General features: G+C 35.7%; 7 protein-coding genes across 8 annotated transcripts; 2 read left to right on the top strand and 5 right to left on the bottom strand.

Moving 5' to 3' along the window:
• Positions 1 to 1594: 1594 nt before the first annotated feature.
• On the bottom strand, positions 1595 to 4241 carry LOC149948303 (protein XRP2-like). 2 transcript variants are annotated; one of them, XM_090173289.1, is made up of 9 exons: positions 4161 to 4241; positions 3475 to 3580; positions 3283 to 3400; positions 2961 to 3225; positions 2800 to 2903; positions 2607 to 2735; positions 2461 to 2541; positions 2303 to 2399; positions 1595 to 2236 (listed from the first exon to the last, which is right to left on the bottom strand). In XM_090173289.1, exons 2-9 carry the CDS (start codon positions 3552 to 3554, stop codon positions 2055 to 2057), a joined length of 1056 nt encoding a protein of 351 aa, XP_090029415.1. In that variant the 5' UTR covers positions 3555 to 3580; positions 4161 to 4241; the 3' UTR covers positions 1595 to 2054. The 2 variants fall into 2 exon arrangements, with proteins under 2 accessions (XP_090029415.1, XP_090029414.1); XM_090173288.1 differs by lacking the exon at positions 4161 to 4241 and having other exon boundaries at positions 3475 to 3766.
• On the top strand, positions 3666 to 6608 carry LOC149948302 (tRNA (cytidine(32)/guanosine(34)-2'-O)-methyltransferase-like). The gene is made up of 10 exons (XM_090173290.1): positions 3666 to 3886; positions 4384 to 4453; positions 4512 to 4611; positions 4683 to 4761; positions 4822 to 4874; positions 4939 to 4992; positions 5467 to 5569; positions 5632 to 5715; positions 6183 to 6283; positions 6342 to 6608. Exons 1-10 carry the CDS (start codon positions 3766 to 3768, stop codon positions 6549 to 6551), a joined length of 975 nt encoding a protein of 324 aa, XP_090029416.1. The 5' UTR covers positions 3666 to 3765; the 3' UTR covers positions 6552 to 6608.
• A 2193-nt stretch (positions 6609 to 8801) lies between these two features.
• LOC149948301 (uncharacterized) lies at positions 8802 to 19754 on the bottom strand. Its single transcript, XM_090172299.1, has 3 exons — positions 19624 to 19754; positions 12320 to 12604; positions 8802 to 10730 (listed from the first exon to the last, which is right to left on the bottom strand). Exons 1-3 carry the CDS (start codon positions 19694 to 19696, stop codon positions 10558 to 10560), a joined length of 531 nt encoding a protein of 176 aa, XP_090028425.1. The 5' UTR covers positions 19697 to 19754; the 3' UTR covers positions 8802 to 10557.
• A 9023-nt stretch (positions 19755 to 28777) lies between these two features.
• LOC149948300 (uncharacterized) lies at positions 28778 to 33964 on the top strand. Its single transcript, XM_090171057.1, has 5 exons — positions 28778 to 28841; positions 31215 to 31688; positions 32947 to 33030; positions 33087 to 33371; positions 33905 to 33964. The coding sequence occupies exons 1-5, from the start codon at positions 28778 to 28780 to the stop codon at positions 33946 to 33948; spliced, it is 951 nt and encodes a 316-aa protein (XP_090027183.1). The 3' UTR covers positions 33949 to 33964.
• A 14001-nt stretch (positions 33965 to 47965) lies between these two features.
• On the bottom strand, positions 47966 to 50521 carry LOC149948299 (WD repeat-containing protein 18). Its single transcript, XM_090171715.1, has 8 exons — positions 50404 to 50521; positions 50043 to 50240; positions 49734 to 49978; positions 49385 to 49670; positions 49263 to 49327; positions 49080 to 49204; positions 48172 to 48392; positions 47966 to 48112 (listed from the first exon to the last, which is right to left on the bottom strand). The coding sequence occupies exons 1-8, from the start codon at positions 50425 to 50427 to the stop codon at positions 47981 to 47983; spliced, it is 1296 nt and encodes a 431-aa protein (XP_090027841.1). The 5' UTR covers positions 50428 to 50521; the 3' UTR covers positions 47966 to 47980.
• A 6109-nt stretch (positions 50522 to 56630) lies between these two features.
• Positions 56631 to 58458, bottom strand: LOC149948298 (protein phosphatase inhibitor 2-like). The gene is made up of 4 exons (XM_090173287.1): positions 58148 to 58458; positions 57717 to 57896; positions 57559 to 57653; positions 56631 to 57498 (listed from the first exon to the last, which is right to left on the bottom strand). The coding sequence occupies exons 1-4, from the start codon at positions 58228 to 58230 to the stop codon at positions 57314 to 57316; spliced, it is 543 nt and encodes a 180-aa protein (XP_090029413.1). The 5' UTR covers positions 58231 to 58458; the 3' UTR covers positions 56631 to 57313.
• Positions 58459 to 58917: 459 nt separating this feature from the next.
• Positions 58918 to 63541, bottom strand: LOC149948297 (deubiquitinating protein VCPIP1-like). Its single transcript, XM_090173286.1, has 13 exons — positions 62825 to 63541; positions 62557 to 62752; positions 62364 to 62495; positions 62061 to 62300; positions 61792 to 62001; positions 61502 to 61733; positions 61308 to 61441; positions 61077 to 61228; positions 60867 to 61010; positions 59929 to 60286; positions 59674 to 59864; positions 59266 to 59613; positions 58918 to 59208 (listed from the first exon to the last, which is right to left on the bottom strand). The coding sequence occupies exons 1-13, from the start codon at positions 63488 to 63490 to the stop codon at positions 59113 to 59115; spliced, it is 3099 nt and encodes a 1032-aa protein (XP_090029412.1). The 5' UTR covers positions 63491 to 63541; the 3' UTR covers positions 58918 to 59112.
• Positions 63542 to 70874: the final 7333 nt, after the last annotated feature.

Below are 70874 nucleotides of genomic sequence, written 5' to 3'. Positions count from 1 at the left end.
TACCAATACCACGTCCACCTCGTTTCGTGGTACATTGGCTCATCTTGCCTTGATCCATAGTGTTCCTGAAGTCTTCCAATCGCTCCTGCGCCAGCCTTTGGCGCCGATGTATGCCCCTTGGAATAGGGCCCCTTTTTCTTTGACTTTGATTGGGAATGAGTTGGCAGATCGTGCTGCTCGTGCTGCGGTGGAGTCACCGACTGTGCCATTTGTTTTTCCCCCGCCGATGGCTTTCAGTGTCGGAGAATCCTTGCCACGGGCCTTCTCTCGTCCTGGCAGACCCACTGGTATTCGCTCTCGGTGGTTCGTTTCTTATATTCGGTCTGTCCCTCCCCTGGTTACCCGACCTTATGGAACTTGCGTCTTCGTCGCCCCTTGGAGCGTCCCTTGTTTATGGTGCTCGTGGATCGTTTCCCAACTCCGGCGGTCTTGTTTCGCTTCAATAGGTCACCTACCCCTCTCTGCAGGACGTGGGCCGTCCTGGGAGATCTCACCCATTTTGTGTTTACCTGCCCCCGCTTTGCCGCTATTAGGGGGGCGCTGATGCGTCGGCTTACCCCTAATAGTTGCTCCCTGCATCATGTCTTGGCCTTTCATACTCTCCCTCCCAGACAGTGCCCCCCGCTCTTGCGCGTGCTCGTTATCTTTTTGTTCAAACTTCTCAATCTCCTCACCATTTCTCCTCCATAAGCATTTGTGCCGACATCCCCGCTCCTTTCTATTAGGCTACGGAGCATCTATGGGTCCCCAGTGACCTGATGCTTTTATCATGGACACTGTATCTCTAACCGGACGGGAAAAGCAGCTTAAAAAGGTACCCCCCCCCCCCCTGTTAAAATACAATATAAAATTACCTCCTAAATAAAACTAATTTAATGAAATCGAAGAATGTAAACCCGCAGTTTCAAACGGAACGTTTTGTTGATCACGTGACGAGTTGTATAGCCTTGACAGCCCGGAATTTTTAAAATTCTCCACCCCCTCGCCCCCTTACAGATGGACGGTGGCGGTGGCAGGTAATTTTGTATGGTGGAAGCTACAGCTTTTCCCGTCCGGTTAGAGATACAGTGTCCATGCTTTTATCGACTATCACAAAAAAAAATTGAATACGTGCGATGACTACGCTACCGGATATGGCCTGGAATTCAGCCAAAGCAAATGTGCCATTCTAGCTACAATTACTCGAATGCGGCATACATACCCCGATATCCACATTTAAGGTTCAGTCATCCCGTACTAAAAGGAAGCGGTATATCTGGGCATTACGATTGGCGCTTCTAAAGAGTACCTGGCGTTAAACGAACAGTCGCTACTGGTGAGATGTTATCATTCCTTTAATATAGCATCGAACACTATGGAAGGGGATCGCCGTGCCCGGTCTAGCTTACGGAAATGATTTCCTAAGTTTCAAGGAGCAAACCACTCGGAAATTGTAACAACTGGTCGGAAAGGCGGCCGTTGGGGGGAATTTTTTAACGTTGAAGTCAGCCAGAAAAGGGGAACTAGCTTGGTCTTCTTTAAAAGTGCGGGAAGCCAAGAGTAAATTTAACTACCTCAGAAGGTTGATTGTACAAAATGAGTGATATAGTGGTATATTTTAATTATAACATTTACAAATATAAATAATTAAATTTTAACATTGCATAAAAATAATTGTCACATTTAGGAAATTTGTACCAATGCAGTTGGGTGGATCTTACTTTGTTTAAATAAATCAACTTTAAACTGTACTCTGGAGTCTGAACCCATGTTTTACTTCTTTCACATTCTAGAGAAGGCAATTATGTAGAATAGCCCAAAATAACAGACTCTTTTTAAGGCCTAATCCTGCTTTACGACTTCACTTAGTAACTTGTGCGAAACTGTGTAGTTCAGGCTTGGAAATGTGACATTGGTTATTGACTAAATAAACCAGTCCTGGCAATTTAAAAATAATACTGGTTTTTGACCAATAAACTTCACTTATTTCCGAACCATGTGTAGTATAGTTTGCCAAGTGATAAAACCAAAGATTATAAAAATGAAAAAATCCAAATATTTGGGTGGATTGCGTTTTAGACTGACATCTGTATATCTGCGTATGTGAAGAATTGTTCAATTTGCTTGGTGGCGCTTTTACTGCTGGTGCTAACGTACACAAGACCAGTTGAACCAGTTTCAAGGGAAATTGATTTTGCCATATTTTGACAATTGTTTGTAGCTTCATCTCCATTGTACTCTAAAGCAATGACTGGTCCTAAAAGATATTTATTTAAGTTTATTTTTAAATTTGCCAAAATTGTTAAATAAAAATTGAACTTACCCCTCGTAACAATAGAATTGTATGAGGAATCTGTACCAAACACCCGAGCAGCATAATTTTTATCCATCAAAACTTCTTTAGTTCTGACTAGAGAGTTCTAATAGAAACGTAATTATTTTCAATGCTAAAGTAGAAGAATAAAATGTTCACAAACTTACAGTTGAGTGTTCAATTTTTCTAATAAATGACATAGCTCTTTCTTGAGTGCGTCCATCAGGAAAGAATACTACCAGACAACTCTGGGAAAAAAGTTAAATAATTATTTTCTTTTTCTTTTAGCCTTTCTAAAGAAACATTTAATTACTTCTTTTGAGATTTTCTTGAGCTTTCCTAATGTTTGAGGGACATAACTTTGCTTTGGATTTGAAGTGATTTCCAAATGAGAAAATTCCGCTAGTGTTGGAATGGAAATATAATCTTCAACTTGTGTTCCCTTCAATATATAAAAAAAACCTTTAACATAATAGATTATATTAAATTACAATAGATTAAATAACCAAAGGCATGAGATCATAATTTCTTTCACCCTCTCCAGGAGTAAAATCATGGATTATAGACCAACTGTTGTTGAAAGGTGTTAAGCCAGCATTACGAAACTGAGCTGAAATTTAAATTTATTAGTTTAATATAATCGTGAGGATTCGCATTAGTCACATACCTTCAAGTTCTTTATAATTGTAAGAGAAACATCCAAAATTAATTTCATTGCATGATTCAATTGAAGGCTGAGTTGTGCAAGAAATAAAAACATTCATTCTTTTACAATCTCTGGCTCGAAACTGCTGTGATGCCAGAATTAGGTTGCAGTCTTTGCAATCTCGTAGGAAAACACTTCCTTTTGTTGGTCCAACAAATATGTTGCATTTTTCACAATCATCTACTGTTATAGTATTAATCCAATCATATATGTAAATATTACAATTCTAAAAGAGAAGAGGTATAAGAAATCTACCTATATTTAACTATAATTAAATACAAACCTGACAATTCTGAATTATGAATTGTTGGCCACTGATTGAGCCGGGGAGTTTTCCAGTAACATCATTTTTTAAATTTTCAATAATAAAATCTTTGGGATTTATTCTTTCTTTATTATCCCTGAAAAAGTAGATCGCAAATAAGCCTACCTGTCAGCTATCATTAGCTTTGACACTTAACAAGCCAAGGCATACCATGAATAAACTTTGTTTTCTTCCTTTTGAGTTTTTTTAGGTTTGGACTCATTGGGAGTTTTGTTATAAACGCAACCCATTTCACTAAACAAATCTTTGCAATCTACTAAAAAAAGATTCAGATATCCCTACATTTTTAACTTATTTGCAACTATTATCGATTTGCCCTTCCAGAGAATCTTATCCAAAATGAGTTGGTGTTGAATAGACATAGCAGACGATAAAATTTTTATTTGTGAAATTGAATTTAAACAGAAACTTAAAATATTTTGATTACAAAAACTTCTAAAAATGGGTAAATCTTCCAAAGATAGAAGAGACGTTTATTATAGATTAGCTAAAGAAGAAGGGTGGAGAGCAAGGAGTGCTTTTAAACTTTTACAAATAAACGAACAGTTCGATTTATTTACGGGTATGTAAAATATAGCTAAGGCTTAGTTTTATACCTCTCAATTGATCTACCTCATTCCAAAGATAATTTAAACTCGTACGATTTTAAATTATCTTTGCTCATTCTACTGCGCGCAAAAGTAAAAAATTACTTAAATGAGTGAGAAAAGCTAAATTTTATAAGATTTAATAAGGGACTTCAGTCAGTAGAATATTCTTTCTCATTGGTTATCTCTAATTTTGTTCAATTAGGAAATAGATATTGGAACTTAAAAATTCCCAAAGGGTAACGTTACACTGGGTTTTTATTCTGCGGTGTTTTTGGGCACCAAAAATTATAATTTCTCTATGTGATTTAACATGGGTAAATAGAATTAACAAATGGCTAAATCTGGAGACATTTGTATAAAAATCACACCCAATTTTCAATTATCCCCCATGTTTGAAAAATATCCAAAATTAGGTGGTCTCCTTGTTAGTTAATATGCACTATCAAATGTAAATAAGTGTAATCTATAGGTGTGAAGAAAGTTGTTGATCTTTGCGCTGCCCCTGGAAGTTGGTCTCAAGTATTATCAAGAAAATTAAAGTAAATTAAACCTATAAATTAATTGGTTCAATCAATGAAATATATTTTCATTTTATAGTGCAAATAATGATTCAAAAGATGTGAAAATTGTAGCTGTTGATTTGCAAGCTATGGCCCCATTACCTGGTGTAGTTCAGATTCAAGGAGACATAACCAAAGTAAAAAAAGTTGATTAAATATTTGAATTTTTTTATAACAATTATTGTTTTAAAAATTGATTACACACTAGCTTTCTACTGCTGAAGAAGTAATTAAACATTTTGAAGGAGAATTTGCTGATCTTGTAGTCTGTGATGGAGCGCCAGATGGTATAATTAAATATTATATATTTATTTTTTAAAGTTCTCTATAACATGAAATAATTTTAGTTACCGGATTACATGACATTGATGAATATATCCAGTCGCAATTACTTCTTGCAGTAAGTATAAGGAGAAACTACAGAAACCGGTTTGTTTTACTTAATTATTGTTTTTTATCCATAGGCTTTAAATATTACTACTCATGTACTTAAACCAGGAGGAAATTTTGTAGCAAAAGTAAGAAATTTTAAAGGGAGTATAAAGATGTATATTTATGGGGGGGTCACATAATTTCACACATTAAGTCTAGAGGCGTGCTACCAGATGATTTTTCAATGTATAATATTATCCCCTTAAAGGTTCTCAAAATAATTTTAAATACCCCTTTACAGCACTATTTAGGATACTTGCCCAGAGAAACTAAATTTGAAAAATTATATTTATAGCCCTTTAATATCCAAATATTTGAGAGTGGTGACTTTGGGTGGTGGTTCTAAAAAGCGCCATCTAGTTTTAGTAAAAGTTGTAAAAAAAACAATAAATGATGGCGCTATCTTCGTGAATTTAGTTTTCGATTGGCGCTTTTATTTAAAAATGGTAATCAAACGACCCGTTGTAATTTTGAAATCAGTATGTAACCATGGACCTTATATAACGTTCCGTGATATAACAATTCAATTAATTTAAATTCCATTAAATTTTTCTTAAAAGATATTTCGTGGAAAGGATGTTACTTTGTTGTACTCTCAACTTAAAATATTTTTTCCCTTGGTAACTGTTGCTAAACCCAGAAGCAGTCGCAACTCAAGCATTGGTAAATTATAATCTAGACATTAACTATATAATCTATCTAAATATTTTTATTATTTTGTATAGAATCGTTTGTAATTTGCCAGAACTACTCACCACCTCCAGATTACGTGCCAACTATGGCTAATCCACTTTTAGGACAAAGCTATGGTGATTTAAATTCTTAAAATATCTAAATTTGAAATTTCACTAATAACAGAAATATGTTAATCAGAGAGAGAAGTATCTATCGCCCTATACTGCTAAAGTTATTTGCTTGAAACATGTTTCTTCCCCGGCTCCTGACAATTTCTTGAAACAGGTTTTGAAAGAAAAAGTAGTTCATGCGAAATATAAGATCATATTTATTGAGGTTACATCATTCAGTGACTTAAAAGATTTTATAACAGCAATATATGATTTATTAATTATCCCCATGCAGTGTAATTTTTACATTTACAAACTTAGCCTGAATAATACACGAAGTAGACTTTCAGCCATGTTTTGGTAGGACAATCGCTTTCATTAAAACCTTCCGTGAGCCTGTGAAGCTAACAGTTTCAGTTTAATGGGCTAGATGAGTTCTTCTTTCATAAGAGATATATTATATACTTCTGCTAATAATATCAATAATTTAGGTGAATTTCACGAGTTAGAATTACCAAACAGAATTATAGTTCCATTTATATGCTGCGGAGATTTAAGTGGATACGATTCGGATATGCCATACCCATTAGAGGTTTGTTTTAATATTACAACAATATTAGGATCAGTTTTTTTTACATAATATTTTTCAGATGAAAGAAGGAGAAAGTTACGTATACCATCCACCAACGCAAGAACCAATTGATCCACCCTATAAAGAAGCGTGTTTGCTCCGAAAACTTGACAAACTCGCTAAACCCAGCCAAATAGGAGCATTGTCAGCAAGTGATCGGCAGGAAAATTCATCTTCTCCAGCCGAAGACACCTTACAAAAAATTCAAGATCTAACACTAAATCAATGACTTTTATATTGTTAAATAAATTATATTTTAAATAAAAACATAATTGCCAGAAACTTATTTTATTTGGTTATAATTTGGGTTGTACAGAAACATTGGTTTTGAATCAATTAGAGCTACTCAACATAGGTCGGCAAGACTTTTGACCTTCTTCTCCTTCAATGAAATGTACCAAAGCCACCAGGGGTCGCTTATAGGCACTCAAATGTCTCAAATTTGGTTTAGGAAGAACGACTTAGTGTTTACAGATATTATATTTTAAAACTGTAAGCACTAAGTCACTGTCCTTCAAATCAAAATCAAAATTTCAAAAATCAACCTTTTGACTTCTAAAATAGGAGGAAATATAGACCCCTAATGGGTTCAGTGAAGTAGGTAGAATCTTAATAAATTTTTCGTGGTTTATGCTTGGAGGAATCACAGCTATTGATTCCTCCAAGCAGCGTTGCCAGATCGAAAATCTGAAATTATCGTATCTAGGCCAAAAAATTATCGATTTTCCTGGAAAATTATCGTACATTTCTTTTTGGCGATAAATTTTAATTCATACATAAATGCGTTGAATTTAGATGATTTTTTAAAGCACTACAGGAGTTTTATTTCAGGGAAATAAACAAAATGTCTATTATCATTATTAACTGAACTTAATATGTTTAAAAATGTTTTAAAAAATGCGGTAATAGCTAGGAGTAATAAACTCACACTCTGGACTACGCGTACAGAAAATGTATATAATTCATTTTTAAGTAGAAAAGTTATATAAATTAATAATAAAATATAAATCGTTCGTAGGTTTTTAAAAAAATCTAAAGATTATCGTACATTATAGTACGTTGAGGCAGAATTATCGAAATAAAGGTACGATATCGTACGCCATGAAAATTATAGTACGCCCTAAAAATGTTGATTAAATTATCGCACTGTGCGATAATTATCGTACGTCTGGCAACGCTGCCTCCAAGGTTTATGAACGTTTATGGTTTCAAGTTTCCCCAAAATTAGGCGGCTCCGGCGGGCCTTAGGAATTCCGGTCTCCAGGGCTCCAGTCTCCGGCGGGCCTTAGGAATTCCGGTCTCCAGGGCTCCAGTCTCCGGCGGGCCTTAGGAACCCCGGTCTTCACTCTCCAGGGCTCAGACTGGTAGCAAGGCCCGCTACTCACTTCCGGTAATGTAATGACGTAAACGGTAAATCGACACTATTGACGTATTAATAAAAGAAATCACCTGTAAGCTACACTTATGTTTTCTTTGGAATGACTCCCAATATGAATTTGTTTGCTGCAATTCGCTATTGACTTGGTAAAGAAAGCTTTAAAGGAAATTAAAAGGATATAAAAATGGAGGTTAAACGTTAACTTATTAGTTTGACCTAGGAGCAACAAACACAGCACCCCACACAAGAATAACGCAACCCGTCAAAAGTCGTGCATTTTCTTGCGTACAGTTTTCATTAGTTAGACGCTTTAGCGTAGTGTTGTAAGTCGGAAAATTTTTCGCTCGGAACATTTTCCGTATTTTTCCGAAAAAAATAAAAATAAGCTTTCATTCCATGATTAGTCTAATATATTGTTTACAAATTTAAATAAAGCAGCATTTTCGCCTCATGTTTTCGAATCTAAAAGTAAAACTAAAACTCTAGACTAGATTAAACTGATCAACAATGCTATTAATGTTTTGTAGTATGTTTACTGATATTAGATATTTCATATCATTAGAAATGCAAAAACATTTAAAAAGTAATTTATGTTTCAATTATTTATTTTCATGATTTGCGGAACATTTTCCGCATTTTATTTTTTCCGGAAAATTAACGACACTACTGTAGCGCCTGCGGCCGTGGGAAGGGGAAAATTCGGAAATTGTCTTCGCCCCTCTTTCCGTAAAATGTGCAGCGTAAAGGTTCATCCAATGAATTTTGTACAGAACACGGCGTTAGAGGGTTTAAAGGCTAGCTGCGTTCTCCTTGTGTTTGTTGCTCCTAGGTTTGACGCAGTTAGGTAGGACCATGTTAATATCGACTGAAACATGTAAAGGTGAAATCGTTTCCTTGAGAACCGATACTACTCCTAGTTACAGTTACAAGTCCCTTGTGTGATTGAATTTCCTCGAAAGCAAGTTTTTCTGAATTTGAACAAAGGTTCGGCTATTTCGTTTTTGAATCGACTTATTTTGTGTGTTGTGTGGGATAAATTTAAAGGAACATGTTTATTTTCAAAAATTGATAAAATTTATTAAACTCTATTTTTGTATACAAAAAAAGCTACATAGCTGCATATAGAGTGAGTACTGCACCAGTAAAGTGTTTACTATACGTTTTAGTACTAATCCCCACCCACAATTAGGACTCTTTTTACATTGTCTGGCTCGAGGATCAGTCGCGAAGGGGTGGTCTGCTAATTTGGTTACCAGAATAGTATGGAAAGCCAAAAACTCAGTCATTGGGTACATAGATATTGGAAATCCAGCCCTAAATAGGCGCTTCAAAGTCAAATATAGAGTTTGTGCAACCACGACAGGACGTACAACCGATTTGTCTATTGTTTATCTTTATACTGACAAAGCTAAAAGAGTTTTTCAAGAAGCTTGCTCGAGAAAAGGTGAGGAGCAATACAGTCTTGGATGATTTTAATAAAGCGCCTTGAAACTAGGGCCCAGACGGCAGATCCCCCTTTGATTTAAGGACCCTGCAGATAATGGTGATGGTAATTGCAGTGGCACGCGCAGTGGCCGATTACCCAAAAGGTCCTCGTCGTCTCTAAGGGCCTCAAAAGTGTCCTTACAAAAAGTACCTTATAACAAAATTGCACATAGGGCCTCAAAGGAACGTAATTTGTGTTGTATTTCTGATGGCTAACCATTTCAGAAAATGTCACTTATCTCTCTAAAATTTGCTTTAAAATTACTGAATATAGGCACAGATAATTAAAAAAGGTTAAACATATTGTGCCCCGTCTGATTGTATCAGAGACTGAATTTGACCCGCCATCCAAACAAATTATTATTTTCAGTTTACATGTAGCGGTCAACGTGATAAGTTTATAAACTGCTGGATTTTCGTCTGCTAAGCAGGCAATAAATCGAAAAGCGTCTGCTTAGAAGACAAAAATAGACCAGTTTATGTGTTTCTCTATGTAAACTGAAAAATTGCCCATTGTGAAAAAATTCGGTTTTATTTAGTCAAAAAAGGAAATCACCACAGTTTTCCCTGGCGCCATTCCGACAGTCCCAAAGCCAGGCAGTGTTAAAAGAATTCTCATTATTACGATTTTCCACCTCAATTCGCGCGCAAAGTTCTGCAGTGCTAGACTAGACACAATTTTTTAGAGACAAAGTCTCTTATTTCATCAGACAACAGCTAAAATAAATAACACGAAACACCTTTTACAAAAACCTAGAGCCCATAACAAATGGAAAAATTAAACCAATAAAAAACCAGCTGGAATTTCGAATCAGGGCAGACTATTAACTCGAAAATTTTACAGTAGGTTCAATTTGAAGGTCAGAGGTAGTTGTTAACGCTGTACGCCACGGTAGAGGGACGTCACTCGGTACGGTTGCCACGAAAAAGACATAAGGGCTATGTTCAGTAACTCTCAACGAAGTATCTGAAAATTTATTTTCGTTGATACCGTTGCTAACGTGACGTAGGATCTTGTTGAACGCTTTTTACGCTTGCTGTAAATTTGTTGCGGCGTCTGCAGCTGGCCTTACTTCGTGCTGCGACGTCACGTGACCGTTGAGCAACGTGACGTCAAATCCGGAAGTTAAGAAACCCGTTCAGTAAAAAACCGCTGACCGTTGAGCTCAGCGTTGAGTCAGATTAAAAGATTTTGCTGAAACTCGCGTTGTACTATCATGGGTTATAGTTATTCATTTTAAAGAGGAAGAGTTCGCAGTTCGAAAGTACATTGAGGGGTCAGTGGGAAAAGTTTGTTAGTCCTCAGTTTCCATGGTAATCGAGATCGGTGACGTCGTAAGATTAAAGTGGCTAGTTCACGTTATTGCTTCAATCACAACCCGAATCGCGCTGGCGTCAGTAATGGAATTAGAATCAATGACACCGACGACGTTAGCGAAATTGAGGAATCGGAAACGCTAGCTTCCGTAGAACCCAAAAAACTCCTTCCGGTCCTATCCGTGGCGCTTCTGGTAGCGGCCATTCCAACCTCGGCGTATGATCCAACTAGGGTTCAAAAAATACAATTATAAGGACGGTTTTACCTGTCGAAAGGGTCTAAATAAATTGACCATGGACCAAGAAATTAAGGGAACACGCTGCACTGGCCCAAAATGACGCGTTAATACCGTTATTTGCACTGAACATTTATTGACAAACTTGGTATCAAGGCTGTCGATACCTCGTGTTACGGTCAATTATAAAAGCACTTCCTGACATGACAACGTGCAGCAGCGGCGCTTCCTATTAAAAACCAGCAACAGCGAATCGCCTTAGATTATTGGTCCATGTTTTGGCTAATTAATAGGATAATTTTGTGTAGGCCGCTATAATAATTTAACTATACCAACCCCGAAGGCAACAACACGAGTTTAAAATTTCCTCCGAAAGACATTTTGTAGATTATCCGAGTGAGGTTAATGGTGGCAATAAAATAAATGTGTGTAATTTAAAGCTGGCCATTCACGCGTTAAATTTACACCAAAAGCAAAAGCTCGTCAACGGGACTTAATGAAGCGATGCGAATATGCCACGATTAACATACCCGGCTACATAGTTTTTCCCTATACTCCACTCCCTAGAAAGGGACCAGTCTCAGCACACCCAGAAAACCAAAGTTTAAGTCCTAGTGCACAGTGTACATTTGTAGGAAAAGAATATTTTGCAGCGTATTTTTACAAATGGCGAGAAAGCGAAACGTCCGCCATTATGTGAATTTCCAACAAAATTCTCGACCGAAACGAGTCTAGGTGGCGTAACTGCACTAGCTTCTCCGAGGTTGCGCCCAGGGCTGGTCATAAGGCACTAGTCACGGCATTTGACTTCTAATATAAATGCTCTGACTACCAAAATTAATCGAAATCTGGGGGCTTACTAGTCTATTTGACTAGTGAAAAATGTATCTAAATATTCTTAAATAATGGCGAATATCATAAATTCATCATTCATCAATCCCATTTTATTTTAAAAAATCACATCATGTAACTAAAGTGATAATAAGCTCCTGTATTATATCTGACGGGTAAAGCAAAATGTTGGCTGCCCTTCTTGTTTTATACCCCCATTTTTACCTCCACTAGTCAGTGACTACTAAATAAATTAAGATAGGAGGCTCACTAGTCAGGCTGACTACTAAAAAAAATATTCCTATGTCCAACCCTGGTTGCGCCTATGATCTAGTGTCTGCTACAGACAAATTTAAAAGTCATAAGAATGTTTTTTTTTAAATAATCTTATCAAAATATAAGCAAACGATGCAAAAATCAAATTAAAATGCAAGTATCATTATTTACAAAGTCAAATTTACGAATAACAATGAGGAAAAACTAATAGCGTCTGCTTTAGCCGCTACCTATCTAGCTTTCAATGGCGAACCATAGGGGGCGTTGCGATAGTTTTCGGTCGTGAATAAACTCAATCAGGCAACGCTACTATCTTTTTAAGCCGACTGAGAAACAATTGCCCGGCAGCTCTGTCTCTCCACACCAAAACAGGCGAAAGTGTTCGCCTAAATAATTTTTATCCTGCTGGTCGGTGGTTGTTTCGACCGTTATTTGTAATTGTGTACTTGGACTACGTCATTGAGAGAATCTTACCTCCGGTGCCGCGAGGGTATTCCTGGGCGGAAGCGGTGGGCCTCAAAGGACTCTCGATTGTGTTTTCTCCGTTATTGAAGGTGCGACCATTTCGGCGCACGGAGCTGACCCTGAACGCATTTCGGAAGTACGTCCTACTTGGAGGACCTACGATTTCCGGCGTGTCGTTTGAGGTGACGCTAGCCAGTGTCGATGAGGAAAATTCGGGGCTCACGGGGGTTTCTGTCCCACCGACGGTTTTACTCGTAGTTACGCTTTCCTCGGAAGTTATTAACTCCGCTGTCGCTAGAAGGATAAAGAAATGCCATTACCCTCAAATTGCAATGATACAAAAAGTAAAGAGTATTTATAAGTTTTGGACCTCTGACCTTGAATTTTGAAAGGTCAAACTTAAGCCAAATTTAGGCTAAAGCTCAAACATGTAATATCACCATGAGCGACTGGGTAAATTTACGTCTAGGGCCCCCGATTTTTAGCAGCCCTATTTTGACCACTCCATGGAGGTGCAAAACGTAATAATTTGGGTCTCGAGAGGTGTCAAACGGGCCCCAAATTTAGAATGGGTCTAGGGCCCTCGAGTTGTATAAACGCGAGTATAAACGAGCCTCTTAAGGGAACATCCTTTAGTTATATTAAATGAAGTAACTGGTGTTCGAAAATAGTAGCTAATCGGTATATATATGACGTATATGACCTGAGAAATAAAAAAATCTGCAAGTTATTTATTTATTAATTAAGTAATTAACTAATATATAATTTATATATATATTTATTAATTATTAGAATTATTAATTTTTATTGAATTTTTTAATTATTAATTTTTATTGAATTTTTTCATTATTAATTTTTATTGAATTTTTTCATTATTAATTTTTATTGAATTTCTTAATTATTAATTTTTATTGAATTTTTTAATTATTAATTTTTATTGCATTTTTTAATTATTAATTTTTATTGAATTTTTTTAATTATTAATTTTTATTGAATTTTTTAATTATTAATTTTTATTGAATTTATTAATTATTAATTTTTATTGGATTTTTTAATTAATTAATTAATAAGAGATAGCGTTTGTTTATCAGATGAAAATCCAGCAGCTAAGTAAACTTATCGCATTGTCCGCTGGTTTTATGGGCTTAATTAAGTTGTAAATAGTCCAAAGACATTTCGCCAAATGCGTTCCCACGCCCAAAAGTGGAGCGCGCTTTAAATGACGGTCAAACCAATTGAGGAAAACTGGGAACTCTTCGGGCTCCGTAAATTTTAAAATCCGGCCATAAATAAAGATATTAAAGATTCAATCTTATTTCACTCTCCGAAACGGGTTCAACTGACCGTCCCACAGTTTATATTTTTCGAATAAGAATTTATAAAAATCAGCAACGCGGAAGTTTTCCTCAATAAACAGCAACTGAGAAGAAGGGTTTGGCTTTTGCGAGAGTTGAAGAGGTTCTTTTGTGTCGGGTGGGCGCTGCTCCGTTTGGTCACCCACATTCATTCTAACAACCTCGTTTCCAACGAAAATCGCCCCTTTTTGGAAAGAAACGACTCGGCATGGGTCAGGTTTAAGTGACGAATTAAATATTCATAAAAAAAACACCATAGCTCTGGGATACGGTCGCTGATATCTTTTCAAAGAAGATAAATCTAGTTTCAAACACTACCAATTTTTAAGGTGAAGATTTCAAAGTGTGCCCCGAATACGCGAAAATTATACCTTTTACTCTGGTGTTAGGCGGCTTGAAAACAATGTTTCCTATTTTAACATATGACGACTTACGCGCTTTTCAGTCGAAGCCTTTAAAACCTGGTTTAGTAAACCGAACTTTAATTTTAATTCCAAATCCCACAGAACTTAAAATTACCCTTATAATATTTTACGAACCGGCTCAGCTGATAGAAATTATATCAACGAAGAAAAACCCCGGTTGTTCTGTTGGAAGACAGTGTAGACCAAATTTATCTTGTTATTAATAATTATGGACGCTATTTTACTTAATAAATTTGGAATAATATTTAAGCCTTGAAAACAAAAATTAGTTGGTGCACTATTTTTCATGAGACGTTAATACACAAAGCGTTTTTAGGTACTGTTAAAAGTCGTAGACATCGAACCTTGATTATTTACCTACGCGATTTCAACGCTGAAAGGGAAGTAGGGAGGGTGCATAAAAGAGTGCGTCTCAAATATCAAGCTATTTGAACCTGGGAAATAATTACGATAGATTAGTTTTTCTGAAGATTATCAGATATTATCAATCAATAATCAATAATCAGCTAGTCTAATACCCAAGGCACCACCATGTAGTGTAAGTCCGAATCTAATCTGAAATCATTTTAAACTAACATAAAGTATAGGTGAGCGGATTTCAGATGCCTCACAGTTATCTATATACAGGGTCTTCCGTAACATCCTGTATATACCTTTCTAAAATTTAATTACAGTTTATTTTAATTTGCTTCCACAAGATTATATATAGTAACCGTATAAGTCAGATACGGTCCGGGTAACTGAATCTGGTCAGATTTAGACAATGAGGTAGAATAAATAGAGATCCAAATCCGCCTTCCAGGACCTACCGTTTCGCGGGACAGTATTTGCTGAGTTGGAGAGTCGTGTTGGCGCCATCGATCGTGTTATTGGAAAACTAAACCTTAACATATTTTGCAAAAGGGTCTGCTTATAGAAACAGATGGCGCCAACACGATTGGATAAAGTTGAAACTTAAGCCTAATTCTAATACTCAAATGGTATATTCCCATTCGATCAAAATCACATTCGACCGAATTCAATATGTTTCCGAAATATAGCCCAAAAGGCGGATTCGGTTCATTGGGACCTTTGGTTTTGTTTTTTACTTCTGCCCCGAGATATAGCAGGGTACGCAAAAAACGTTATACCTAAACAAAATTTCTACAGGTGTACTAACGGTTAGGTTAGGTTAGGTTAGTCTCTCACTTCCCTAGGGTGGCGCGCTTTTATAAATATATTTATGATTTGAACTTTTTATTTATATCAAGAATACAATAATTCGAACAATTCGAAACACTTATTTATATAAGAAGTAAACCTATTTAAAAAACGTCTCATAAAAACGAAATTTGATGTACTATAAAAAATAATATAAACGTGCAAAATTGGGCTGTAAACCGCACAATTGGGATATTTTCGATCGATTGGGACTCAATGTTAAATCGTTTTCGAACGAATGGGATTTCCGGTCGAATGGGACCAAAGCACTCAAATAAAACGTGCCCCGCAAATCCCAGATTTGTTTGGATCTCTATTTATTCTACCTCATTTGATTTAGAGCAGATCAGTTCAGATATATTACTTGGGATAATGTATCAGATACAATTTTAAATCAGACTAACTCCAGATCTCAGAAAAACATTTTGTAATGTACATTAAATTTTTTTATTGATTTATTTTATAGAAACACCTATTTAAAAATGCAGATACCAAAACGTATCATTGCATTTCAGGAACTTCCAATTAAATAATATACCCGTGAAACATAAGCGTAAGAGTATAATTACGGCCCTTCCCCAGCGGCCCTTAAAGAACCCTACCGACACTACCCGCTTAAATTGAAATAGCCTAACGGCATCTGGAAAGATTCGACCCAGATAAGAAAATGTAGATAGAGATGGAATAACGAAGCCTATTCATAAACATTTAATATTTTGATGCCCCAAGAAAATAACACGTTTCGAAATTTTTTTTGCAAAAGAAGAAAACCGGTCCATAGCTACCGCCGGAGATTCAAGTTCAAGGCAGAAGGAAGGTATTGTACCCATAAAATAACATCTTTATAAATATTTAGGTTTAAGAAAAACAACCCAAAGTGGGACTTTGCTCCGATTCAACGCGAAAACATTCACGGTTCAATGAAAAGGAGTGGTTTTTAAATCGTTCTTCACTTTTTTATCTTCTAGGATAAAGACACCTCGGAAAAACAAACGGGTATCGTTAAGTTTGAATACGAAATGAGATTTGTAGAGCAAAATTAGGTCTAATTTAAAGCGGTGATGCGCTCATGGATGAACACCTTTAAAGCTTCATTCTCGAGTAATGTTTCCAAGTTGTAAACAAAATGTTTAAAACGTGTTTTAAGATACCATTAAAAAACACCGATTTGTTTTCAACTAACTGTTTTAACATTTTTTTTTTCAAAATAGAGGTTACTTACTTTTTCTAAGGAATATTTTACATTATGAGGGAATATAGAAAAAAAACAATTATTCTTTCCAGTTTACGTAGTCACATAGCGGTCAATCCGAGAAGCTCATAAACATAGGATTTTCATCTGCTAAGCAGACGCTTTGTGATTTATCATCTGCTTAGAGTTTATGAGCTTCTCGGGTTAACCGCTACGATGCCGGGAGTAGTGGCGTACTCCTGTAATCCCAGGAGGCAGGGTTTGTGGATGGCCGTGTGAGGACGACCACTAATCCCCCAACGGGTGGTTGTCATACCACCGCCACGGGTGTCCCAACCCTATCCTCAAGTATCACCCCGTTGGCGTGGCCGTAACACATATATCGCACCTGATTATTCAAATGGACGAGCGGACTGAATTGTCCCACCCGTCACAATCGCTCATAGCAAGCTTCTAAAAAAAAAAAAAAAAAACCGCTACGATTTCTGTTAATCCGATAATTTGTAAAGAGTTTTTGGTTCCGATTTCTATTAATCTGATAATTTTTAAAGCATTTTTGGTTCCAATTTTTGATTAATCTGAGAATTTGTAAATAATTTTTGGTTCCGATTTCTATTAATCCGAGAATTTGTAAATAATTTTTGATTCCGATTTCTATTAGTATGATAATTCGTAAAGAAATGTGGGTTCGAATTTCTAAATAAATTTTTGTACCTAAAAAATCTTGAAAATCTAGTGAGTCATTCGCCAAGTAATTTCCAATAAATTTCCTTCGCAAAGCGGGGGTTTCAGTTTCATTGAACTCGCGATAACAGCAAAATAACGTGATCCACGGAAAACTTTATATAAAATTAAAGATTTCCCACATTTCGCAAAAAAAAAGAGAAAATACCCGACTCAAAAAATAAAAGTGGCAGATCTTGAAGAAAAGAATCCCAAGATTATTTGTTGTTTCGAAGCTCCCACTAACAGGACCGCATTGAACTCGAGTAGGACGTTTCCCCAAAACAGTTTTGCACATACGCCCAAAACCTTCGATATTACTCATGGAAGTGGGCTTCGAACTGAACTGTTGCGATAGAAATATCAGTTACAGAGTCTACTGGAGTTGGGCAAAAGGATTGTAGAATTCCAAAAACAAAATTGCTGGTTTAAATAACGGGTTATGGAGGATGGATTTGTTATTATAATAATGATTTTAAAGGAAAGGCTATATAAACTATATGAGCTAAACACGCGTTGCAAGGGGGGAATGTTCTATTAAAAGGGTTGAGAACATCCAAGCTGTATGGAAAATTCCAAAAGTTTTTTTTCTGCTAGATGACGGAGATGTGAACAGGTTCTTTTGGCAAATTCGCGAATGTATAAATGTATACAAAACGTGAAAGTTGCACCTCTACATTTTCTTTTTCCATAAGCTGACCTTGTAAATTGAGTAAATATCCCATTTTGGCGAGTTTTATTAATCGACTATTATTATCGACCACGTAGTAATCGAGTAATAAAGCTTAATTTATTTCAACTTGAGTTAGTGTCTTACTTTTGGTTCACCGAAAATTGCATTACCCTCAAAAGCAAAAGCGCAGTGTTACCAGTCGTCCAACAATTACGCGGTTAAGAAAACTTGAATACTATTGAAAAAAGACGTGGAATTATCGTGATTGCTTTGTGTGAATAACTACCAGTTTAGTAGTTTATAGTAGTAGTATAGTTTAGATTTATATGTAAAAGAATATTTCAAACTTTTATTTAGTTTTGTCTACCAGTCATCGCTTTAAATATTGTGTCCTACTGCACCTAATAATATATAATCAGATAAAAAAAGATACCACGTACGTAAGACTTCCGCATCCTAAATATTATCAATCTTTTTCCAAATTAATCACCAACATTACAAAGCAACTTTAAAAAATAAGTGGTTTAATTAAATTAAATTTTATAAGAAAATATTTGACCTGACAGCATTGTAGTTGAAATAATAAATTCAAGTATATAAAATACACATTCAAATTTATAATTTGCGTCTTTAATTAATCGAACTAAAAAGTTACTGGTATTTCGATTAATTTACCAAGCGACCACTATTTGAACTCAAAAACCGCGAAACAAATTTTGAATAAATGGATCCAATTATACTTTCGCGTAAAGAAAATGTTGATAAATTAAAATATACAATAGAAAGAGAGGCTGCTAAAATGGAAAGCACGAACACTGTAATTAAAATTTCAACAATCCGGTTCCCCGAAAAATAAAATATAATTCTTAATTACGTAAGAGCTCCAATACGCACGCATTCAGCACCGTCAACGACGAGCTTTGCATTTTTATGCTCAAAGAGCCAGAATTTCCTACGCTGAGCTTTTATTTAACCTATCACAATGAAGCTATAAATGCCCCGAAAAAATAGGTTTACTTGAAAAAAATATGTCTTCACGAATTAAATTTTTGCTAGATAATTTTGAGTTCAGGAAATGATTGAGAATGATCATTAGCTACGGCACGCGACCAGAATGTCCGGAATTTATCTGGTACCTCTCTAATTGTTGATTGAAATATTAAACACTAACGAGACATTTTTAAAATACCGGTTTTATTACATAGTTAAGTTTTTCTTAAAAAAAAGATATCACTTCTTTTAATAGTTAACGTTATCAACTTTGACAGCTATTAAAAAAAGATATGATTGAACACAATGGCATAATAATAATAATATCTTTTAAATTATTTTTAAAGGATCTTGTAACTTATATTAAATTAAAATTAAATTATTCATATTTCTTACCAAAATATAATACTTAAAAATAATATAACTTAATATTTTCCGTTTTGTCACTCTATACCAAAATTATAGTTTGACAACAATTAAATTAAGGTAACTATTTTTAAACTTTCAAATATCAAAAAACTCACCATTTAATATATTTTTATTATTTTGGAATTTTCGATAAGTTCCATTTTAAATTGGAATATCAATTAATCAAATAAAGTTAAATAAACTATTTTAATTGTTTATTACGTATCAGTTCTAAGACAGCTTTTCATTCCGCCGAAGAAACAGCGAAATATTTAAATTTGTAATATATGACACCGAAAATGTGTACGAAAATTAACTGAATAACTTTCAAATAGTCAAAAACTCACCATTATCAGAATCCGCGAACGCAAAAGCTAGAAAACATGACAAGAAACAAATACTGAAGTTGCGGCCGATCATTTTTGCGCATTTGAATGACTTTTGAAAACTCTCAGCGGAATGACTAAGACGCCTAATTTCATCACATACTTTTAAATAACACCGAAAACCACGACCCGACAATACGTAAAACTAACAAACCGGCGGTTTTCCCGAAAAAAACGGTCAAATTAATTCGAAAGCCGTAGAGACTGAAACAATCAACGATGCTCTCTGAGCGTCGAAACGCGAAGGTTTACAAACCGACGACTTCCTCCAATTTTCCAAAACACTTTTTCCAAACTTTATTTTGAAAAGAAATCTAATGGCGTAGCTAACTAAGCGGAGGGCCAATCGCGACGCGGGAAGATCACACGAAGCGAAGAGGATACGGGGAAATAAATCGGAGGGGCACTGCGCTTTTAAAATTCACCCCATTGTACGTAAAATTATTCGAATATCATCTGCCCCCCCCCCCCCCCTCATTTTTGTTACCGATGAAATTGTAGTGTAACGCCGAAACAGGTTTTCGTTAGATAATATTAAAAGAACACGCTGTTGATTGACGAAGACTAAAATGTTCTAAGACGCGAAACGGCTGGACACCGTAACGCCATCTATGAACGTATGCTACAACTATTAACTACCTGGTATTCAAAGCATATAAAACGCCACACTTACTAGACAGGCGTGTTCTATGGGGCCTAGTGCGTGCGAGATCGCCGTGCCATCTTGGTCCAAGGTGCCATCTCCCCGCTGGACCAAATGAAATTCACAAGCAAAGACAGTATAATCACTGAAGACCGTAGTGTTATATGGTCTTTGCTGAGTTGCTCGTGTCGAATTTATATTCTTCTGATCAACAGTACTCGTTACTAGTCATAATTTTCATTTTCGAAATAGTTTTAAATTAATAGCCTTAGAATAATTAACTCCGCATAATTTTCGTGGGAAAATAACTTTTAATAACTTGTGAGTAGCGTAGCGTTATATAGTCTTTGCTGGTATTAAAGCTCTAGTGTAGTACATTTGTGGTATGATGGATATCGTATTCGTACGCCTGACCACGAACATAACGTATTGGGTTCGATTTGATAAAATTTCTATAACTTTCGATCGGGTCCAAATAACTGCCGTATATTTGTAATGGCGATTGCAGCGTCGTATTTAAGTTCTATTATCTCGAATTTAACATGTTCATCATCTTATGACCGAGGCTTAGCGTCAAATTTGAATCCTAAATTATAATAAACATCTCTTTGATTGAACAAAATTTTTTGAAAATTCATGAAATGTTTCACACCCATATTATGTTTATCAACAGAGATTGTTGTGGATTTAGTATTTTTTAAAAGAGACGGGTATTGAAATTTTCGAAGCTTCTTGTTCGGTGATAAAATTAAAATATTTCGCACTACGGCTACTATAGGGGGCGATACTTTACCGGGTCTTTTTGGTGTAATAAGCAAAGCAGCGAAGGGGTTTTCTTCGGAGCCACCAATATACTTTAAACGGAATTAAAACTTGTTTTAACGTAACTAGCGCCAATCACCTATAGCATCTGTTAAACCTGGCGGCAGAAATGCTAAATTCGTTGAACCACCCTAAACATGAAAGTTCAAGTACAAAATTGCCTTCCCTAAATATCGCCAAACCATTTCACCAATACTTATTTAAACAAGGTTCACAGTGTTTCAATGAGCCCATTTTTTGGCATTTTGACATTCATCTTTATATGTATACCCCCAGCGATTTATTGCAAAACCAACTGGTGGATATTCAGAATTTTTCAGTCTTAAGTATGTTAAATGGTATTCAGTTCTCGACTCTTGCAGAAATTAGAGTTTTAAAATTTGGAAGTTGGACGCCATTTTGAATATCATATTGGAACTCTTTAGGGGTGACTGAAATTTTAGAGGTTATATTCCCTTCAAAGGATCACACCAGCGCTTAAAAAATATTGAATGAAAATTGAGAAGCTCCTCCCCTTCCGTCCGATCATAATGTGGAATTTTTCCAAACTTATTTCTGGAAACTCAATCGGGATTCGGCCAAATAGAGAAATTCAAAAGCCGGTGGTTGACCGGTAATTGACAAAATAAATGATAAGAAAAGGGTATAGTTCTTGGCCAATTTACAATTATTATGATAACTACGGGAATCCATATAGTACCAAAAGTAATCGCCAACGCAAAAACAAAACATTTAACTTCGTGAAACATTAATACGGATTCCCAAAAGCAATATATAAGTAAAATTAAAGGACTCTTGCAATTGAAAGCTAATTTCATTTGCTTAGATCCTCCTATACTGTTGCCGAAAATTTAAAACGCTTGTTATAAACGCTGTCGATGATACCAAAGATAATATAATACTCGTACCCTAGATTCGAAATAGCAGGCTCGCGCGTAGTCCATAGCGTTTACCCACTTCCGGCCGGAGCTCCTAAAAAATTTCCTCCATAGTTACCATGGTAACCCACTATAGATACGACTACGGCCAACTTTGATGACGTGTTGGCGCAACAACGCGTCATCAAAGCTGGCAATGATATAGGACTATGGTAGCGACCGATGGAGACCGATTTTTCGGAGGTCAGGTGCCGGAAGTGGGTAAACGCTTCGTTACAAAACCGTCAATCGGAAAGCTTTCAGAATTCGAATCTAGGGTACGAGGTTTATATTATCTTTGATGATACGTTTCCCCGGCCAGAGAGGGGGGAACACGTGCCCTTTAATCGCGTCTGCGGACGTCAGTTTTAAGGAACCAATGAGATACCAGGGACGCGTCAAAATTCTAAGAATTCTTCCCTTGATAGTGAGAATTCTCACTTCTCAAAATTTTGACGGTCCTTCTCACAGAAGGTGACGTAATCTCTTCTCACGAATTCTTTTGAGAAGAGTGAGAATGCCTCCGAGCATTGGTCAAAAAGGGGAAGGGGGATTATAAATAAGAATGGCAGCTAATATTCTAATCAGTTTACTTGATGCTGAAGAAAATAAACAGTATGATATTTTAGTAAGTAATTTCCGATGAAATATTTCATTTTAAATTATAAACTAAACGGATAGACGAGCCCCAGGCTGATTTTATTATATTTAGGCGGAAGAAATTTACCCTTCGAGCATGTGGGGGATTGTTAGCAACGCCAAAAATCGTCTCTACATAAATGAATTTTTGTTAAAGGTTTATCACGCAAAAGGAAAAGTCTTTCCTGGGCTGTAGTGGTCCCTCACAACAGTCGGTTCTATCATTGCCACATGTACTATGATAAGGCCCTTGTTATTAGAGATGGCAATGAATCTATCCGATTCTCCGAAAAAACGACTTTACTGAAGATCGTGATGCCATCTATTAATGGCAAAGGAAGCTAAGATTCAAAATTTGCGAAATGATAAGGTCGTCAGAGAATCATTGTAGAGTATTATATTTAGACCACTTATACTTAACCTAAATTATATATTCCATATAAAATATATTGTAAAGAATTACTATAACTTAAGCTATCGTCAAATTTACAAACGAGCCAATCAACGCGAGGGGTACTTTATGTCCCGCCTTTTGAGTCAAAATGTAGCCTAAGTATCTTGTTTTGATTTCGACGCTAGTGACATCTGCTGAAAAAAGAGCTACTTCAGGTCGAGCCGACACTTGCTTTAATTATCGCCTCCTGAAATCTACAGTTTCTATTCCTCTTTTATGTTTTCCTTGCCATAAACGGCTGAGTATGGTTGTCATGGAAACGTATCATCTTTCCTCTCTTTAGAGAGAGAGAGAGAGACGCGGCTGCCAAAGGGGAGGAGCGAATCAAAGTATGATATTGTCCTATCTATCAGCGGAATGTCGCGGGATGGCCGCTCGAACCGCAAGTGCCATCAGAAAGCCAGTGACAAATACGACTTTATTATAAAACTAACAGTTAATTACGGCTTTCACGAATGAAGTAAATTTTAAAATGAAATTAATTGTATTGCTAACGTTTTGGATTTTTCTGCAATCTGGCGTAGGCAAGTATATTTCAATAAGTTCTTATCAGGATAAAATAAATAAGTTTACGAAGAATTAACCCGTGAACTAAGGATAAAAAATAAAAATAAACTAGTATTTTTATTTTTATCCTTAGTTTACGGGTTTATCATTCGTAAACTTATTAATTTTATCCTATATATTTTAACCGTGAAAATTATTTAGCATGGACCTTTATAAGTTATTATCATTCTGCGTTCAATAATCGTACGAAAAATATACACTAATTTCAAAGATTATTTTATATTTCATTGTTAACTCTTTTAGTAATCGTAAAGTATTCATTTTTTTTTGGTGAAAATAAAACTACTATTGATAATAATTACAATTACTAATAATAATTCGAAACAAACCGTCATATTCGCTCACAAATGTTGATATTTTGCAATTCTTAGTAGAAATTTAAAGCAATCCACCGAAATATAGCGAAACAAAAATGAGGTGTATTTAATCGTAATTATCTGGTGGGCTTCGTTTAGCACGCACAGATATGATATCGAACCATAGCGTGAGAGGAGAGCTCTGATTCCATCATTTCCTGTTACTCAAACTACATACACGTCTTAACACGGTCGAAATGAAAGTTGACGAAACCATACCATTTAAATATTAAGGGAAAGTTTGGTTAAAAACTATACTCCTTTACATACTTTCAGTGCTAAATTCCAATATTTAATTTTTATTATTCAAATAATAAATTAATATTTATTTAATATTAGTTTAATATTAATTCAATATTAATTCAATATTAATTCAATATTAATTCAATATTAATTCAATATTTATTCAATATTAATTCAATATTAATTCAATATTAATTCAATATTAATTCAATATTAATTCAATATTAATTCAATATAAATTCAATATAAATTCAATATTAATTCAATATTAATTCAATATTAATTCAATATTAATTCAATATTTATTCAATATTAATTCAATATTAATTCAATATTTATTCAATATTTATTCAATATTTATTCAATATTAATTCAATATTTATTCAATATTTATTCAATATTTATTCAATATTTATTCAATATTTATTTAATATTTATTCAATATTTATTTAATATTTATTCAATATTTATTCAATATTTATTCAATATTTATTCAATATTTATTTAAAATTTATTCAATATTTATTTAATATTTATTCAATATCTATTTAATATTAATTCAATATATATTTAATATTAATTCAATATCTATTTAATATTAATTCAATATCTATTTAATATTAATTCAATATCTATTTAATATTAATTCAATATATATATAATATTAATTCAATATCTATTTAATGTTAATTCAATATCTATTTAATATTAATTCAATATCTATTTAATATAAATTCAATATCTATTTAATATAAATTCAATATCTATTCAATATAAATTCAATATCTATTTAATATTAATTCAATATCTATTTAATATAAATATTAATTTAATATTAAATCAATATTTTTTCATATTAATGTAATATTTAAATATTAAACGAAGGTTTGAAAAAAGTTATTACCCTTTTCTTCTTCTAAATTCCAATATATAATAATAAAAATTACGTTTACGCCAACATCTACGAATCTGCGTTTACGTTGGGGTACCTTGACGTTCGCGTAAACGTCATTTTCATAAGTTGCTGAAATTGTCTATTAATTTTATTTTATGGGACAGTTTCGTTCAAAGTTATTCCCTTTTACTTACATTCAATGCTTAATTCCATTATTTAATATTAGTTTAATATTGAATATTAATTTATGTGTAAATATTAAAAGTTGATTTGGATAAAGGTTATTCCACTTTTCACAAATTCAATGGTAAATTCCATTTTATAATATTAATTGAATAGTTTAATATTTAATATTTTAATATTAATTTAATATTTTAATATTTAATAATATTTTAATATTTAATAATATTTTAATATTTAATAATATTTTAATATTTAATAATAATTTAATATTCTAATATTTAATAATAATTTCATATTATAATATTTAATATTAATTTAATATATTAATATTCATTTAATATATTAATATTAATTTAGTACATTAATATTAATTTAATATATTAATATTAATTTAATATATTAACATTAATTTAGTATATTAATATTAATTTAATATATTAATATTCATTTAATATATTAATATTAATTTAATATATTAATATTCATTTAATATATTAATATTAATTTAGTATATTAATATTAATTTAATATATTAATATTCATTTAATATATTAATATTAATTTAATATATTAATATTAATTTAATATATTAATATTAATTTAATATATTAATATTAATTTAATATATTAATATTAATTTAATATATTAATATTAATTTAATATATTCATATTAATTTAATATATTAATATCAATTTAATATATTAATATCAATTTAATATATTAATATTAATTTAATATATTAATATTAATTTAATATATTAATATTAATTTAATATATTAATATTAATTTAATATATTAATATTAATTTAATATATTAATATTAATTTAATATATTCATATTAATTTAATATATTCATATTAATTTAATATATTCATATTAATTTAATATATTCATATTAATTTAATATATTCATATTAATTTAATATATTCATATTAATTTAATATATTCATATTAATTTAATATATTTATATTAATTTAATATATTTATATTAATTTAATATATTTATATTAATTTAATATATTTATATTAATTTAATATATTAATATTAATTTAATATATTAATATTAATTTAATATATTAATATTAATTTAATATATTAATATTAATTTAATATATTAATATTAATTTAATATATTAATATTAATTTAATATATTAATATTAATTTAATATATTCATATTAATTTAATATATTCATATTAATTTAATATATTCATATTAATTTAATATATTCATATTAATTTAATATATTAATATTAATTTAATATATTAATATTAATTTAATATATTAATATTAATTTAATATATTCATATTAATTTAATATATTCATATTAATTTAATATATTCATATTAATTTAATATATTCATATTAATTTAATATATTAATATTAATTTAATATATTAATATTAATTTAATATATTCATATTAATTTAATATATTCATATTAATTTAATATATTAATATTAATTTAATATATTAATATTAATTTAATATATTAATATTAATTTAATATATTCATATTAATTTAATATATTCATATTAATTTAATATATTCATATTAATTTAATATATTCATATTAATTTAATATATTAATATTAATTTAATATATTCATATTAATTTAATATATTCATATTAATTTAATATATTAATATTAATTTAATATATTAATATTAATTTAATATATTCATATTAATTTAATATATTAATATTAATTTAATATATTAATATTAATTTAATATATTAATATTAATTTAATATATTAATATTAATTTAATATATTAATATTAATTTAATATATTAATATTAATTTAATATATTAATATTAATTTAATATATTAATATTAATTTAATATATTAATATTAATTTAATATATTAATATTAATTTAATATATTAATATTAATTTAATATATTAATATTAATTTAATATATTAATATTAATTTAATATATTAATATTAATTTAATATATTAATATTAATTTAATATATTAATATTAATTTAATATATTAATATTAATTTAATATATTAATATTAATTTAATATATTAATATTAATTTAATATATTAATATTAATTTAATATATTAATATTAATTTAATATATTAATATTAATATTATTTTAATATTTAATATTATTTTAATATTTAATATTATTTTAATATTTAATATTATTTTAATATTTAATATTATTTTAATATTTAATATTATTTTAATATTTAATATTATTTTAATATTTAATATTATTTTAATATTTAATATTATTTTAATATTTAATATTAATTTAATATTAATTTAACACCAAATACTCGGAACGTTTTTGGGTACCAGTGGCGGAACCAGAAATTCGTCAACGTAGAAGTCAGTCTAGGTTCATTACTGAGGGGTTGGTTAATGGGGGTTAAATTTTATTAGTACAGTAAAAGCTGACACGGAAACCCAGCTTTGTCTACTATACTGTCGGATACCACAATTGTTGCCCATACCATTATAACCTTTACACAACGATACTCTAGAAACTACTAATTTCTGTCCCTAAATAATAAATTTTAAATAATAAATATAAAAATTAGCGACCCTTTTTGTTGTACTATTTTAGCAACAGAGCGTGTCAGAGGTCGAAGCCTTTTTACCCCTTTTTTTTGGCTGGTAAAGGTCCGTTCAAGCAGTGACACTGTAGTCGAGCATCATAAATCAAAATTCCATTGTTTACGAAAGACACCCTTTCTTTCGCGAAGAGACCTAACACCAAAGTGCCACCGCGCATACAAATCAGGCTAATGAAATAAAGTAACTGTTAATTACACGAAGCGGATGGACCGTAGTGGACGCGAAGCCTGTCGGGAACTGCGCAGCTGGCTCGTCCAACGTGCCAATTTAGCGGTATTTCGCGAGGGGCGCAGCACGGTTCAAGCTGGCTTAGCCTTTATATACGGCTCGTTTCATGGGTGTGGTTTTTGAAATATGGCTAGATATCCGAGAGAAAAGAGACACAATAGGCCAGATTTGCTTGGCTTGACGCGTTTATTTCGGTACGGTACAGATAAATGGCCGCATTAAGAGGAGTTAATTAAGTACCGGTAGCTAGGCCTTTTTTATTTCATGGATTAAAATTGACGTATCACCATCAAACTTAGAGTTATGTTTTGGCGAGCAATGTATTTACTTAGCTCGAGAGTAAGCTCCTTCCCCATAAGGCGCAATCAAATCAGAACACTATCTCATTAGTTCCCTAAAACTAAGGTCTTCCCACTCGATTGAAGCGGACAACGGTGACATTTTTCTTACCCCCTCTGGTGGCTGGGAAAACGCTAGGCCATGTCACCCAGGGCCCGTCTGGCTATTTTGAACAATACCCCCGCCACATTTTTTCCACTTTTTAGTACTTATTAATGGCGCAAAAATTATTAGCCGCAAATAATTTGTTTCAGAAAAATCTGTGTTTGTCTCAGTTTAGTAATTATTGCTGAGAAGTAGCTGTGCAGGAGGGTTTACTAACTAGTCAGCACATTTCGCTAGTTTATTCTTCGGTTTATTAATGCGAAACATTATTTTTCGGGAATTATTACTTAAGGAGATATAGTTAATGGGGTTTATATATGCACCCATGATGAGTATAAGAACGGGGCTGGGGGGCGTCGGTCCGGCCCCCAGCGCTCGAGCGAAGTGAGTGCGCGGCGCCAATGTATAGCCTTTGGGCAATTTTTATTAACGTTTTTAAAATAATTTTTGCACAATTTGAATCTCCTTAAAAAGTACTTTAAGGGGGGTCGGGAAAGGGGAACAGAGGGAGTGGCGGGGCTATTGTTCCAATTTACCGATTGTCATTCTCTCTAAGTATAAATTTATAAATGCTTGGATATACTAAAACCATAAAAACCAAAATAAAACCTTTTTGACCCGACACGCCATTTGTGAGAAAACTATTTTTCAAGATTTCACTTCCGTTCTCATATATATTTACCTGGATTTTATTTAAAAAAACGTGTACTACGCCACGTTGCAAAATAGATCCCTTCTCAAAACAAAACTTCTAAATGTTTATAAAATTATATTTTTAATTTTTTTTTCAATTATTAAAGATTTAATTAAAACGAACCAAATTACAACAATTGCTTAGGAAGGTGACGAAAGGTGAGGAACCATTTGGAGTTCGGCAGAAATGTATTCAAACGATTCTGCGGAACTTTAAAGTAAAAACCCTTACGCTATAGCCTTTAGAATGTTTTAACGAAAGGGTTTTGCCAACTAGAATGTCGACCAAATACTAGACGTGATAGTCCGTGAGATGGATGGCGTCAAAATCGTTCGAGCGAACGGGAAGTTGATCTTCCTTCCGTGTCTCTTTAAGAATGACTTCCTCCCTCGCGAACGACATTTCTCGCTAAAAGCTATTTTATAGCCACATAAAACGTACCCGCACGAAACAATCGATTACTAACATACTGGACTACGATGTTAATGTATCCACAAAAAGGCCATAGACTCCACGGTCTACGAGAGCCCTGAAAACCTTTTGAAGAAATCATATCAATAAATCTTTCTATTCGCGACCGAAAGCTATCGCTTCGCCCTATTAGCGTTTGGTAGACAGTAGCGTAGATGATTTTTACGCTACGCAATTACGCGTATTACAGGGTTATGATGGATTAAATAGAAGTTATGAAGGCTTATATTTGCATTTTATTATAATTTTATACTGTTTTCCGTTTTTTCCATGGTAACAGAAAAATTACGACCACCAGATTTAGGCATTTTTATTTAAATTGACAATAGCAAACGCAAGATCGTAGGCCCTACCTCGGAAGAGCGTGACGCGGCAGCGCCACCTAGACTAGTTTCAGTTGCGAATAAAATATCGTAGCCTTATTATTTGTATGTGCAATTAGATATTTCTACTTTTTATTAATTTTATTTTATAGCAACATCAATAATATCTAAATTTGTAATAGATTAGGTTAAATGACTCCTACGGTGAAATTCGGAGCCGGCGGGTCATCTCTACCTAGTATCATTCCATTATTATTTTTCTGATTATATTTACAAAAATCCGGCGCAAAACAAGATTAATCTTATAGCGTTTTCCTAGATCGCTCTGATCAACATTTTATGTTCCATTTGCGTGCTCCGATCAAGTTTCACGTGTTCCATTTCCCGCTCTCGGGTGCTCCGAGATCGCCCAAAACCGATCTGCCGATTTCAAGTGATCAACGGATCGAGATCGAGATCGGAGCAAATTTTTGCGTGTTCCTTTTAGATATTTTTGGCAAAATGGTAGACCAAGACGCGAAAATTCAAATAGCTAGCAGATGAAAAACCACAAAGCGCGGGAATATGCTAATGGAATGTTCCATTTGCGGTTTTACTCTAGTCGATTGGGGCGAGATCTATGACGTCAGAGACAGATTCGGAGCGAATCTCGAGCAATCAAATGGAAAACGCTTTAATAAACTCCTTCTCAACTCTTAATTTAAATATTTCATAGAGCAATACACGTGACGAGGGAGATCCTTTCATAGTGGTAACGACTTTAGAAGTCGATTTTTAATTACCCGAAGCCTGACTAGATGTCGCCAACCGTATTGAACGAAGACCCTTCAAGATATTTTTTCTTTTTAACGACGAACTTTTGTTTATAGTTTTTAAATAAAATGTTGTAAAAAATTAGTATATATTCCCTTACCGCCAAAAGTTTAAATTGGTTCCATCTAGCATAAATCAAAACATTTAAATCGAACCTCTAAGGGCTTCCTTTTAAATGTTCGTTTCTCTGTAGGTAATTTCCGTATCGATCTATTGCAAAGATAGTAAAACGAGTATTATTCACAGATTGTACAGATCCCACCGAACAAAGCTATGGTTCAACTACCGAGCAGCTAAGTACCGGTAGATCGGGTACTGATACCGCCACGACCAAATTGCCATACGACAAGGTGCCAGCGCGAGAAATAAAACTAGGTCTTTCAACACCCCCAATTTCCGAAATTACTGAAACTGTTAAAGAAAATACCACAACGGGCAAAAACACTACTACAGAGACTCAACCAGGGTTCCGTGTAAGTAGTAAAAACACTACGCAAGCGTGGACAACCCTTGGCGACACGGTGACGCAAAGTGTTAAAATCACCACCAGAAGAGATACAACTACCACGGAGCATAAGTCAACGACTAAAAGGAAAATAACACTACCCTTAACAGCGCCTATGACTTCCGCCTTTGCTTCGACCAAAAATAATGAAGAAAGTTCCACTATGGCATCAATGGCTATAACCAATGGGAAAACTGCCGATACAGAAATAGATGGTATTACGAAAATCGAGAACAATCTTTATGAAATCGGAATAAAAACTTGTCTTAATGGGAATCTACGAAAAAGCGATCGCCGCTAGTGATTGATTTATGGATCCTCTAAGCAGACGACGCGGTTTTTCGTTTTAAAAAGACGAGTCGTCTAGGCTACCAAATCGGTACCTTACTTCCAAAATAAGGTAACTTGATTTAAACGATTTTCTTTTTCATCAACTTATGTTTATACTAAAAATATTAAAAATGGCGCAAATATGATGTCAAAATTGGTAAAAGAATTGATTGCGTAATAATATTTTTTAAATTTAAATAATTATTTACTAAAATTAATTTTTTTGAGTTATCTGATTTTGAAAGCCAAGTAACACGATCAGCCTTGGAAATAAGGTTTTTTTAAACTGGTCCTTATGACCAGTGACCCCTAGCATATGAATTTCTAAACTGGTCCTTATGACCAGTGACCCCCTAGCTTATGAATTATTAAACTGGTCTTATGTAAAATGTTCTAATGTCATTTACATGCTTAAAAAACCTATACTACATGTTTAGAAGTTAGATTATGTTGGTAACATTAACTTTACACGTATTCAAAATAGTTAACTTTGTTTTACGAGTACCACAAGAATAGTACAATATAGTACTATATCACTTAAGACAACTGCCATAGCCTAGAAGACCCTCGTAATTTACATTATTATCTCTCTTTCTCTAGGCCCCGAAACTCCAGAGTTCCGGTCCGTTTTGAGGGGGGTTAGACAGTTCGACTCGTTCGAGGGATGCGAGCGAATTAAAGGACTCTACATAAAACCTCAACGTGCGGCCGCGGCGGTAGTAAGCGGAGTCGCTGTACATAGAAATCCAGTGAATAGGGAAATCAAAATTGATATAAACTTCGAATTAATAGGTCATCTCCTATTATTTGGAATTATTAAACTGGTCACCTGTTTTTTTTTATTATTTCGAATTAATAAACTGGACACGGTGACCAGTGACCCCCCAAATTTTGAATAAATAAACTGGTCTGAGAAATTAATTAAATGGTCTTTGACCACCTGACCACCGTTATTTCCAAGGCTGAACACGATGAAATAAATCCGTGTTGTGAAGACTATACCAATAGCATAATCAGGCGCCGTCTGCTTTAGAGAACCTCAATCTGGGTAACGCCACTAGCGGGGAACGTTTCTTGTTATATCCCCAGTATTATTTTAACTCCGATGAAACTCAAGCTTAAAAATTAAACACTTTATTGCAGGAAAAATCGAGTGTTTCGTTAAGGACAGTTTAGTATGCGTCGATGAATTAAAATGTCATGGTTCTGGAGAGATTGACTGCACGAGTAAGGGATAATGTTTATGGTAGTTGTCAACACTGAATTTACGTGGAGTGTTTTAGGCCCCCAGGATTATAAAGACGAATACTATTACGACGATGATAAACCTGCCACCGTGGCGCCGATTACCACCCCGGAGCTTACTCAAAACAACACTTTCAAAGCGTACTTAACTTTTAATAGAAGACGGAAAAAACTTCCTCACCCGACGAAACATGGCAGAACCAAATTCGAGGGTGAGGACGACGATAACGAAGAAGACGATAAGCCTTGCCCAAAAACCGGTGATGTCCAATGCCTTCCAATACCGACTTACCTCATTTGCCGAGGGAAAAGCGTTTGTGGAGGTAGGTATTGACGAATCTATTCACACTTTGCTACAATATGAAAATGATTGTACATACAATCAAAAGGGACATAATTACCAAAATTGTCCCAGTTCCTCTACTTTCCAATGCTAAAGATTTACCGAATGATTCTATCGAGATAAGAGTGACTAGACTAGGATGAACGGTACCACTTTCTGGTTTGTTCTTTCTTTTTTTCCCCAAAAAATAATTTTAATATTTCTGCATATAACAGCATGGTCTTCTCACCATGCACACAAAAGAAAACAGTACAGTTTTCACTTAAACACCATTTAAAACAATAACAAATAATGAACCAAAAATTAAATAACATTCAACATTGAGAGGCTCTAAAGTACTAAAGTTTATTAAAACTAGCAAAAGGTTGTTTTGTTCTTTCGTATTTTGCATTAAAACGTAGTTAGGTGACAGTAGCGTTTCTCTTCAGTGACACAATTTTGTGAATTATATGTTACTTTTGATATCATTAATTGTACAATTAATTCATAAGTTGCTTCCTATCCTTCTTTCAGCGGACGTCGAAACATGGATTTATTTAACCCACGTTAAACATTGAACTCTATCATTACCCTAGGATCACCTTTTAAAAAGCGAAAAAAAGCCTACATGTTTGACTTTTTTGCTGATTTATGCTCACTCGACATTTTTACAGGATTTCATTTATACACCTATATTTATATTAAAAGGTGGTTAAAAATTGCGACCCACCCAGCAAAATTTGAATTTATATGAAAGACCAATAAGAAACTGCTATTTCGTGACACGTCGTCTGAAACGCAGACGATTTTAAACCGAAAACCCGAAACTGCGCAAGACGGGAAATTAGTCTCCATATAAATTTGTTTACAGAGTCCTTTTTTACCTATCACACGAACATAAACCTTAATGTTCGCATTTCCCTGCTGTTTGGTTTTGCGCTTGTTGCAGCCTACTACCAGGGGATAGTAGGCCACACTTTGAAGCTCTCTGGCATTCTTTTAACTCATCGTAGGAAAATGGGGGAAAACAAGCATACTACTCAACTCACCCCCTACAACCCCTTAAAATTTTTGCATTACCTTTTGAAACACCCTGTAGAGTTCTCGTTTTTCGAAATTTAATTGACGACACATTGATAGTATTATTCCCTTTGACGGCTCTCGAGCGCTCGCGATCACCCTGAAAAACGTTTCATGTTCCATTTGCGTGCTCAGATCAGCTGCTACAATCAATTTTCTTCGGTCCCATTTGCTGCTCTCGAACGCTCCAAACTCTTTCGAAGTTTATGTATGAACACTTTATTCTAATTAAAAGACCTATAAACTTCGTTAGTAGGTGATTTCTTTTCGCCTGTTCTCGGACTAAAAGTGTACTCTTTTAACAGTGGTGTAGTCCTAAAAGAAAAGAACCGAGGCGCACCTGGGTACGGCCAACTTCGATTTCACGCTTAATTGAAGTTGGCTGTACCAGCCGCTATAAATGTACGTCCAACTTCGATTTTTAGCGTGATCGAAGCTGGCCGTACCTAGGTAACTATTTGAAATTGTTATGGTATTTTCCTGCGGGCAAAATTTATACGAATTTCACACGACCTTTATTGGAGAAAAATGATTTACGAAATAGAAGCAAGGCGCGCCCTGGCAAAATGGAAAAACCAAGGCGGGGCGGCTCCCGGCCTTTGAAAAAAGCACCGGGTTGACACCCTGGCCCGACTACACCACCGCTCTTTTTACCCTAAAACGTTTTATTCGCCTGTTCCGGGGATAAGAATTACTCCGCCCCATAAACTATTCGCTAGTTCCGGAGTATTAGGGATACTCTTTTTACTTCTTCTGGAAAGGAGGTTAAAGGAGTAAATCGGATTTTGTCGTCTGCTAGGCAGAATTTATCTGCTAAAAAGGCCACAGGCAGCCATTTTGGAAAAACGTTTTTACTCTTGACTCAAACTATTCGCCAACACATTAAAATGACGTCATAGCCTTACTCTTCTTAACCTACTCCGAAATCCTGGAACAAGCGAAAAGAAACCACCTTCTATCATAGACCAAGTAAGTGTAGAATACCCTTACTTGGTCTATGCTTCTATAGACGAAATACACAAACTATTAGGGTAGGATACGGCATCTCCGAACATATAAATCCTAGCATAGCTGGAAATATTTTTAAACCTTCAGAAACATTAAAAGTGTGATAGCAAGAAACATTAAAAGTGTGATAGCAAGAAACATTAAAAGTGTGATAGCAAGAAACCTTAACAGTGTGATAGCAAGAAACATTAACAGTGTGATAGCAAGAAACATTAAAAGTGTGATAGCAAGAAACATTAAAAGTGTGATAGCAAGAAACATTAAAAGTGTGATAGCAAGAAACATTAACAGTGTGATAGCAAGAAACATTAACAGTGTGATAGCAAGAAACATTAAAAGTGTGATAGCAAGAAACATTAACAGTGTGATAGCAAGAAACATTAACAGTGTGATAGCAAGAAACATTAACAGTGTGATAGCAAGAACCATTAACAGTGTGATAGCAAGAAACATTCTTAACGTTTATTAAAATCTATTAAATTTTAAATAAACTCGATTTCCCCAAAGGCAGTGCTGTACTGTTACCCGTCTCTAACTCCGAACATATAAGAAAGAATATTCCATTTAAGTTGGTCATTGTGGAAAAGATAACATAGACCTCGTATCTGAGATTAGAAAACAGAGATTTCTGATTGACGGTGTTGTAAGGAGCGATTACCCACTTCCGGAACGAGACCTCCGAAGTAATGTGCTCCATCGGTTGCTGTAGTGCGCTAACAATACCACCATGACCGTAAGTTGATAATAAACCTTAGTATGGCACAGGACGAATTCGGTTAATGATAGTCTGTCGTGGAGTGATTGCGAAATAGGAAGTTTCCGAAACTCGTCCCTTCCTACTCTTTCCGTTGGCAAAATAGTTGGTTAGTTTGATGGCGAGAAATACAAGCGGACACGCGTTTATTTTTGAAATTATTTTTTTCTTCCGATTCAATAGTTCATCGTTATTTTCCAAAAGTAAGCGTTATTTACAATTTTGAAAGCATTTCAATTTTCAATAGGCCTTGGCTGGTCCGTCGAAAAAGCTACCGGCACACCATTGGCGATTTTCCGGGCTTCCTCCAAAGTTAATCTATACTATGTATAGATAATATGAAAAGTCCGGGGGCCGTGAGATGAACTTGTTTATCCGTAGTTAGAGTGCATACTTCAGCCGTTGACTGAAACGTCCTTCTAGGAACGTGCACTGGTCATGGGCAACAGAGAAAACCAAAAAAAGATTTTTCTGAAAATTCGGTAAGAACCAGACGGTTTTAAGTACCAACTGTATCGTATGTCCATGAATTCTGGATTTGACCACCACTGTTCCTTTTCCAACAGCGTTTGCGCATTGCCCATTCGCCATAGCGACGCCGTGCGATGTTTCAAAGTTCTCGAACGCCGTAAAATTCCGTCGGTCGTTCGTAATGGGCGTTGTTGCGCCATTGTCCACGTACCAACCATTATCGTAAGATGGTTCCTCAAAAATTGCAACTTCGGTTAAGTTTGAGGGGCATCTTTGTTCTTCGTTCCATTACCGGAAGTTGGATTATGAGATTTGTCGGGCCGCCCATCTCTAATCCATTTCTTGCAATACCGGACTATGTGTCCTGGTTTCTGGCAGTAATTGCATCGGAAGTTCTTGTAACGTTCTTTCAGACTTAGTCTCAGCGGCGGCGATCGAAAAACATTTTTGTGGGGGTACGGGTCATTATTTTTACATCCAAAAGTTCATATCATTTAAATTTAAGCAAGAAAATGTACAGCTCTGAATTTTTAATACTATATATATTTTTTAAAAGTGTTCTTTCTAATATCTCATCCGTCAATGAATACATTGATAACAAAAGTTAAGTCGATATCTTTCGAAAAAAAACTGTGTACATGGCTAGATAATTAAGCCTTCCTTGGCCACATACTTTACGAACAGTGTGAGACATAAGGCACTATCACTGGAAAATCGCCAGTTTAAAAATTAGCTGGGCCGGTTAAAAAATTAAATGCTTGGGGGTGTTAGTGGCCCTGGTGACCACTTAATAAATTCAAAGGATTTTCCCTTCAAGATTTTAGTTCATTAAAAAATATTATATTAATCCCTAAAATTGTTTGGTCTTGGCTTCTATGTTGCGTGCTTGGCCTTACAATGTGATTTTAAAATTTAACATTGCTCAATAAAGATGTTTCTATATATTGCTTAAGCAGATTTATAGTTCTTTATTTAACACTCCAAAATTTTTAAATACCCATATGTAAGCCTATGTCCTAGCACATGCATTGTCAAGAATAGATAATTTGACCATCAATTATGAAAGCCTGATTTTTAAGGTTAAAAATGGTAACTGGCCAGTGGCCAGTTTTTTAATTAAACTACCTAGGCTCTACTGGCCACGGGTCCTGTTTAAAAAAAATCCTTATTTCTCAGCCTGTTTACGAAGGTGTTTTAGGTAAAATAGGGTACACGACGCGACGATTTTCTGTTTGGACGAATCTATCGCAATCAATTTTACGGTTATATCATCTTAATGCTACTCGCATCTGCAATCTAAAAATAACTTCTGTAATTTTATTTCAGGGGGGGGGCTCTGGGGGCTTATTCTGTAAATATTCGAAATCCAATTTTCGATCGAAAACTAGATTTCGAACTTCGAGATCTCAACGAATGGTATTCGGTAAAGATTTCGAATAAGCATAAATCAATGCAAATTGTCGAAGTCGATCTCGACATGGTATAGGGTATCGAGATCGAAATCCCATTCGATTTTTTACAAAATCGCCCCCTTGCCCTCGTTTGTTTTTCCCTGTGGTGGCTCGAGCCCCAGAGCCCCCACGGGATCGCCGTCGCTGCAAGTTGGTCTTCCGTCTTCAATCTCTCTTGATTTCCCAGACGCTTTGGACGGTTTTGAACGACTAACAAGGAGAGTACCCGAGGTGTTTATTGCCGATTTTGTTCAAAGTCGGCCGTAATGTAGACCTATATGACATATGAAATTTACCAAAAGCAAACGTTGCACAACTAATTATATTAGCCATGGCAACCGAAAATGTTTTTGACCACTTAAAACCAAAAAAATCTTCATTTAAAAAAGCATGGGATTTTCTCGATTTCACAGGGTCCTAGCTATAAAAAATTTAAAAAAAAAATTAAAATAACGAAATGGGTAATTTGGACCATATTTAGGTCAATTTCATCAAGTTTGGGTAAATTGTAACATTTTTGGGGTAAAATTGTAACAATGTTTGGGAAAAAAAGGAAAAAAATCTTATTTTTGTTTTAAGTGGTCAAAAACATTTTCGGTAGCCATGGCAAATCGAATGGTTAGTGCAACGTCTCCTTTTGGGAAATTTCATATCTCATATAGGTCTACATTATGTCCGAATTTGAACAAAATCTGCAATAAACACCTCGGGTACTCTCCTTGCGAAGAATGTTCTAGGTCTCTCCGGAAAGCGCAGACGTGCGTGGTTAAATTATCTCTAGTTCGAGCTGACTTACTCAGTAGTTTCCAAGAAGAATTAAATGAGAAAAAACGAACTCGATCGTAACAGAACAAATAATAAAAATCAGCCATCAGTCATCAAGCAACTTTTAAAGCCATTAATTCAGGTGGCCGGGTTACAAATTAAGAAAGTATCTTTATAAATTAACTAACATCGCTCCAGTTCCGCGACTGTAACAGACCACAATGCACGTAAGGTCGAAATGATAGTGTCCACATCTTCGTTGGGGCCGGGTTTATACTCGACAAAACTTTGCATGAAATCAAAAACTTTATCCTCCGTAGCTCCGTCGTCCAGCCTATGCAGCTCGCCCCTAATTTCAAACGGCTACGTGAAACGCATAACCTTCTGCAGTTTATCGTCGGGCAACGAGCCTAACAAAATTCCATTAGCGTGATTTCAGCAGTTTTGTACTTGGCGAGATTGACTTCGTAAGATTTCAGATCGGCAGCGGTTGCCGACGCTCCGGGTTGAGCTGGCCTAATGAGTAATCCGCTGACTACGTCTTCCACCCCGTCCACCATTAAGTGTCATTCGTACTCGGTACTTCCAGGTCGTCCATCCAGTCTTCCCATCTAATGGCTTGATATTTATCCGTAATGCATCCATCCTGGTAACGTATGGCGATCGAAAACTTCGTTATACCCAACTCCACGTTAATAGTTTACGCGCATTAAGAGCGTGATCGGCTCGTAACCTATTGAGACTGTGTTCCACGTACAACTGAAAACGGTCAATTTTGGTAAAAACCAAGAAGATTTACATTTTAGATCAGATTACGTAATAGATGTTATCGGATAGTTATTATTTTTTTTACAACATACAATGCAAATTACGATTGATAAGAACCAAAATGAATAAATGAACGGAGTTATTGTTTTTATGAAATACAATTATATTTTAAATGACTAAGCAAACATAACCAAGTTGGCAAGCCAAAATATACCTCTCCTCGGAAGAATTGTCCCTAGTGGTATTAATTTATCGAGATGATCCTTTAAGATATATCTCCGCAATTCAGAGTTATTTACTAAAAACGTAATCCCGGTTCAATCCCGCCCGGTATAAAATTTTAATATTAATTAAAATAATTGAGACGAAACAACTGAGTTTAATTTATTCAGAATAATATAAATTAAGTAGTTACAACAGCGAGTTAGACGTATTAAAACAATGCACAATTGAATTTAACCCTATTTACAGAACAAGTTTATCATTTAAATATAATACGAAGCGAATTTTAATGAAAGAAATATCTACAGAGGGTATATTTCTCGCTTACGACATACTTGCCGTATCTTTAACGCTAATTTTATTTCAGCACTCGCCCTTGATGAAGATACCGTAGAATAGCTATATTCGACATCTGTTAGTGGACGACTCGTAGACTTCCTGTTGACGTTGTGACACATGCCGCATGAAAAAGACCAATACCGTCCAATTTCCAATATCATATAATGACTCGCACACCCAGGAAATCAATTACTGGATTAGGAATCGTAGATGTCCAAATATCCACACCAATAAAAAATGAATTAACAAGAAGCGAAAACCTTACCATTCACAAAGCACAGAAAGTCCCTTGCCTAAACGACAGCTCGTATATCAATAAATGACCGTAGACGGAATAGTTAGGGTTCTTTATAAATAAAACAAACGAACCCAATTGATGAACTGCATTAAACATCTTAATCAGTCGAGAAAACGTTTAAAATAAATTCGAAGTAATGACGACCCAGTTAAAAACCCAGACCACTATGTAAACAACTCGATATTTTCTTCATAAATGAACTAATGAACACACAATAGATTAAAAAAAAGACTAAAAAAACGAAATAAATTACATTAACCATTTTATCTGCTGACTGCGCTAAAGCAAGATTTGACCTTTAAATTTTATCATAGATTAACGTCAATGGTTGCCGAATTAACAGAGATCGCAACTAAATTTCTCCGTAATTACATTATACGACTTCTTGTCTACCCATAGTGAAAAGATCTACGAATTTCGCTCGCAACGTTTGGAGTTAAAGCCAGTCAAAGATGGCTGATTTTGTGCATTTTGAGAAGGTTTTCGTTTCGTATCTTTATTTATACGCGATACATCGCCATTCAAAAAAAGTACGAGAATAGCTTCATCTATCCAACGTAAAAGTCAAAATTGTCCAAAATGCAATAGAAAGCTAATTTGGCCGCTAGGGGTCACATGAACAAATATTTAGATTTGACAAATCCAGGTATTCTGAATAAACGAAATATGTACAAATATTTATTATATGCACTCTCTGGAATTTTCACCTAAAAATCGGGCTTTTGGAACACTGTGAAACGGCATGTTCGAAAAGTAATTGAACGCTAGTTCAATATGAAGTTGCCTCTCAACAACTCAAATTGCGAAGGTTGTCATTTCGGAAAGGAACATCGAAAGCCATTTGGATCTAGGGAACAGTATCGAGCGACAGCACCTGGAGATATTATCTACTCGGGCTTGTGTGGACCATTCGATGTCCAGCTCGGAGGTAGACAATGGTTCGTTTTACTTAAAGATGACTTTTCTCGATTCCGTAGTGTATATTTCGTTAAGCACAAGTCTGAGGCGCCAGCTAAAACCGAACAATTTCTGAACGAGGTTAAAACTCTGGGTCACACGGTTAAGTCGTTCCGTTATGACGGAGGTGGACAACTCGATAATGAAAAAATTAGAACCATCTTTGCCAGACAATTTGGAAAAGCAAATAATTGGAACCCCGTACATGTTAAAGCAAAATGGATCCGCAGAGCGGGAGAAACGTTCCATCTGCGAGGTCAATGCTTCACTCGCACGAATATTTACCAAAACCACTTTGGGCCAAACTTGTCAACACAGCGAACTGCCAAGTTATCCATTGAAGAGAAAACACCGTATGAAGTTTGATATGGGCGTAAGCCATAGCTATCAATCATTTACGAGTCATTGGTACGACGGTGTACGCGCACATTCCTTCGCAGAAACGACGGAAAATGGATCGGAAATCGACGAAATGTATTGTGATCGGTTACGACCAAGACGACTGCTATAGGCTTTATGATAAATCTTATCACAAAGTCATTCGTTCCCGAGATGTCTCGTTCCTCGAAGAACCCATTAGAAAATCCGAAGATGTACCGAGTGATAGCGCGGGAAACAACAATTTCATTCCAATTCCAACAAGAATGTTAAGCAGCTTGAAACAATCTGACGAGGATACTGAAACGGGATGAAGATGAAACTTCCGCTATCCAATCGACTGATCGACAATTAAGAAATCGTTCAACTCTTAGTATTCCTGATCGTTATCAAGCTGGTTTCTTACAAGAAGCTAACTTCTTCATGAACGTAAACGAACCGGAGACGTACGTGGAGGCAACTGGCATAAATTGTGGCAATCGGCCATGGACAGCGAAATAAATTATTTTCGTGAAAATTATACATGGTCGCTAGTATCTTTACCAAAGGACCGCAAAGCTCGATTGATCGCTATAAAGTGCGACTAGTAATTAAAGGTTTTCAACAGCGCAAAGGCATCGATTATAAGGAAACATTCAGTCTTGTCAAGAAGACCGGAACCATGGCGAGCTCAACGAGGAAATCTTTATGAGGCAGCCAGAGGGATACGATGACGCTACTGATCGAGTCTGCAAGCTAAAACGTAGTTTTTACGGGTTAAAACAAGCTTCGAGATGTTGGAATCGACCCTTCAGTAACTGCCTAAAATATTTGAGATTCAAACCTAGTGAAGCTGACCCTTGTCTTTTGGTAAAATGCAACGGGGTAAAGAAGTTTATTTTGGCTATTGATGTAGACGATGGTTTAGTCGCGGCAACAGACGTTGAAGATTCAAAACATTTTATTACGCAATTAGAACGAGAGTTCAAGATTACAGGCAAACCAGCCACGTAATCAAGATTTCGCAAGCTGGATATGCCAAGAGACTACTCGAACGTTTTGGAATGATCGAGTGTAAGCCTGTTCGACTCCGATTCTTAAAGGCGCAGAAACAGAGGAAGCTGCACCTACGACGAAATCAAGTTCCCTTATCGAGAGGCCGTAGATGGACTCATGTATCTGATGATAGTAAACCGACCAGACAACGCGTACGCAGTCGGTGTCGTATCAAACACCTTGGAAAACCCGACAAATGCAAACGTCGTCAAAGTGAAAAAAAATTTCCGCTATTTGTTGGGAACTCTTAGACTACGGCATCTTCTACAAACCGAATTATAATATCGGCGTCCTTGAAGGCTTCAGCGATGCTGACTATGCTGGTTGTTTACAAACAGGCAGATCAACTACGGGGGTCATAGGCGTGTATGCCGGAGGAGCTACATCTTGGTTCAGTCAATGTCAAGATCAGTGTCAGTCTCTACAATGGAGGCGGAGACCATTGCGGCCAGTGCCACTGCTCGAGACATCATTTGGCTCAAGCGATTACTCTCCGAGGTGGTAGATAAGCAGTTGCCCGTTCTCAGAGTCGACAACATGTCAGCCATTCGTCTAGCGCAGACTCCCGAGTACTATCGACGTACTAAGCATATAAGAACCCATAATTTCTTTGTCCGAGAAAAAGTGACTGAAGGAGAAATCATCATTGAACATGTCTCTACGGAAAATCAAGTCGCTGACATTTATACGAAATCATTACATAGACTCCGATTAAATAAACTCTGTTCCGAATTGGGTCTAACTACTTGACCAAGAGGAAGTGTTGATGTATTTTACCTTTTTTATGTTCGCGTAGTCATTTAAAATATAACTGTATATTATAAAAAAAACAATAACTATGTTCATTTATTCATTTTGGTTCTTATCAATCGTAATTTGCATTGTATGTTGTAAAAAAATATATAATAAATATCAGATAACATCTATTACGTAATCTGATCTCAAATATAAATCTCCCTCGTTTTTACCAAAATAGATTGTTTTTACCTCTCCGAGGGAACTTTGTACCCTAGGAGGGGTTATACAACCACCGTGTCTGTCAGTCTGTCTGTCAGGCCTGCGAACGCGTTCGCATTTTCGGGGCAAAGGGTAATCACTGCGTACCCAGTTTCTTAGAATCAGGGAAAAGGTTTTTCCAAAAGCGCCCTCTTTTTGTCATTGGGTGTAGTATAATTTTTTAATCGGCCGGGATTCAAACCCGAGCCCTCTTGCACGACAGGTGACGGATACAGTTATACCAGAAATACATGAACCGAAATTATCAGCGACTGCTTTTTTATTCTGAGGCGTTTTCCCACAGCGCTAGGGGAGGGTGACAAGGAAGCATTCAAATATTTCAACCCACCCGCGGCCAAGGTATATTTTTGAGTGCATGCCGGGTAGAGTATTATGCCATCTAGTGAGTGAAAAATGAAATAGTTCCAGTTGAACGAAGGTCAAATTATCGAACGTATTATAGTCTGCGAACCTAGGCTTACTAGTTGATAGATTGTGAAGTTGTAGTATCATTTAGTATGCAGTCGGAAAGTAGTTTAACTTTTTAAATAATGGAAGAAAACTTAAGAATACGTGATAAATTGATAGGATATTTAAAAAACCTTAACCGGCCGTTTGTTGCGTCAAGAAAGCAGGTTTTTTTAAACTAAATTGATATCTGATATAATGGTAGCTGTAATTCTTTACACTGACTGAAAAAGGTACTTTTAAGTATTTTTTGAGTCCGTGTTTTTTTAAAGTTTCTCACGGCGGCCACCAGGGTGAGTATTCAAATCTGTACCACGGACCCGTAGAGGATTGCATTCCGCGGAGGGGGGGACTACAACCGAGTAAAGAGAGGGGGAGACGGGGAAAACGCCTTTAGTATAAGCGGGATAGGTCGCTGATAATTTCGGTTCATGTATTTCTGGTTATACGCTTCACTGAAAATTAAAAACTCTTCCGAGGAGAGGTATATTTTGGCTTGCCAACTTGTTAGTTGTGCGTGAAACACAGTCTCAATACTACGAAGATAATTTGTTCTGAATACCGGTAGAAAGTGGGTGAACGCTATTACCCCTATAGCAAATTAGAGTCGGGCCGACGTCGGAAAAAGGTACTAAACACTAAAGTCAGCCGACGGTCGGCCGACCTTTGGATTTAGGGTCGAAATGTCCTAGGGGTAAAAGGGTCGGCCGACCGTCGGCCGCATACAAAACGTCGACTCATTACCGCCTTTTAATAGACCTATGAACCGACTCCGAAACGACGTCGGGCCGACTTTATATTAATGCTTATTTCCGACACAAAACTGATCGAATTATTAGATGCCGCGTTTTTCAAATACAAACTAGTTTGAAGAAAAAATGAAAGTGAATTAAAAATTATCTCAGAAAATCATCAAAAAGTCAGAAAATAATTAATTAAAATATCCCCTTTTCCTAAATACATATGGTCTGTTTCATAAAGCTAATGTCGAATCCAATAATTAAATGTAAGGTTTATTTTAAGTCTGATAATGGTCGGCATACCGACCATAAATAGTCACAAAAAAGGATTTACGGTTTTAGTGTCGAAAAGCGTTCGGACGTTTTTAGGTCGGCATTTGGTCGTCGACTATAAAGCGACTTGTCGACCGTACCCCGACCCTAAAACGACTTCATGTGCTACAGGGGTACATTCGCGCAATGGAATGATTTCCAGCCTAGGATACGAGGTCTATCATATTATCTTTGATTGCGGAGACGTTAAAAATCCGAAACGCTCATAGCGTTTTCCATTTAACTGTTCTCGAGCACTCGAGATAGAGCCGATGAACTTTTCATGTGCAATTTTTTTGCTTGGATCTGCTCCGAAAAATTAACGCTTGTTACATTTATTGCTCTCGAGCGCTCTGAGATTTTGGTCCGCATGAGGACATTTTTTCGCGTGTTCCTTTTCAACAAGAAAAAAAAAGCGCTTGAGTTTTCGAATCATGTTCCATTTCTCTGTCGATCGGTTTGAGATCAAAGACGTCAGCGACGTATTCGGAGCCAATTTCGAGGAATCAAATTTAAAACACTATTAGTTTCCATTAGGCTAGCACGCAAAACGTCGCAAATCTCAATTTTTGGCAAGCACAAAGATAAAGAAAAATACTTTGTTACAGACTGGTGCTAGTGGTAACTAACTAAGCTTAACGCTTAATTTCTACTAGCGCTCATCAAAATGTTAACGCTCGTAAAAAAATTGTAAAAGGCCTACTCTTAATCCAAGTTGAAACCTTATTTACGAGGTCCCATGAAGTGAACCTTCAGAAAAATTGGTATTAGCTTAAAGCATCAATCAGCTCTATCATTGCCACCTGTATTATGATAGCGCCCTTGTTATTAGATATAGCCATGAATATAGCCGATTCTTCGAAAAAACGACTTTACTGGAGATCGTGGTGCCATCTATTAATGGAAAAGGAAGCTAAGATTCAAAATAGCGAAACGATAAGGTCGTCAGAGAACCATTATAGAGTATTATAATTAGGCCACTTATACTCTACTTACGAGGAGTGTACCCGAGGTGTAAATCACCGATTTTGATGAAACTCGGGGGGTATGTAGACCTTGGGGAAACATGAATTTTCACCAAGGGAAACGTTACGCTGGGCTTCCGTTTTACTATGGCAACCGAAAATGTTTTTGACAACATAAAATGAAAAAATCTACATTTAAAAAAGCATGGGATTTTCTCGGTTTCACAGGGGGGTACATCATAAAAGTCAATCGACATAGGTTCTCACACAGGGTTAGAGTTATGGACTAATCGCAGAATGTCACAAGTGGCCTCAATCAAACCGTGTTACCAGTGGCGTAGCTGAGAACTCAGAGGCCTCCCCGCCAAAGTCTTTATGGGGCCCCCTTTTCAATTTTTTTATGGTGAGCGGACCATCAGCTACGCCACTGCGTGGGACCCGGCGTGGATCCCCGTTAGTACGCCAACCCATATCGTTGATTTTTTGACTATGCTTCTTCCGTGAAACATCAATATTTTAAGAAATACGCTCTCTTTTGGGACCCGGAGGTAAGATGTTACCGGGGTCCGGACCCGCTCTCGACGGCCGTGAAGGCGCACAGGGAGAAAAATCACCCAGCCAAAAAAATAAAAAAAACAAACGCGCTTAAAGACAAACACATAAGACATATACAAAAAGAGGATTAATTAGCGCGGAAAAGCTTTATGAAGAAGTTGACAAGTGTCTGAAATCACATCTTGCCAACCCGCGTGTACAACGGTAAGAAAGCCCACCACAGTGGCTGGGAGACCCCGCGCTCGGAGCGAAAGTTGAAGATTCCCCTGCGTTTCCGCGAAGGAGGCACAATCGAACCGGACATGCGCGTAGTCTTCCCGTTGCTTTGTTTCTATTATTTCATTTTCAGGAGATGGCAATGCGGTCGTTAAAAAAATACAAAAAAGCGCGCCCATTGTGAAAGCAATTAACACCCAACTCTCTTATTTCAAACCCCTGGGAACAATTACGAAAAATTAATTGCATCTATTTTTAGATCCAAAAAAGGAAGAAGACAGAGGTTTAGAAGATTGGGAAATTGCAGTTATATCAATTCTTACTTTACTTGGAGTTATTTTACTAGCAGCATTAATTTACGTTTTATACACATCGTAAGTTTAACAATAGAAAAACTAAGTGAAATAGTTTATTGCAAATTCCTTTTACGCTTTTGGGTCCATTTCTAATCGAGATTGCATTAAGAGTTTGATCTGGAAGTGATTTGGAAAGCTGTAAAAGGAAAACGCCATTAAGTTAATAGTTTTGATTACAGTTGGAAAAAGAAAAAAGTGCGTCCAACTGCAGCAGGGCCAACAGTTCATCATATAATGGGACGTAGGGTTCGAGCCACTTGAATCTTAAATCTTCCAACTCCAATTAAATTTAACAATTTTCTTGTATAAAAACTTTTTATCCAAAATATTAATGAATAACTTAATGTGCAATTATAAATCGCATTTCAAATTTTTCTTATATAAAATAACAACAAACAAGTTCATAAGGTTAACGAAGATTGATTAACCTAATGTTCCCAAATTAAATTGAACTGCATGAATGAGATTGAACGTTTTTAATCATCAGACATATTTAAAACCTCAACTACCGCTTCTAAAGCATAATTATAAAGTTGGTTGTTAATTTCAGTTTTCTTTCGAAGCTCTTTACGCAGGTTGACTTTGTTATCTCCAGGTTCGTTATCCACCTGTTTTAAAAACGAAATTAATAAAATTGACTCGATTACCCCAAAATAAATATATTGACCTTATTTCCTAGTTCATGTATGGCAATTCTCATATCTTTGAAAGTTAAAGCGTTAGTATCCACTTTGTTACTTCGAATGGTTTGAGTGTGCATTTTGGTGATAGAGTCTTCACTACTTGACATTTCACGTTTAAATTGAGAAATGCTATGATTTGGTTTAAATTTCTCATTTGATTGAATGTAATACGGAATTGGTATGTAGAAAACGTTTAAAACAGGCCCTGAAATTTATAAAATATAATACATTTATTTATATAATAAACAAAAAATGATAAATAGCTGAAAAACTTTTTTTTAAATTTAAAATTTTTATGGAACATTCCTCATGCAGGTGGACATTTACTTGTGTAAAATTTAATGACCTTGAACCATGTCTTCAAGATCATTAAATTTTACACTAGTAAATTCAAAAACTATCTTGAGAAGCTGTGAAATTGAAGGTTAATGAATTGAACCTGATTTCTGTAAGATTGGTTGTCAAGGCGGCAAGTTTAAGAATAATTGAACACCGTCGTTAAACAAGCTCAAGCATGTAACATAGTCGACGGTGGCAAAACTGAACTGTTGTAAACTACTCAGCATTTATTTGATTTAGTCACATTAAAACTAATCAGATTATTTTATTATCAAACACTGAATTCATTCACCTTCAATTTCCCAGCTTCTGATTGGTCAAATCAAAGTTATTTGATCTAATAATATGGCGAGCAACAGCTTTCAAAATGGAACCAAATCCATAAACCCAACGCTTTGAGTTTTTGAATGATATTCAATTTTACACTAGTAAATGTCCCCCCCCCCCCCCCCTGCATGAGGAATGTTTCATAGAAGTTTTAAATTAAAAAAATAAAACTTTTTTTGTTTTTAGTGGACACCCTGTATATAAAATACACCACTTATTGACCTACCTTTGTGGTTTATTGTACGAATACATTGTTTGCTAGGAATATGCCAAACTTTGGCAGAACTATCGTAGGAACCAGATAATAGGTTAGAGCCATCAAAATTTAAAGCCAAACTTGTAACTTGTTTTCTGTTACAAGATATTACAATTATTTTCATTCCTAAGCCAAGAATGTAAACAAACTTACGCGTGTCCCGAAAAAACCCAATCTTCTTTTTCTTTCTCAGTCAAATGAATGTCCTTATCCGCTGACTGTTGACAGATTTATTCAAATAAATCCAATTTACAAATGCATAAAGAATAACTTACTAAATTGAACAGATTGATTTCGTAAATTCGACCATTAACAGCTCCCACGTAAAGATGAAACTCGCAAGGATCCATTACGATACTAGTTAGAGCTACGTCAATTACGAAAGAAAGGAGCATATGTCCAGATGACAATTTATAAATTTTGCACGTTTGATCCAAGGAAACTGTGACAACTTTGGCATCATCACGGAAATATCCAATATGGATATCTGTGACTTGCAACTGATGGTCGTTCCAGCTATGCATAGGTTCTGGTTGCTCATTGGCTTCTGCGTTGATGACTCTTTAAATACACAGTATGTAATAAGAAAATATAATAAAAAACATTGGGGCTTAATAAACATACTTAGCAAGATTCCAAACAAAAACTTGACCATCCGCAGCTCCAGTTACAAAATGAGAGTCAGATTCATTAAATTTAATACAAGTTATGGTTTGCAGATGGGAGGACACAACAGTTAAAAGTTTTCCATCAGAAAGTTGCCAGACTTGGAACTTTTCTTCAAAAGATGCAATACAGAACAATCCTTTATGAGAAACTGCAAGTGCTGTTGGTTTACCAGGACATATTATTCTCATGTGTACTTGTTCCTATACATAATGGTTACATAGAAACAATCTGAAGATAAATATAGAATATGTTTTTAGAACATACCCTTTTATTGAGAGCCCAAACCAAAATTATTGGTTTATCTTTCTGAGCTGCTATGAGGTAACTTTCTCCTATAAAAGCCATTCCCCGATTCAAACTGACTGAGTTGTTAGATTTGTACGTAGCCAAAACAGTGCCTGTATTGGCATCCCGTATGCATGCGTTAAATGGCTCTCCTGCTCCATCACTTGTCAAAATGGCCTTTAAATTAATAAATATGCTTTTGTTATTAATTTGACATAAACACGTGAGTAATGCATTACCAAGGCCTAAGAAACGATCAAAGAACCTTGCTAAAGTTGCTAGTAGCTAATTTCTACAAAACATTTTCTATTTAAAAAAAAATAACCTTTATTATACTTACTTCAAACTTATCAAAGCCTGACATTATAAAGAAAATAAGCAGATTCTTTTTTAGACGAAAATTATTAATAATTAAAAGCGTTGAAAGTCAGACTAGTGAGACTACCGCCAGTCCGCCACCACACCAACAATCAGCGTTGCCAGTTCCTGAAACTCAAAATAGGTGGGTTTTTTTCGTCTGTCCTGGGTTTTTTGAGCAGGTTAAAACCATAGAAATCTCATAGGTAACTAGAATGCTGCCGTGTAACTGGCAAATGGGCCAAACGCCTTGGCAGACGATAGCCAGATCTCAGCCAATCAGAGCTCAAAGAGTGGTTCTGCCAAGAATTTAATGTCACCAGAGATAATGACGTCACCTATCTCCCGCTATAGTAGCGGATCCAAGGAGGATTATTATCCTCCTTGGCGGAACCACTCTACGGCCTCTCATTGGCTGAAGGTTCAAGGCGAACTGGCGTCAAGCTCGGCCGTAGGCGGCAGCATTCTAGTTACCTATGAGAGTTCTATGGTTAAAACAGAGAGTGTAAAGTCGCTTTACACTCTCTGATTAAAAAGTGTAGCCATATGACGTCATATTACTTCAATTCTGTCTTGACGAAAGAAACGAGTTGGAGTAAGAAGGGAGTAGTTAAAGGTTAAAGGTTATTTATAAAAAGTTTCCCGTCATGTTTTCGTGAAACGAAATTTAAGCAGACGACAAAGCTAGATTACTCCCTCTACACCTCCTTTCGAGAAGGAGTAAAAAGTGTAACCTTCGAGCTCTGGAACAAGCGAACAAAATTCGGGACAGGGTTAATCTTACCCCGAGAACAGGTGAATAAAACGTCTTAGGGTAAAAAGTTTACACTTTTTGTCCCCGGACAAGCGAAAAAAAACCACCTATTATCGTACCAGAGCCAAAAAATTATCGATTTCAAAAATACATTATCGTAAGCCCGAAAACTGGCGGTAAATTTCAGAGGTGGGCAAAAATTGTGAGCGCTCATTTTTGAATATGTCTTGCAAGGCCTTTTCAAAAATGAGCGCTTACAATATTTGCCCATCTCTGGTAAATTTGAATTTTCTGTGAAATACGTTTTAAACTTGTTAAATCATAGACAGTATATATCCCTTAGGGATATATACTGTCTATGGTTAAATCAAAGTTTTTATTAACACCATGGAGGAAGAGAGGGGAGGCTTTATGAATAACCTTTTTACCCCGGGAGCTTGATGCCAACTCCCACAGGGTAGGAGAGTGGGGGCTGACAAAAAAGGGGATCAGCACCCGTCAACTCTCTATTTTTTTATTGAGAGCCACTGGCCCAAGCGGGGGGAGGGGATTAGGGGAAAAAATTTAAAATTAGGTAGGGAAAATAGGAAAATAAAAATTGGTTACGTTACTTACATAACATTTATTAACTTTAAAACAAGCAAGTATATTATAATATCACACATAATAATTTGTAACGCTAGATCCCGCTCTCGTATAGGGTAGGAAAACAGAGTTTCAAAAACGGCGTACAAATCAATATGTTCCAGAAATTTCCGTAAAATGTTTAATAAATATTTTTTAATTAAATTGAGAGCCCCGGTGGCCCGCAACCCCCGTTCGAATGATTTATTTTAAGAGCCCACTGATTTTTATTAAGAGCCATTGGCCCCAAGACTCCCGCTAATTCCAAGTCTGCTCACGGCCTGACTGCGGGTTCTCTAGTTCGCTCCCTCTATTTTTGTTGAAATTGTTTCCCGTTGTGAAACTACACCGAGTACGGCTAAACACTAAAAGAGGGCGCCAAATAGGGAACACGTGAGACGACACGAGAGCCGACGGGTGCTGATCCCCTTTTTTTGTCAGCCCCCACTCTCCTACCCTGTGGGAGTTGGCATCAAGCTCCCGGGGTAAAAAGGTTATTCATAAGAATCATAAAGCCTCCTCTCTCTTCCTCCATGTTAACACTTAAAGTTCGACGGATTTTTTCAGCCAATTTAAAAATTATAGTACATTATCGTACGCGCAAGCAGAATTATTGAAAAATGCGTTCTATATAATAGTAAGTCTCAAAATGAGCTCGAAATTATCGAAGTGTACGATAATTATCGTACGTCTGGCACCGCTGCCAACAATCCATTATCTGCTGCCGCGAAATAGCCAAACAAGGGTTACCAGATTCCAAATGCTGGATTATCGTATTCGCGACCGAAAACTATCGCTACGCCCCCTTTGGTTCGTCATTGAAACCTAGATAGGTAGCGGCTAAAAAAGACGCTATTTGTTTTACCTCATCTTTATTTGAAAATCTGACTTTCAAAAAAATATAATTTTTGCATCGTTTTCTTATATTTTGATAAGTTTATTTAAGAAAAAACATTCTTATGACTTTTTAATTTGTCTGTAGCAGACGCTAGATCATAGGCGCCACCTTGGAGAATCTAATGCCGTTACGCCACCTACACTCGTTTCGGTCGCGAATAGAGTTTTGATTTGGATCGTACTAGATTAAGAAGGATCGTATGACTGAAAACAATTAAACTCAAAAGTTATTTAAAGATAATAAAAAACAGTTTGTTAAACCTTCGTATAGAGTGCTTTCAATTCGAAACTCACGACGTCACCAGTATAATTTGCCTATTGATATCAAACGGTAAGCAGCATACTATGTACTATGTAAAACCAGAGAACACTCAACAGAGGGAAAGGCAATGCAAGGACAGTATCTACTGTCCTTGGGAAATGACCCGGCGGAGAGCGTCCAAAAATACCTTCTCACTCGTTTCTAAACGAGCAGGCTTATTTTACCTTTGCGCATGCGCGCGCTTCGAATAAGTTACGTACTTATATTGATAGCCCCGTAATTCGGACTTCGCGGTTCTCAAGGGCATTGTAACTGCTGACAATTTTGACAGCGCTAACAATGCCGGACTTAATCCTTCCACATGGAGAGGTCGGGAGAGCAGGGAACACTTAACACCTGGCGCAGTACGTCACTCTCGCCTGCGCTTTACGGTATAGAGCCTGATATTTAGCCAAGCGAGAGAGGGAAAATTCAGCCGGATTTTTAACGTTGTGCTGCCTTTCCCTCTGTTAAGTGTTCCCTGGTAAAACCGGGTCACATTAACGAAAGCTCAAGTTATGGTTGTATCCGTTATTCAAGTGGCAGCATTTATACGAGTTATTCCAAGGACAGTATCTACTTCTTAAAAGGACGTTCAAGAAAGACCTAGTCGATTTGAAATACGTCATTCGGTCGTAACTTTGGCTTCACAACGAATGACGTATTTTAAATCTTGAAAGTCCCTTTAAAATATCATCCTATTTCGGGTAAACGGGAAAATTGTTTCGGGCAAATGTAATGGACATTCCCCAACCCCGACTATCCATTACCCCAACCAACTTACACCTTGTTTTACCCACAACACCAACTATTCATTACTCTAACTGCTGAAGTAATGAGCTGGTTTTTTGGGCAGTTGGCGTTGTGGGTTGCTCATAACGCCCACTAAATAAATACCGCGATACAGTAACCACGCAGTGGCGTAGCTGATGGTCCGCAGGGCCCGCGGTGCGGGGGGGGCCTCGAGCTTCAAGGGGGCCCCGCTAACCATAAAAAAATTAAATAGGGGGGCCTCATAGAGATTATTGCGGGGGGGGCTCTGAGTTCTCAGCTACGCCACTGTAACCGCGGTTGGCGTAATGGTCTACTCATAACCCCAACTAATTCGCGGGATACAACAGCGGTTGGCGAAATGATCTACTCATAATCTCAAAATCATCCTTCAGCGTATCGATGGCAGAGTTAACATGTAGAGGGATCAACGTATATGAAATACGGGGGACTATTTTACACTAATATTTAATACTTGATATTTTATATTAATATTTCACAATTTCACTAATTACGATTCCAGATGGCCCAATGATGTAATATAAGAATTGGGCTGGGTGGCGCCACCAGTACGTTCGCTACGTTCTCGAATATGATTATTCCCCGATCACTCTATATATAGGAGTTTTAACTCTGCCATAGATACACTGAAGAATGATTTAGTAGTTAGTGTTATGAGTAGGCCACTTCGCCAACCGCTGTTGTATCGCGGAATTTAGTTGGCGTTATGAGCAACCCACAACGCCAACTGCCCAAAGCAACAACTTCTCATTAATCCAACAGTTGGATGTCTAATATTACATTTATACACAACTTAACTTTTTTACTTGAGACTAAGTTTAAAAACGTTTTATTTCGGTAAAAGCTTTCCCCATTTTTACATTCCTTATACCCTCTTCAGACGACCATAAAATAAGTCGATTTCGGTTTATTAGCAATTATACAGTTCCCGGTTTTTAAAATAAACTTTGGTTTACTAAACCTGGTTCAATATGTCTCGTCTGCAGAGGGGAATTCCATCTTTGCAACAATTTATACTCTGTATATATTTTACATTTTGTTTTCCCAAAATATCTCTCTCTTTACATCTTAGCTTTTTCCCTATGAATATTTTCTAATACAGAATCCTAAACACTGAGCAATAAATTATCCCCAAAACATTTGGTTTACCTGAAATAAGAATCACAAATTATCTCAAAAAAGGTTTCACTAAGAAATTTCAAGAGTTTGTTATACAAAGGGTTTTGAGCTGATATGTTTAACCAAAAGTGACATAATTGCCAAAAGGGTGACAATCCCTGCACTTTCGTATGCTAAAGGTTTAATGAATGCTCGACTCGAGGTCGACCACATTAAAGACTATTTATTGTCGCCTTTCTGGATCTTTTTTAGTCTATGGTATTATATCGTAGGTAGATGGCGATAGCATCTCCACAGAATGACGAAAAATCAAAAAATACACTAACTTTGACCAGTGCTACTTAGTTCCTCCGTTCCTCCGTTCCTCACTACGAGGCGTTATTTGTTGGTTTTAACTTCCTTCCCTCCCCAAGGCATACTTTCCCTTCTCCCCTCCCAACTTGTATTTCGCTCGTAACATTCATTACGAAATAGGTCCGATTGACACACTTTTGGTAATTATGTCACTTTTGGTTTAACCAAGGGTAGAAACTGGCTACCCAAAAAAGTTATTTATCTGATTTTGAAGTTCACAAATACGCCGCAAGTGAACATGGCGCTGTGTATAACTTCCATGTAACGATGGCGAAGGATCTCTTTTGCCAGAAAATTTTTACTTGAAAATTCTAAACGCTTTCATAATTAAAACTGAAGTTTACTTCGGCGAAATTATGACAAATTATTGCATCATAACGTAAGATTGACAATTATAAACTTTCGCTTCTTTTCTGAAGGTACTTATAGTAACTTATTTTGAAATTTGAGATCAGAAATTTGGTTTTCATTCTGGAACAAAGTATATACACTATTAGCTTGTTCTTGGGTAGTTTTCATTTATGGCAGACAAATTTCAGAAAACCACAAGCGGATTGTAGTGAAACGATAATAATTGCATTTTTACGTCATAAATACGTTACCCAGTCTATTTAAAACGGTAGAATATGTCAATTTAATTAAAGTTAATAACAAATGGTTTGATTGCGGTTCTCATATTAGGTTGACTACATTTTTAAATAAAAGGTTTTGGCGAGTGTGGCGGTGGGAAAATGAAAAAGTATAGCTTCTCTGAAAGTTTGTTTCAGTTGCGGTATGACATTTTCTTTGAAAAACCGTCGTGGGAGGACTACACTTTTACACATCAATTATCTTAAATTGGTTTATGTTAATAATATTATTATTACGATAGCTACGGGTTAAGCCCGTTATTATATTATAGCCAAATCTTTGGCGGCCGTTTTACAGGCATTTGTGAAGGCATTTTAGGGTTCAAATATAGTAGGTGTTACACTTATGAGGGATGGGTTTCTTTAGTAAAAAAGTTCAAAAAGACAGGCTACTGCCACAGTTCCATAGCTACTAAAGTCATACGCCCATTCTTAAGTCAGTGATTACTTTGATTAACCTTACTATGTTTATTGGCGGATTTATGCCTTTTTTTAAGCCCTACTGCGACTTAACTAGGTGCGTGTAACTTTAGCTAAATGATGAAAAATAATTAATTATTTTAAATTCACTAGTTCTTCAAAAACAACTCTAGAAAAGTAAATGCTCTAGTTCTACTTGCAAATGTAAAATTATCTTATCATGCATTAGAATTGCAAAATGCATTATTTATCCAATTGGGCTAAAAATTCTGAATAGTTGCTTGAAATATAAACAAATAATTCCAAATTATAAAACCAAATTAAAATCAACAAAAATTTTTGAAACTTTATTACAAGAAAAGTTCTATAAAAAAACTTATCCTTATCAACAATATGGCAAAATTAAGGAAAAACATCTCACAATTTGAAAGAAAAAATACAAACAGGCCAAAACATGATGAGAACATGCCAACAGCCTGGACAAATAAAGAATTTAAAATAAATAATTGAGGCCACACAATAATAAAAGTTGTATTGGATAGGACGCGTTACTGAAATTATCCTCTACACTTTGGTAAAGGGTCTTCTGATTTTAAGCAAAATCTACAGGTTCATTAGTTATGTCTTTTCATACACAGATCGAATCTGTGCCATCATTCATCACAAAATATCGAAAAGTTACATTTTTTTCAAATCTCCTTCGTTGACGATGTGGCTTTGACTTTTAAGTTGTCCTTCCAACATACTTTTTAGTTGTTTGTAAGTTTGATATTTCCTTAATGACACATTATTTTGAATCTTAATTTATGCGTATTTTATACTTAAATAATTCTGTCATACGCATATTTCGGTTTAAACATCTTATAAAGTCTGTATTAGTTTTTCTTCTTTTTTAAAATTTTTCTAAGCACTTTTAAAGTGAAAGACAATAGTTTCGGTCTTGGTTTTGTCAAAACAACCAAAATGTCAACAAAACAAAATGAGTCCCTTTTGTCTTTGAGGATTAAATTTTTGACTCTATAATCGTTTCGTCTTGCAACATTTCATTAGTCTCACTAGATTCTGTTTTGCCATTATTTTCGTCATCTTCATCATCATCATCATTTTGCATGAGTTTACGAGCCAATTTGACAGCGTAATATTCGTTATAGTGACTTTTTCGTTTTTGCTCAAAAAGCTTCCGTTTTTCTATTACAGTTGGACATTGGTTACACTAAAATAGAAACTAAACTTTTAAATGTAACATACCTCTTTCTTCCTCTGTTTCATTGGCAAGTTCATCTTCACTGTCACTTTCTCCTTCTAACATGGCTTTGGGTAAAGCTTCCGACCCCAACTCAATCCTTCAAGTATAAGCAAATAGAAATATAATCAAAAGAAAAATAAAACAGTTAATTTATAATTACTTTTTAGCTAAGAGATTTAGGTCAAGAGGTTCTCTTTCTACAGGAACTTCTCCATCAACTTCATCTTTGTAGTAGTTGTAGGGGGTTTTGGGTTCTTCAATTTTCATATGGCCATAATCTTTATCAGGGGGGTGTAACGTCTGAAGAATATTCATTTCATCCCATTTTATATCTTGCGCTCTGGAAGTATATTACTTACACTTTTGAGAGCGTAACAAATTTACAACTATAATATTTCTACTCTTTAGTTTCTTGATTTCAAGGTGATAATACAAATGAAATTCTGAATTACTAAGATGATTAAAACTGTCTTCGTACATCGTATGGTAATAGCTCCGTAAATGTGTCTTTAGTTTTATTGTTATGTAGTTAGTAGAATAATATTCTACAACTAGATTTAATGTTTAACACGCAGGCCTTGGTTAACTCACCTTCTCTGTGCTTCTTGCTGTTCAAAACTAGATGATGTTTTCAAAATACCCTTTTGGGGTCTTTTTAATAGATTTTCCGCCATTTACAAAACTTAACACATACGAAAAGAACTAATTATTAATTATGAAAACCGAATTTAACTCGGAAAGTTCAACCACCATTCTGGTTCCACGCTTTTCGCGTATTGGATAATTGGGGCATTGAGTTAGGAATATAGTACTTCTAGAGCCACAATTTATATCTGCAGTGGCTGGGGTCTTGAGGAACACTTTCTTGAAATATGTACGAACCGAAACAATTATCATTAGTCGGTAGCGTCACCTATCTTTCAAAGAAAATATAATTATTTTAAACGTTGTCTGCTTATACTCCTTTCACGCTAGTATAGCGAATTTATCCACTGTTTTGCGGTAGATGACGCCACCGACTATTGATAATTGTTTCGGTTCGTACATACAAAGGTACATATATCCAGAAAGTCATCAAATACAAATTTTGGCTCTAAAGATACTATATTCCTAATTGGGGGATATTTACCGGAAACGGTTTTCTAAGTAACTTCCGCTTCAACGCCAAAAAAAAATTTAAATTGATGAACTTCACATGTACAGCATACACTTTAACTGCAAGAGTTGCGTTATTTTTTAAAAGGTTTTCAGATCTTAATATCTATTTCTTTAAGATATGTATTCTTAATTAAAATTTAGGATCTGTTAATTTCACACACTACTGAATATCCAAAAATCTGAGGCCATTTTTATATTTTATGCATAGACTTCCAAACTTTTTACAAAAATGGATATTTGACAAATTATACAAATAATCTGGTTATAGCATTACATATCTTTAATTTAATGAAAAGGGTTAAAACTTACACAATTAAGTCAATTTTAATTGGCAAAAAGTAACTACAATTTTTATATATGCAAAACAATTTCAAATTTTATAATTTGTCTTGGAAAGTTCATGTGTTAGTATCCATTACGGACTTGCCACTTTCATCCGCACTACTGCCATCTGATAAAACATCCAAACCATCATTGCTTCCAGATAGGGTTTCCTAAAATATAAAATTATCATATAATTGACCAAAATCATGGTCCTTTATCGAACTTACCATAGGTTGTTGTGGTAATCCTGCAACAAAATGCTGCAGTTGTTCTGCTAGCAAGTTAGTTTCATTATTTATCACAGGTTTAATCACCGAAAAAGCAGGTCCTTTTCTTATAAAAGTTGGTTTTGCTTGTTTTGCAACAACGGGTGGGCTTTTAGAAACAGAAGCCTTACTCTTGCAATCATCAATTTTATCGCAAGGAAATTTTGATTTGGAACTGCAGGGTTTCAATGACACGAAATTACCAACTCGTTTGAGAACTTGCTCCTCAATTCCAGCAGATATTTGAAAATGTCCGTGGGGCTCTAAACACAATTCTAAACAATCCGATTCCTTATTATACCGAAAATCCTAAGATTAAGAAAGAAAAAGTTAGAATATAACATTTTTAAACGAGACTACAAAAATTACTTTATCTGGTATAAGATCAAATTGGTAATGTTTGTTGTCAACTAGACCACGTTTTTGAGCGTCTCGGTAAAAAAAACCCTCCCTCGCAAACATAAATGAGTGACTTTGAGAGTATTCCCAGAGAGTTTGACGATAAATGAAAGCAGATAACAGCACTGCTTTTTCTTCTTGTGAAATTGGTTTATTTATAGCTAAAAATGGCATTGAAATATTGCAATTTCTCCACAAAATAAGAAACTGAAAAATGGAACTTACTATTATAAAATGAGGTGAGAAGTTCTTCAGCAGGATCCTTAGCAATTTCAACTAATACCCGATCACCGTGAGCCAGTTTCAATGGTTTAGAATCTAGTTCTTTTTCATTTTCCGGATACAGATCTTTCGGGGGAACACCTGATTTTAAATTTTGTCTGGTACAGGGAATGTCAAACTCTTTCTCAACCCAGTCTTGAAGTTCAGAATATGTTGGTGGTGTCCCTGAGAGGTGAAAAGAACCTTGACGACCATCTGAGGTTACAACCCTAATTAGCTTTCTTTGAGGGGATATCAGAGGTGCTGTTGAAGTTTGAGCTTTTACTTCCAATTTCTTCTCAATTTTGGTGGAGGGACTGGGCTGTAAATTTTAACAAAAAAGTTGAGGAGAGGCCTTTAAATACCAAATGCATAAGATATTAAGTAGGGGTGTGCGAGTCCTCTTTTTAAGGTTTCGAGTCGAGTCTCAAGTCCTGGAGAATTGTACTCACGAGTCTTGAGTCCAATTTCCGAGTTTGAGTCCTTAAGAATTAGTTCGTCTTAATTTTCTGGTCGAGCCCAGTTCGAATCTTAACCGTACGGAACCACTTCTAACTGCTAAGAGTCTCATAGTATTTTAAGTAAACTAAAAGTCTAAAGTTCTTTCTTAAGACTATTGTAAAACACTAAAGCCACATCACCAGCACAAAGGAAAGTCCTCTCTAAACTGCAGAGTGCAGAAATCAAAACTAAAATCGGAAAAGATGCCAACTTGGTGAGTCACGCGATCTCCGTTCCAAAGGGCAAACCAACCATAAAAAATAAAAAGAACTACCATAGTGCGATTACAGGATTTCACCTGGTGGTGAACCGTTCAATGCAACTAAGCATTAAAAAAAAAAGAGAGGAAAAAAACCGAATTCCTTGGAGTACTCGCACAGGCCTAATATTATGTTATTAACTTTTTTGGTTTTGGGCCTCATTGAATCATTGTTCTCAACCATCTCCATAGTTTGCCTTTTCTGTTGCTGCGGAGCAACCAAAGCGACTTTCTTCTGCAAATTGCGTTCGAGTTTACTCGAGCCTAACTCTTCTTTGTGAAGAATCTACCAATAATTAGTAAAAAATTAGTTTTTAATTTTGATAGAGTTAATATGAAAAATGTTCGATACCATAGGTCCACTAGCGACTAATTTCATTGGAGGTGAATCAGAAGGCTCATCTTTGGGCTTGGGTAGGCACTTTTGAGCAATTTCAGGCAATTTTGTCTGTTCCAGAATTTTATCAACCACAGATTTGACTAAGGTCTCAGTCCCAAACTCTCCTTTGGAATCAAAAGAAAAATAAAGCTTCAACAATATCTTCAATAAGATAGGAATAATTAAAATAAACACCCTAATTACCAGGAAAATTTTTCAGCACAAGTTCTAAAGCAATATCGTATGCATTACTATTCAATGTTGGGTCACATTCAAACTCAAACCATGTTACGGTTTCAACTATTTCTTTCCCCTTCCAGGCTAAGGGTACTTTAAACCTAAAAAAATTTCATTTAACTACAACTGTAGAATTTGGGAAGGGTTTACAAGTTTAATACTCTTTTGGAAGGTTATCGTATTCCTTTCCATTCCAGTAATGTTTCCAACCACATCCACAGCGACCTGTTTCGGAGGGTGTTTTTGTTTGATCTTCGTTGTAATAGAGAACGGATCCATCAGGGTTAATCAGTCTTAATTTTGAACCCGTACAAAATGTACATTTTTCCAAACGGGAATGATGAAAATCAGGAATAAGCTCGTCTTTTTGAGGATTGTAAGTGCACACAATTCCTAAAAACATTTCTTTAGAATAATACTATTACACACTAGCAAAAAAACAGTTAAATACCTTGCATAGGAAACGAATACAGTCTATTTGGCATTAAAGTACCGTGATTTTGTGTCGCTGTACGATAAAGCCCACCTCCCCTTTTGAACATACTCGGAACCACTTGCTGTTCGCAAACAGCATTGCATAGTAAACAACGATAGAGACGTTTTTCCGTCACTGCCCTCTGTGTTGCTCTAACCACTAACTGTGGCTGTATACCTACCACACCTAAAAGTATAACAACATTTAGGGTAAATTTAAAGCGGGTTTTTTATAAATCAACATACCAACTCTACGATAGACATAATGATGTACATCAGCTACTAATCGTGGGTGAACTCCATTTTCCTCCATAAAGACTTGATCCATGGCAGCTGCAAGTCGAAGGATATATGAGTCCCCGAGTGTTCGATCTCCACCAATCACGCAACAATCCTTTTCATCAAATTCAATGTATTTATCAACCATGGACTGCGCAGTGCCCCATGCTTTAGGAAAAAGGCTTCGATGCAGTTTTGGTAAGGAAGCTACGTGTACATAAAATTTTGTTAAAATATAGCGGGTTTAACTATTTGAATCTGTGCAATTACCTTTTTTAATCCCAACCAGTGGAATATAATGGTTTCTTCCGGAACTGCTCCAAGCGATACAAAGTGGTTTGTTGATAATACCTTCTTTATCACGACAGTCACTTGGTTCAAAAAGGATTGGTAAAAACAATGCTAATAAAAGGTAGAGATTAATATATAAAAAATCCTAATCTGTCCATATTAGAAATCTTACCAGAGTAATCCCCTAGACTTTGCATGCCAGCAATGTTATCGAGCAAAATTATTGGTCGTTTTAAAATATTGGCCAATCCAAAAATGTGAATATTCCTAAGACCTAATAATTCCCCATCTGGTGGAATAAAATGTGGATCACACTCATCTATAATGGCACTCCAGTCACTATCATCAACAAATTCCTTAAATAGGTCCTAATCAAAGACCACAAAATACTCATTAATTCCTTCATTTATAGACTGCTGCAATCACTAAACCATACGGACCTTATATTTTGGTAGATTCTTTTGAAAATGCATTTTGAGATTGCATCTGAGGGGATGCCAAAATAATTCACGTCCAACTAATGCTCTGGATATAGCGTGAACTAAACAGTGGCCATCGCCATCAGCATGTATAGGCAATAAACGGTTTTCACCATCATTAAACATTTTGATATGTTCAAGAGTGTCAGCCAGATAATTCATACTGCCAGACACGTCAAATCCATAACCAACGATATGCAAATGTTCCGATTCAATTAGGAAACTACGATCATGTAAAACTCCACAGTCAAGAATTTCCCCTTGATTCATGGCACTTAGAGGTTTAGCCTGTCCAGTTTTCTTGTCCATGCCATATTTCGTTAAAAAAGGTGATAAAAGTTTGCAATGGTAGTTGGATAATCCTGAAACTAAGACCATGTCCGCTCCTCTTTTAGGCACATTATTGAAGAGTATGTTACGAAACAAGGAATGTATAATGGCTTCAGGATCTGATATTTCTTCAATGTTCTTAATATGCTTTCTTTCAAAGCGTTGGCCACAGTTACTGCACTCAATACTAGCATCATAATGTAAGAAATATAGCTTCGCATCACAATGAACATCGGGACAAATCCCACTCAGCATTTTATCATCTCTTCCACTAAGTATATCTTTCAATGAAGTCATTGAAAGGTTTCCTCATAAAGGCAAAACAATTCTCTTTACAATCCTCCAGTCCTAAAAAAAAGTGTGAAAATTTTTGACAACTTCAGAACCAACATTAAACACCATCATCGTTATCTAAATGACAGGTTCAGTGACAGCACACAGAAGGAATAAAACGATATCAAAATGAAAATCACTTTGCCTGTGAAAATAATACTACATTTGAGCATGGGATAAGCAATGATTATTACAGTCCATGATTTGAGGGTCTATAAAGCAGGTAAATACGCTTGCTAGACTAGACCAAAACATGTAGAAGTAGTGTCGCGCCTAAGAACTGTTTTGAGATCGGTCAATTTTTCTTAACACTTAGCTCTTAACAAAATTGGTACATTTACAAGTAAAGGAATGTCAACATTATTTGAAGGAATACATACTAATCTGTTGAAATTAATAATTTATTTCCTTTGCACAATATGATGTCAATAATAACGTTAATTATTGAAAGAAAACACAAGTATGGTAAAGGCAGAGAGAATTCTTGCTACAGCTGCTGCTGCAGATAAACGCGTACACTACTATCGCCATCTATGTTTTTTATATATATAAAACTTCATTTTAAGAAATTGGTAAGAGATGTCACCGTAGATCCTAGGAGAATATAACAGGGGAGAAGAAATTCGGGGTTTACTAGCTTCTCTACTCCAAGTTACTAGGATGGCAAGTAAAACGGTCCGACATATGAAAGTATAGCCATCTATTGGAAATATTTGGAACTTGTATTAAATTTTTTGAGATTTCGTCTGCTGCTATTTTTGGTAGTGTTACAACCATAGATAATTTTTTGGCTCTGGTACGATAATAGGTGGTTTTTTTTCGCTTGTCCGGGGACAAAAAGTGTAAACTTTTTACCCTAAGACGTTTTATTCACCTGTTCTCGGGGTAAGATTTACCCTGTCCCGAATTTTGTTCGCTGGTTCCAGACCTCGAAGGTTACACTTTTTACTCCTTCTCGAAAGGAGGTGTAGATGGAGTAATCTAGCTTTGTCGTCTGCTTAAATTTCATTTCACGAAAACATGACGGGAAACTTTTTATAAATAACCTTTAACCTTTAACTACTCCCTTCTTACTCCAACTCGTTTCTTTCGTCAAGACAGAATTGAAGTAATATGACGTCATATGGCTACACTTTTTAACCAGAGAGAGTAAAGCGACTTTACACTCTCTGTTTTAACCATAGAAATCTCATAGGTAACTAGAATGCTGCCGCCTACGGCCGAGCTTGACGCCAGTTCGCCTTAAACCTTCAGCCAATGAGAGGCCGTAGAGTGGTTCCGCCAAGGAGGATAATAATCCTCCTTGGATCCGCTACTATAGCGGGAGATAGGTGACGTCATTCTCTCTGGTGACATTAAATTCTTGGCAGAACTACTCTTTGAGCTCTGATTGGCTGAGATCTGGCTATCGTCTGCCACGGCGTTTGGCCCATTTGCCAGTTACACGGCAGCATTCTAGTTACCTATGAGATTTCTATGGTTACAACTAGAACCATGGTTCTAGGTTGAAGTCGATACCGAGCACCAAGTTCGTCCGAGCGGCAGTTCACCGGTGTCAGCTTCATTCTCTGTATTGAGGTGGTGCCTTGGGTATTAACCTAGCTGATTTATTAGTATCATCATGAATGTATTCATTTTACCCATGAATATGGAACTGCTACAAGGTAGTGCTCTATCCCGGTCCCAAAGAGGTGGAGCTTATAACGAGGTTTATAACGCGCCGACAATGCGTTGAAAAAGTCGTATCCAATAGGAATGTTCAAAAATTACGTTATTGTCTTATAAGTCCCGCCTCCTGGCGGTACGGAGGTGACAGCTAGCAGAAACGCGTAATTTCTGCAGGGAACACTTAACAGAGGGAAAGGCAATGACCCGGCGGAGAGCGTCCGAAAATACCTTCTCGCTCGTTTCTAAACGCGCAGACTTATTTCACCTTTGCGCATGCGCGCGCTTCGAATAAGTTACGTACTTATATTGATAGCGACGGTCACCCCGTAATTCGGACTTCGCGGTACTCAAGGGCATTGTAACTGCTGACAATGCCAGACAAGGGCGTATCCAGGATTTTATTTCAGGGGGGGTTTTGAGGGAAAATTTCAAGGGGGGAGTGCTGACGGAAGTTTCACTGATTTTTATTAGGCACCCCCCCCCCAGTCAATCAGCATTTCGGGGGGGGGGTTGAACCCCCAAAATCCCCCCCTTAAATACGCCCTTGATGCCATACTTAATCCTTCCAAAATTAGCAACTCCGAACGTATTTTACAAAACCTTGAATAAGGAAAGTTATTTTTAGGCCCATGGAAAAATTCTTTAGACACATTATCCCAACGTTTCAGCTTGATAAGTATATCAAATTTTAAATGAACTCAATTTCGCCAAACGCTGTTTTGCACTGTAACTCCGTACAAATTAAGTTAGCTCTCAAACCGCTCTCTCTTAAGCCCCATTTTCATGCTCGCTGGTAGCGCGTAAAAATCGAAAAATTCCGCTTCAGCTATACACTTTTTCACTTTCCGCGTCGATCTGTTTCAAACAGATATTTTAGCTTTATTTTCACGCTTGCGAGTGGCGGATGCGAATTTTGATGATTTTTATCCGCTACCAGCGAGCATGAAAATAGGGCTTTAAGCCTGGTTCACGCGGGCAGTGTGTTCCTGGTTTTCTATATTTTCTAGTTTTACCGCCTTTTCCCGTGGTTCTGGCGCGCAGGAACACGACTGTACACACGGACAAAATTTGCCGGATTTTATCACAGCGAGCGCTGCCGGGGAACGAGGAAACGGATTACCTTTTTTTGAGGGGCGTGGGGCTCGACCAGTCAGCGAGCGTTATGCCGCACGTGGTAGACGCAAAAATTCTTAAGCCTACTTTTAACTTGGCTTTTAAAGACTTTCAAAATCGCTCCTTATATCACGTGACAGCGAAACGCTCGCTGATTAGTCGAACTGAAAGAACTTCAAAAACCGGGTAAAATAAAGTAGAGATATTTCAACATTTTTTTCTCCGTTTTCTCGTTTACCGGCAGCGCTGACGGCGGAAAAATCCGTTAAATTTTGTCCGTGTGTACAGTCGTTTTCCCGTGCGCCAAAACAACGGGAAAAGGTGGTAAAACGAGAAAATCAGGAAAACACTGCCCGTGTGAACCAGCCTTAACTCCAAACACATAAGAACGAGTAGGTAAATATTTAGCCTATCTTATAACGTATTTGGCATACTATTTTGGGGCTGTTCACAAATTACGTAACGCGGTAGGGGGGGGAGAGGGGGTTTGTGCAAGCGTTACTAATTGTTACGTGGGGGGGGGGGGGAGGGTTCACTAAAATGTTACGTAACACATTATTTTTAATATCGTAGAATAAAATTTTCATAACTTTCAGAAACAGTCGTAATTATTAAAAACATGAGCATTTTCATTGGTTTACTCACGTTTAAAAGAATTTCATATGACCTTGATCTACAGTTTCGCCTATTTTCCCCCGCTCGGGATGGACAAAAGTGCGAGAACGATTAGTCTGCGATCTACCACGTGAATTTTAAAGTTTTAAATTTTTTCCTCAGTTTAGATTGATTTTTCATTGTTAAAAATGGACAAAAGCGCTCTATTTACGTCCCTCATATCTGCTTACGGAAAAGCGTTCCCCGATAAGACACCACAATAAAACCCATGGGTGGGTATAAAGTGTTGCATAAAAATACAGTTGTCATTTCAAGTTTAAATTACAAACAATAAAATTTAGTACCTGATCTTATTGTACTTTATTACCAGCATATTAGTTGTTACGTACTATAACAATATAAGGGGGGGTCGATATTTGTTACGTAATTTGAGAAGAGGGGTCTTTCCATTTGTTACTTTTTGTTACGAGGGGGAGGGGGGAGTCTAAAAAGTGGTTTTTCTGCGTTACGTAATTTGTGAACAGCCCCTTCTTGAATGTAAACAGTTATAATGCCGGATTTTACGGCATCCATCGTAAATCCGCCCTCTCCAGCTGCAATGATCGCAAAAACATTCCGTTAGGCCTAGGCCTGCCACGCTAATACAGTTTTGAGCAAGTGGTTTTATTTAAAATTTCTAACACTAACCTGTGAAAAGATATAATTTTGATTGATTAATTACTCTTACTAGATTTAATAACACAGTTTTAAATCACTGCCCAACTTTTAACAAAAAAACCATGTTTCAAAATATCAAAAAAGGCGCGTTCTCGGGTTTCAATAAAACGCGTCTAGCGACGAGCTTGAGACCGCCATTTAATTTTGGAAATTTTCAATTTTGGGAGAGATAGTTTTTAGTTAGACGTGGTGGAGATGGCGTTACTGTCGTATACCAGCCAACGAAAAGCACAGTCTAAAGGTACGGTTCTAATCGGCAAGAGCCGAAATATTATAAAAATCGTTCTAGTTAATTCTTCTATTTCTATGGTTGTACCCCAGGTGAAGGACAGACCACTTTGAAGCATTAAAGGAAGTGTTCGAGCTTTGCCATAGTGTTCGAGGAAAGAGTCCAGCACTGTAGGTCAGGCACCACGCTTCGACCCATCAGTTGATTTAAAACGTTAGGTTGGGATTAGGGGTGGAAGGGGGCCTCCGAAGTGGCACAAACGAGTTAACACCAGCGTTAAGCAGGCCAAAAAGGGCCGACCAGGAATCTGAGACGCATGCAGCATTTAGAGCAATTGACCAGTCAACAGTAGAGAGGTAGGACTGAAAGCTTGAAAAAGTTGGACTTTAGGACAAACGTACGTGGACTAGAACCTATCAGTTGCACATTAAATTTAACAGTACCATGGTTACTCTTGCCCAGAGCCGCATGCAGTTCAGGATCAGAGGTAAAACTTTGATGAGAGGAAAAGACTAAATCCAGTACATTGTCCTTACAAAACGAACCCCCATTTCTGGTAGGAAAAGTAATTAATTGAAAAAGTGAGTTATCTAAAACACATCTGAGAAAAACCTTTGTGTAGCTACGCGCTAAAGGAGCTGGTTCATAAGACTCCCAAAGTAAATGGGGGTAGTTAAAGTATCCCACCATATGTAACTGAAAGCGATGTTGTACAAAATAGTCATTAACGGCAGATATAAAGGTAGTTAACAGGTCATGATTTCGATGGGCGGGATTATTTGATCTCTAAATAAGTAAAATAACAGCAAGTGTTGTAACAGTAGAAGGAGAACTACGGTGGTTAAGAGAGACAATAAGAATATCCAGTCACTGAGCGCTAGGAGTAATTACAGATTAATATCTGCAAAATGAACACGCGTGGATTGGGTAGTACTAAGTACTACCAGGAAACTATATAGTTATACACTTGGAATGTCTAAGCAGAAGATTTTTACGACCGTGATGAAGCTCATAGAAACGGGCGTGTCTTAAAGCGGGAAAACTCACGAGAAAACTCTCGCGCCTCGCTACCCTAAATCAATGAAAACTCGTCATTAAGCCTAGTCATGGTTATTATATAATTAGCTTACCCGATTATCTCTTTTATAACCATACAAATACCTGAAATTAGGTATCACTACACTTCTTTCGCGAAGAACATTATAATTACTTCAAAATATTAAGTACGATAACAAATTGAGGTTTTTAAATAAATTGTTTTATAAGCCTATTTTGCGCGGGAAGATCGCCTATTTGTTACCATGACGATGCATTCTTTTCGCGTCAAACCTCGAGCCAATGAATTTGAAATGTCGTGTTACGTCCTACACTTGACGTAGTTAACCCCCGCCTTTTTCTCGACGCGCTTTCGTATCACCGTCCCAATTAGTACAGTCGAGATACTGAAAAAAGAGGGTGTACCTGGAACAAATTGCAAGATAATTTTATTTTAATGTTTCTAGCTGAAAAAAATGCGCTGATTTAAAAAAAAATGTTTACCGGTCTATCTCGCTTCCTCCCCCCCCCCTTTTTACCCCCCTTTTCAGAGTGAAATTGACAATCTAATTAAATACTTTTGTTCTAAATATTGAATTTTAATTTTCTAAACATCATATTATTGGTGAGATTCTTTTCTACAAAAAATATTTTGATTGATTTTTTCCTTAGAGCAGCGGGGTTTTCGATATTTAAGTTTAAAAACTTAAAAAACAAGTTGGCAAGCCAAAATATACCTCTCCTCGGAAGAATGGTCCCTAGCGGTATTAATTTCTCGACACGACCCCCAAAGATATCTCCGCAATTCAGAGTTATTTACGAAAAACGTATTCTCGGTTCAAACCCTGCCCGGTATAAAATTTTAATTTTAATTTAAATAATTGAGACGAAACAATCGAGTTTAATTTATTCAGAATATTATAAATTAAGTAGTTACAACAGCGAGTTAGACTTACTAAAACAATGCACAATTGAATTTAACCCTTTTTACAGTACATGTTTATCAGTTGAATATAGTACTAAGCAAATTTTAAAGAAATAAATATCTACAGATGGTATTTGTATTTTTCTCGCTTACGAAATACTTGCCGTATCTTTAACGCTCATTTTATTTCAACGCTCGTAGACTTCCAGTTGACGTTGTGACACATACCGCATGAAAAAGACCAATGCCGTCCAATTTCCAATATAATATAAAGACTCGCACACCCAGGAAATCATTGACTGCGTTAGAAATCGTAGATATCCAAATATCCACACCAAATATATTTACAAGAAGCAAAAACCTTACCATCAACAAAGCACAGAGAGCCACTTGACTAACCACCAGCTCTTAAAGCAATTAACGTTAAATTATCGTCTTTGAATTAACACAACTATATATAGGTCGTTAAAAATACCCGTAAATAAATAACAAAAAACTAACAAAGTCTACCCTTTAACCCTCTTATCTCGGCTGACTGCGCTAAAACAAGATTTAACCTTTAAAAAAACCAGATTAGGCCTTCATAAATTCATTAATAAAACAAGTTGGCAAGCCAAAATATACCTCTCCTCGGAAGAATTGTCCCTAGTGGTATTAATTTCTCGAGATAACCCTTAAAGATATATCTCCGCAATTTAGAGTTATTTGTTAAAAATATTAACCCATTTCTATCCCGCCCGGTATAAAATTTTAATTATAATTAAAATAATTGAGACGAAACGACCAATTTTAATTTTTTCAGAATATCATAAGTTAAGTAGTTACAACAGTAAGTTAGACGTACTATAACAATGCACAATTGAATTAAACCCTTTTACAGAACAAGTTTATCAGTTAAATATAATACGAAGCAAATTTTAATGAAATATCTACAGAGGCTTTTTGGAATTACTCGCTTACGAAATACTTGCCGCATCTTTAACGCTCATTTTATTTCAACACTCGCCCTTGATGAAGATACCGTAGATATCTGGTAGTGGACGACT

Source organism: Leiobunum rupestre, chromosome 4 (genome assembly GCF_980474605.1).
Source record: "Leiobunum rupestre chromosome 4, qqLeiRupe1.1.hap1, whole genome shotgun sequence".
NCBI classification, from domain to species: Eukaryota; Metazoa; Arthropoda; class Arachnida; order Opiliones; family Sclerosomatidae; genus Leiobunum; species Leiobunum rupestre.
This window is presented reverse-complemented; position numbering and strand designations above follow the sequence as displayed.

Excerpts from the sequence above, each read along its gene's own strand:
- LOC149948303 (XM_090173289.1), bottom strand. The coding sequence starts at position 3,554 with ATGGGTTGCGTTTATAACAAAACTCCCAATGAGTCCAAACCTAAAAAA. Across the intron at positions 2,736-2,799 it reads ATTATGATCTCATGCCTTTG|GGAACACAAGTTGAAGATTA; the intron begins GTTATTTAATCT and ends TATATATTGAAG. Across the intron at positions 2,542-2,606 it reads TCAAGAAAATCTCAAAAGAA|AGTTGTCTGGTAGTATTCTT; the intron begins GTAATTAAATGT and ends CTTTTTTCCCAG.
- LOC149948302 (XM_090173290.1), top strand. The coding sequence starts at position 3,766 with ATGGGTAAATCTTCCAAAGATAGAAGAGACGTTTATTATAGATTAGCT. Across the intron at positions 4,612-4,682 it reads TTCAAGGAGACATAACCAAA|CTTTCTACTGCTGAAGAAGT; the intron begins GTAAAAAAAGTT and ends ATTACACACTAG. Across the intron at positions 5,716-6,182 it reads ACTTTTAGGACAAAGCTATG|GTGAATTTCACGAGTTAGAA; the intron begins GTGATTTAAATT and ends TCAATAATTTAG.
- LOC149948301 (XM_090172299.1), bottom strand. The coding sequence starts at position 19,696 with ATGATCGGCCGCAACTTCAGTATTTGTTTCTTGTCATGTTTTCTAGCT. Across the intron at positions 12,605-19,623 it reads GTTCGCGGATTCTGATAATG|CGACAGCGGAGTTAATAACT; the intron begins GTGAGTTTTTGA and ends TTATCCTTCTAG. Across the intron at positions 10,731-12,319 it reads ATACCCTCGCGGCACCGGAG|TTGGATCATACGCCGAGGTT; the intron begins GTAAGATTCTCT and ends TTTGAACCCTAG.
- LOC149948300 (XM_090171057.1), top strand. The coding sequence starts at position 28,778 with ATGGCGCAAAAATTATTAGCCGCAAATAATTTGTTTCAGAAAAATCTG. Across the intron at positions 31,689-32,946 it reads TGCCGATACAGAAATAGATG|GAAAAATCGAGTGTTTCGTT; the intron begins GTATTACGAAAA and ends ACTTTATTGCAG. Across the intron at positions 33,372-33,904 it reads AGGGAAAAGCGTTTGTGGAG|CGGACGTCGAAACATGGATT; the intron begins GTAGGTATTGAC and ends TCCTTCTTTCAG.
- LOC149948299 (XM_090171715.1), bottom strand. The coding sequence starts at position 50,427 with ATGTCAGGCTTTGATAAGTTTGAA. Across the intron at positions 49,979-50,042 it reads TTTGGGCTCTCAATAAAAGG|GAACAAGTACACATGAGAAT; the intron begins GTATGTTCTAAA and ends CATTATGTATAG. Across the intron at positions 48,393-49,079 it reads TCGTACAATAAACCACAAAG|GGCCTGTTTTAAACGTTTTC; the intron begins GTAGGTCAATAA and ends TATAAATTTCAG.
- LOC149948298 (XM_090173287.1), bottom strand. The coding sequence starts at position 58,230 with ATGGCGGAAAATCTATTAAAAAGACCCCAAAAGGGTATTTTGAAAACA. Across the intron at positions 57,654-57,716 it reads CTAAATCTCTTAGCTAAAAA|GATTGAGTTGGGGTCGGAAG; the intron begins GTAATTATAAAT and ends TTATACTTGAAG. Across the intron at positions 57,499-57,558 it reads TGAAACAGAGGAAGAAAGAG|AAAAACGGAAGCTTTTTGAG; the intron begins GTATGTTACATT and ends CAACTGTAATAG.
- LOC149948297 (XM_090173286.1), bottom strand. The coding sequence starts at position 63,490 with ATGACTTCATTGAAAGATATACTTAGTGGAAGAGATGATAAAATGCTG. Across the intron at positions 62,301-62,363 it reads ACTGGTTGGGATTAAAAAAG|CTTCCTTACCAAAACTGCAT; the intron begins GTAATTGCACAG and ends ATGTACACGTAG. Across the intron at positions 61,011-61,076 it reads TAGTCGCTAGTGGACCTATG|ATTCTTCACAAAGAAGAGTT; the intron begins GTATCGAACATT and ends AATTATTGGTAG.